This window comes from Aethina tumida, chromosome 8 (genome assembly GCF_024364675.1).
Source record: "Aethina tumida isolate Nest 87 chromosome 8, icAetTumi1.1, whole genome shotgun sequence".
Lineage (NCBI taxonomy): Eukaryota > Metazoa > Arthropoda > Insecta > Coleoptera > Nitidulidae > Aethina > Aethina tumida.
Window position 1 is genome coordinate 6,359,395 of NC_065442.1, and position 72,089 is coordinate 6,431,483.

Below are 72,089 nucleotides of genomic sequence, written 5' to 3' on the forward strand. Positions count from 1 at the left end.
TTTCCTACTGCGGGCGTCACTGGACTACCGGTTCTCGGTGGAAACCACGGAGACGCCAAACCACTTCCTTGATAGTCCCTCATGCCGACCTGATATCCTTTCCATTTTCCTCTGCAAAAACATCACAGAGGTGCCGAAGGTCATTAACCACCGGGTGTTGTCTTCGGACCACAACCCGATCTCCCTGGCCCTTAACGAGAATTGTTGCCAGTTGGAGCCTCGTAAGAGGAAAACCAACTGGTTGCAATTCCGTTATTTAATGGAAACCACCGATTTGCGGTGCAGTATTTTGAACTCTGAAAGGGATATAGACGGTGAAGTGGATAGGCTGTCAAATGACATCCTGACAGCCTTAGAACGGTCGACGCATGCTTGCCCTAACATCTGCAAGCAGCATAGTCTTCCTGGCGAGGTTGTCACCCTCATCAGGAAGAAAAACCGTAGCAGGAAACTTTGGCAGCGTACTCGGGACCCCTTCATCAAGGCCCGGTACAACGCCCTGAGCCGTGAGGTCCGGGCCTGCCTGCATGAACTCGGGAGCTCCTCGTTCCAGGAGTTCATAGCAGAGGCCGAACTCCATCCTCGTCGGACCTGGAAAGTCATAAGGTCTATCCGAGGGAGGCGTATGCGCTATCCGCACCTTGTTCATGGATGGCATCAAAGTCGTCCTAGACAAGGATAAAGCGGAGGTGTTTGCGGACTCCCTTGAGCGGCAATGCTCTCCAAACGTGTAGAGCACAACTCCATCAGCCGTCAGGTGGACTCTATGACTTTCCCAAAACCTGATAGTGACATTCTTCCTACTTCTCCCAGCGAAGTCAGTGGTATCTTTAAAGCCCTCAATAACCGGAAAAGTCCCGGCCCAGACACCATCCCCAACGTGGCCCTTAGGAAGCTTGCTACCATACAGATGGTAATGCTTACTAACATTATAAATGCGATGCTCCGTCTCCACTACTTCCCGTCGGCATGGAAGGTGGCGACGGTAGTGTCCATTTTAAAACCCAACAAACCTGCCCACCTTGCTAGCAGTTACCGTCCCATTAGCCTCCTTTCTCCGCTAAGCAAGGTGGGGCGGAGCAGGTTATTCGGACTCGGCTTGAGGAATTTATGGCTGACCAGCACATCCTGCCGAACACTCAGTTTGGATTTCGTCGAGGCCATGGTACCGGTCATCAGCTTTTGCGAGTGACCGAGGACATGGCTGGAAGGCGTAACAAAGGGCAGCATGGTACCATGTTGCTCCTTGATGTCAAACAGGCGTTTGGCAGGGTTTGGCATGCTGGTCTAATACACAAACTGGCTTCGTTAAACTTTCCTTCTTATCTGATCGGCACTATCCGCTCTTTCCTTTCCAACCGCTCCTTTCGTTCCAGGGTTGGAAGCGAGTTCTCTTCTTCGAGAACTATTACCGCTGGTGTCCCGCAAGGCTCCAAACTATCTCCTACTCTCTTCAATCTCTATTGTAGCGACATACCATCTTGTCCTAGAGTTACTATGGCAATGTATGCCGATGACGTTGCCTTAATTAGCTCCCACAGATGTATAGTTTATGCGGGGATCCATATTAGGAACTTCCTGCCTAAACTGCTCTGTTGGTACTCTCGATAGAGATTGGAGATCAATCCTTCTAAATCCGAAGCTATCTTCTTCTCAAATCGACGAAGGTTGCCACCTAAATTCCATATCAATGATCACCAAGTTGAGTGGAGTCCCAGCGCCAAGTACCTGGGTGTCATACTTGACAAGAAACTCAGTTTCTCTCGCCAGGTCGCTTTGGTAAAGGGAAAAGCTCTAGCAGCCTTTGTTGCTTTGAAATCTTTCTTCCTTTCTAAACGTCTTTCCTCTTCAGTTAAGCTGCGTGTTTTTAACGCGACAGTCCACTCTCTCTTCACCTATGCTCTTCCTATATGGGGCACCGCCGCCTCTTGGCTCATTAGGTCCCTGCAAGGGATCTACATGTGGCTAGTGAATAGTCTGTTTCGAATACAACATTTCCTCTTTTTTGGAGCTGCTGCGCAAACATGCCCTCAATCTCCGGAGATCTATTTTTCAACACTCTAATCCGGAGATTGCATGCATGCATGACATCCAACCCTGTGAATCTGACAGATGCAAGAGACCTTGTCTCTTGGCTGTCTAGACCTCTGCGTCTCTTTGAGATATCTTTTCTTTAGTATGTGGCGGTTAGCTGCAAACCTCTTTAATTTTTTCCTTCTCTCTATTTTCCTAAACCTATATGGTTATACTCTTAGGCCATGATCTTCGGATCGGTGCCCGTAGAGGGGTTTTTAATCGGTTAGTCCGACACTGCCTTCGACTTTTACCAGAAGGCGTCTTGTAGATTTTCCCCTCTTTGACCCAATAATAAAAAAAAAATTTACTGAATTATTAAATTTGTTTAATTGAACTGATTTCAAATGTAATATTAAAAAAATATGTTGATTAAAAATAAATGTTGTATTTAATTTAAATATTAAACGAAAACTTAAAATTTGAATCATACAATATAATTAAATATAATTATTTGACTGTTTTAATAAAGAATCATTTTATAACTTGAAATAATTTACTTTTATTATAGTGGGAATGGAATACATAAGGTAAAATTATAATATTTATAATATTTTACTGATGGAATATTCTCCGTATAGCTCTTAATTTAGTAAGCTTTTAAATACTTGTTTTGAAAGTACTATGTTCGGTTAAGATGACAAAGTGCTTTGAAAATTGGTTCACATAAAAAATTGTGTCAATCTTCATGGAGAATATTTTGAAAAACAAGAAACAATTAAATTTTTTCATATACGTGTATCTCGAAACTGGTCGAACATCCAAATGTATCTTCTGGCAGTCTTAACTATCATATTTGTCCAATAATTTAATAGTATTTGTACTTTGTTTGATGTATTTGTAATATAAATATTCCGAATACTACATTTGTGTACAAATTTATAATAAATATTTAATTTTACATTTGTTATGCTATTTAGGTCTAAGATAGTTTTATTATTAAATTAAATATCATGTAAGACTTAGTTTTAAACCTAATATTAAGATACATAGTAATATTATTGTGTTTTACTTTACTTTTAATTAATATTGTTAGTAATAAACAATAATTATTATAATGTACTTGAATTTTGCTCAAGATATAAAAATATAATTTCAATCTTTATATACCATTTTATCATTGAAGTAAATTAATCTTTAGTAATGTATAATAGATAATTTATGTATAAATTAACGAATGTTTTATGGTTTTTACTTTCTTAAAACATAGTTTTTATTAAGAACAATTCAAACAATTCGTCAAATTATATATCAACAACAATGTTGAAGATTCGCATCGAGTTCCATATATTCAAGTTTGTGTAACGCTATAAGAAACAGACAAAACTCTTGTTTACTTCGCTGCTAATGTATTATAAACATGTGGGTCCAAGCAGTTCCGTTCCGATTCAGAAACCGAACCGTGCCGAGTCCAAAGGTGCCGAACGTGTCTCACGAAAATATCAAGTTCAGAGGGGTACGGTTTGCAGAATGGCCACACTGACGAGAACTGGTATTTTCAACGTGGTATGGCCGTTGCCATCAGTTTCTTTTGCACAGGTGGTTTACGAGCAACGCATATTAACTGTTAGACATCAATTTTGAGTCAAGAATGATTTCAAAGGACCACAAAGTTTGCAGGATGTTACTCACTTTGACATAAGTATAATATTGATTGTTATTTTAGGAGAAAAAAAATCGTCGGACTACCTGTTTGTTTAATGAAGCACCGAAGTGTGAAAAACTACCTGAAACCTTCCCTATCCACATATATAGTATTTTACACTACAAGGGAAGAAAGTTTGAGATTCCTGCCCGAGGCGTAGCCGAGGGCAAGATGGCGCGCAGGGCAGGGCTCTCAAACTTTCTTCCCGTGTAGTGTATACTATTTTTCTTACTACCTCGGCTACGCCTCGGGCAATATGGCGCGCAGGGCAGGAATCTCAAACTTTTTTCCCGTGTAGTGTATACTATTAGTAGTAGTAGTAAGAAAAATACTATTTTAGTATTAAGTTCATTATTGCCGCTGATCAGTACATTTTATTTCGTTCAACCATGCCGTTCGTTACAACGCTATTCCATTATTGCAAAACCCTTTTCCGACCGTCGGCGAGGAAAATGTCGATCGGAAGTCAATGAAACGCACCAGAGAGAATTACAGCGAAGACGAGGACGGCGACTTTTTAGACGGCGTTGTCGTAAAAAATTAAAATTGACACGGGACATGGGCACATCGACCGAATCGATGTCACCAAGTATTAGATTAACGGCCGTATCAGCTAATATTTCAAAATCACTTGGTCGGATTCGGTCTGTTTCCCCTGGACCACCATCAAAAGCCGAAACGGTCATCGCTAATCAAATTACGAAATCGGAAATAACGACAAGAACAAGCGCAACAAAAACGCCGGTTTCTTCCCGAAGGGGAAAACAAGCGGCGGAGACGATTAAAAAAGACGAAGTTCACGTTAAAGAGAGTGTTGTTCTCGACACTTATCGTCCGACACCGAGAAGAAGAATTTTGACGCCTAGCAGACGCATCGTTAGGAAATTATTCGACGATTTACCAGATATACCGGTGACTGTGTCAGATGAAAAGAGGGACACAACTGTTTCTGCACCGTTGAAAGTGGAACCGATAAGGTATTCGTTGACGGGACCGGTATTAAATTTACGATACTACAGGACAAACATGTATACAAATTTTCAAAAATAAAATAAACAGAAATAGTTACACGTCGCGCCTGATACCTGCTCATCTAATAAAACCGATATTCGTCGGTTTGCAACGGGACACTTCTTTTTTATTTATTTATAACTGACGAAACTTAAATAAATAAAAAAATTATTATGCGTGTGCGTTCGTCCATGTGACTGCGCAACAGCGTAACCTCACTGTTTCGGTCTACGATAAAAACGATATATGTGGCGCATCCACCCTAATTCGATATATCGATTTTATTCACAAAATATATTTCGATAAATTACATCAATTAAGACAAAAACAACGAGAAATCAGCAAAAAGGCAACAGCACGCGGTATTCCCATCCAAGTACTAACCGCGCCCGACGTTGCTTGACTTCATTGATCGGACGAGAACTAATAATAATAATAATAATAATAATAATGTTTATTGTTATAATCCTTAAAATTTAACAACACATTCAGTATTACAATTTTCCAATTTAAAAGTGGGTCCTCCGAGTGCGGTTTTGGGTGCAGCCATCGGGGAACGGGGATCCAGAGCTTCGCCTTAGCCAACTCTGGTGTCGATCTTGTGACATTTGTCCTACAGTGTGTTGTGTATCATGATCAAAGCTCGGCCACCGTCGCGCTGGGCGCATCCTCGAACCCTTTGGGGTCTACTTTGCAGGGCAACTATGGCATCAGTCGACAGGGGAAAACAATCTGTAAAAAATCCCTTTCAATAGTTGGACTGGTTGTGTGATCTGGGTTGCGTTTTTGTTTTTGTTTGGTGGGTGTGGGTTTGTTATTGTCTGGTCAGGTCATTGATCCGAGGCCTGTATACAGTCTGTTCTTGATTGAATTTCGTTGTCTGTGTTAATTAGTCATGGGGGCTCCCAAAGAATGGGTAGGGCTTCATAGATAAGTTGTTGGCGGTGGGATGGGTTTTTGTTGAGGTGATGTGTGTTCAGTAGTTGTCTTGTCAAGGGGTTGTTTTTGACTCGGGAAGTATTTGTTTGCGATCTCGCTTATCTGTGTGTCTATTTTTGAGACGCCGGTGTTTTCGTGGAGGGTGTCGATGTTAGTGGTGTTAGGTAGGTTTTTCGCGTGTCTTAGCATTTTGTTTTGTATGCGTTGAAGTACCAGCATGTTCGTCTTTGTTATTGTCGACCAGACAGGGCAGCCGTAAGTTATGATGGGTCGGATCAGGGTTTTGTAAAGGAGAATCTTGCTCTGCACGCCGAGTGGGCTCTTTCTGTTGATGAGCGGATAAACGGTCTTAAGTGCGCCAAATATCTTCCGCCTCGTTTGGTTGGTGTGTTCCTGGAAAAATAAGCGTTTATCTAAGTGTATTCTTAGATACTTGACGCACTTTTTCTCCCGGATGCTGACCCCACCCACGTCAGGTGGTCGAGTAATTCTGGTGTTGGTGAATTTTGAACGAGAACTAAAATACATTTATTTATTTAGACGTTACTAGCTAAAATCACAATACATTCTGTACAACTATATATATGTGTCTGTAAATTATATATGATTGGTCCAGCGATGGGGGTGTTGCCACCGACATCGGGGACGCCGAGAACACGTAGGTCTATGGTCGGACCGTGCTAAGTTGTCTCAGAATACTTCAGTCGTTAGATGGAGCCAACCTTACACGCGGGCGTTTCCAGAAGGCCTTCTGGTTGTAATTGTCCATAGAGTGTTTGGATATTGTTTGTATTTTATATTTTGTGGCTCAACGGCATACTGGGGGTGTGGGTATGGGCAAAGGAAGTGAATCAATCTCTGATTGTAGATTTTTGTGAAGGTGTTTTGTATGTTAAAATTGTTTGGGCATTTGGGTTTGAGATTGAGGGATGGGAAGGTTATGGTGGTTCATAAAATAGAGGAAGGGTTTCGTGGATTAATTTGTGTTTGTGGGCAGGATTTTTGGTATCGTGTCTTGTGTTTGTCAGATTTATAGTTAATGGTGAATTGCGCAGTTTTGATTTGTAAAATTTATTGGCTATGTCGGTTATGTGTTTCAGTCCTGTGTCGTTATGCAGCTCTTCAACTCTTTCGTATCTTGTGGCGTTTTTAACGTGTCTGAGAAGTTTGTTTTGAATTCATTGAAGAACTAGCATGTTTGTTTTGGTTATGGAGCACCACACCGGGCAACCGTACGTTATTATTGGTAGGAATAGGGATTTATAAAGGATCAACTTGTTCTCAACACTGAGGACACTGCTCTTGTTTATTAAAGGATAGGCTGCCCTCATCGCGGTAAAAACTTTTGACTTTAATTTATTTATATGCTGTTTAAAGGACAGCCTTTTGTCCAAAGTTATTCCCAGGTAGTTGACGCAGTTCTTTTCCACGATGCTGACTCCTCCTATGACAGGTGGCTGCCGTATTTTGTTGTTTGTAAACTTTTTTGTAAAATTGATGAGCTCCGTTTTTTGAGCATTAGCTGTGAGTAGATAGCAGTGTCGTCAGCATAGAGAGCAAGCTGTGTTTGGTGGTGTTTGGGAGTGTCAGAAGTATATAGGGTGTAAATTTTGGGGGCGAGGACCGTGCCTTGTGGTACGCCAGCAAGGATTTGGTGGGGTTGGCAGAGTGAATTGTCCAGTTTGACGCGGAAGAAGCGCCCTCTCAGATAAGAGTTGAGGAGGCGCACCATGTACACCGGGAACTGTAGGATTCGTAGTTTGTGCACCACACCATCGAGCAAGACGGTGTCGAACGCTTTCTCCATGTCCAGAAGCAGTAAAACCGTGTTTTTCCCACGGTTATACGCTTCCTTGACAGATGCCACATTCTGGCCGTCTGTAGTGTGGTGCTGTGTTTCTGACGGAATCCGAATTGCTCCGTCGGGGTTACGGAAAGCCTCCGATCAACTCTGTTGATTCTTTCGAGAATTATCCTTTCGGTCAACTTGGACAAGGTGTTTAGGAGGCTGATGGGTCGATAGGAATTTGGGTTCTTTGGGTCTTTACCGGGTTTGTTTATGGGTATGACTATTGCGGATTTCCATTGGGTGGGGAAGTGCTGGAGATTGAGGATGGAATTGATGATGTACATCAGTTGGATGATGGATTTGCGGGGGAGGTTCTTTAAAAGGATGTTGTCAATTTTGTCGGGGCCAGAGGAACAGTTCTTTTGGGGTTGTGATTATTTTGGAAAGGATTTGTGGCGGGATTACGATGTAGTCACTCGATGCGATCTGTTCGCCGATTGTCTGGGTTGCTGTCTGTTCAGGAGACAAATTATCGGTGTCTGTGCGGTGTACAGAAGCGAAGTGGGTGGCAAACGCCTCCGTCTTCTCACTACTTGTGAGGTACTCGGAGTCGTTGAAGTAGAGTGGGGAAGGCTCAGTTTTATTGTTTCTTAGCCGCCGCAAAAACGTCCACAGAGAATTGTCGTTGGTGTTTACTTTTCTAAGTTTTTCCGCCCAAATTTCGCTTCTGTAGTCGCGTATTTCTTGTGTCGTCTGGGAATTTAAGGTGAGGTAGGTGTTTCTGTCCTCGATTCGTCTGAACCTGTTCTACTTCTTGTATTTGTTTTTGATTTTTATTTTAGCGATTATGTACTGCGGAAGATCATCTTCGGGCGGTTTAATTTTAATAGTTTTACATGAAAGATCGCGAGCCCTGAATATGTTTTGTGTAAAAATGTCGACTTCTTCTTCTAGGATGTTGGGTGAGGTGATGTGGTTGTTTATTCGGGTGTGGGTATTAAGGAAGTTTCGGAACTTGCTCCAGTTTGTTTTGTTGCACAGGATTTTTTGTTGGGATTGTTGGCGGAATTTTAAGGATGTGAGTTTTACCAGGACGGGGACGTGATCAGAATTAAGTTCATGGATTACGATGGGTTGGGAGATTCCATCGACACTTTTACACAACGCAAAATCAATGGTGGTTGGCGTTGTGCCGTTGTTGGAGCAACATGTTGGTTCATCCGAAAAGAGGATCAGTGTGTCGGTGTCAATCAGGTAATTCTGTATGGCGACTCCATTTGCATTGTTGACGTGAAGCACATTCGAAAATTTCCAAAAAGATTTATAATATATTCAAATTTAACAAATTTATTTTTTGAATTCGATGTATTGTAGAATTATTTATTGTGATTAAACAGAATATAATAAATTGAATTGTCTTTCTTCCTATTGCATATTTCTACTCTACTCATATATTTCCATTAATACCATTTCCATCAAAAACCTCCTTGGTTGTTTTTTTACGTACAAAATATCCAAATGCCCTCTTGTAGATGTATTCCGTTTTCGTTTTTTATACATACGTTATTGCGTGGATTCACATTTGGATTAATAACTTGATGAGCATCGACCTATTGTCTATTTGTGAATGACACACATTAAGTCGATTATATTATGGTGAACAAAAGACAATGAATCAGCACGCCAAAAAATCTTTTCGAAGATTTAAGACAACATAATTGTCAGATTTCAGATCTGGGATATTAAAATTTACGATGTGTTAATAAGAGCTGTAACTTTCACAGTATTTTTTTACCATTTTCAAAAAGATTTTCGATATAAACAAGAAAAAAAAAATTGTCGATTTTTTTGAAACAGTCTAAATATATATATATATATATATATATATATATATATATATATATATATATATATATATACAATAAAAATACATTTTTAATTAAATACAATTATCTATTTAGTAAAATATATTAATTAATTAATAAACGATATCAATAAATTAAGATTGTACTTACCAAAATTATAATAAATTCAGCACACAGGCAATCTATAAAGTAAGATAACTTAACCTATATATATATATATATATATATATATATATATAGGGGGGGAGGGGCGAATGTTCGCGAAGTTACACACATTTTCTAAAATTGATATGTTGCTTATAATGTTGGTATTAGACATTACATTTATTATTACAATCATATTAGAAATAAAATAACCTCAAATTTGAATAAGATGCTTTATATATTAATATACTTTTTCTTATCTGTTGAATAAATTAATGTTATTTTATAGGTTAAATAGTCTGCCGGACCATTGATTTAACCAGAATAGACTCGGCTCTTTTTAGGTATGTTAATTTTATTCTATATATTATTAAAAGTGGGTATTCTAGGTTCCAACTACAATGGGAATTAGGCAGTTTTATTAAAATATAGAATTTTTTTCTGAGATATTTTTCTGTAATTTTATTTTATAATTCCATAAAATGAGTTCTCAGCCTCAATATCTGTCTAGTTACTGTGTTAAAATGTATTTCAATATATATTATAGTGATGTTCATAATCCTAATTTTAAAAATGAATCTTTTTTTAAGCCACCTTCCGATTCCAAATTAAATTTCGTATGGCATTCAATTTGTCAATTTGTAATATTAATCCCTCTATCAAAACATGTCTGTGAAGATCATTTCTCTCCATCAGATTTCTCTATAACAAGAAAAATTCGTCGCCTTAAATCTAAAACAGTTCCTTTGCCACTTCCAAGTATCTTAATTTTAATATTTTTGAATATTCATTGTCTAATTTGAATTCTAGTCAGTCTATTCTTTCCACTTCCAGAGATTTTAATTTTAATGTTTTTGAAAGTTCATTGTCTAATTTGAATTCTAATTCGAATTATTAATTTTTTTGTTGTTTGTAATTGTTGTTGAAGAAATTTATTGTATTGTCTCTGTATTTATTTATTTATTTATTTTTGTTATATATAGTATGTAGTATACAGAAAACTGATGTATTTTTTTATAATGTACAATAAATAATTTGTAATAAAAATGTTTTAGTTCCATAGCTTGTTTTATTTCTCACAATTCACCCTTTAATATACCAATTAATTTGAATTTGAAACTATTCCCGCCAATTTTGTCAAATGTCAAATATAGAAAACTATAAAGGCGACATTGAATAATTTAAACACTACAAATCAATTTATCGTCCAGTGTTGTTTCTCATTTTAAGTAAGAGAATATAACCTGTAAAGAATAATATTTTAATTAATGAGCAATAATTATGGAATTGGAAAAAAAATATACTTACCAAAAAAATAAAAAAATATAAAGCACAATATTAACTATAATTCAACCACAAAGAATAGGACCAAATGGAAACAGCTGAATGTTCCCGAAGTTACACTCGTTTTCTAAAATTGATATGTTGTTTATAATGTTGGTATGACTGTTGGTATGACAGTTGGCAATGGTTATTTAACTAGATCTGGTGGTGTATTTATTGACCAATCGCAGCGCAGTATTTTAAATATTTCTCGGTTTGTTTTCTATTCGAAGATGCCAGGATGATTGAATAGAACCAACGAATTAAAATGGTTTGAATTTTTAGTTTTAGTTAAGTTATTACTTTTAAACTTTTACTAACTTAAATCGTAATTGTATTTTATGCTTTGTAATTAAATAATTCATTTCATAGTACGTTTATTTTAAATTACAATCATTTTAGAAATAAAACAACCTCAAATTTTTAATAAGATTGTTTATATATTAATATGCTTTATCTTAACTGTTGAATAAATTAAAATTATTTTTAGGTTAAACAGGCTCCCGGACCATTGATTTAACCAAAATAAACTCGGTACTTTTTAGGTATGTTAATCTTAATACACATATTAGTAGATATTTTAGATTTCAACTATGTACAACAGAAAAGAATTGATCAATGAAAGTAAGGTGAGGTAATTTTTCTGTGATTTTATTTTATTATTTTATTTTATTATTTTATAAAATTCAACCAACAGTTCTCAGCCTCAGTCTCTATCAGGTTACTGTGTCAAAATTTGTAGCTATCCTTCATGTTCCAATACATATTATAATGATGTTAATAATTCTAATTTTAAAAATATTTTTTGTCACTTTCTGGTTCTAAATTAAAATTAGTACGGCGTTCAGTTTGTAATATTAATCCTATCAAAACATTTAATGTCTGTGAAAATCATTTTTCTCCATTAGATTTCTCTACAACAAGAAAAATTCATAATGTTAAACCAAAACAGTTATAAAGTTAAATTTTTTATTCTTTCCTCTATCTCTGAATCTATTTCTAATCAGAATATTATAATTCCCTCAAATATATGCTAGATGAGATTTTTCCATCACCATCTAAGAATGAAGCACGAAAAACATTGAAAATGCGTTTAATAAATAAATTACCAAATACGCCTAAAAAGGGATCCATCAATTTAAGAATTAGCGGAGACCGGAATACTTTAAACGGAAGATTAAGAGTATGATGTCATCCTAGATGATGATGGGAGTCATCAGGAGGTAACTAAGAGAAATTGAAGATGAACTGTTCAGCAATTGAAACAAAAAACTTATTAGTTGAAAAGGAAATTGGCCTTCCCAATGAGGTCGTCCAATGTGAAGTCCAGTGAAGAAGACAGATATACCTTACAGAAGGGGACATAGAAGGTCCTTTCCAGCCACAAGGGAACATAGAAGATCCTTTCCGGTGAGAGGAGAAGGTAGGAGTGTCTCTCCACTGAGAAAGAATCGCAAGAAGACACTCCTCTACTAAAAGGTACCACCCAAAGATATCCACAGTTCGGAGGTATCATCGAAGAGAATCTCCTGTTATCAGGGGCAGAAGACAATCTCCTTTGAGAAGGGTATTCTCGGAGGCTAAAAGGCTAAGGATGTTTGATAACATCGACCAGGACACTGTAGACTCTCGATTGAAAAAAGAAGCCTATAGACGATTGTTACTGTTGATCGAACTTGCTTGTTCCTCCTTGATAGTGTTTTTGTTATATTTATTTTAACCTTTTGTTTTATCTTTAAGCAATTCCTTGTTCATTTGACTTTCAGTAAGAGAGGAGTATTTGTTTTGGAGTTCCACGGCTTTCATCTTCTCGATAGATCTCACAGAGATGATTCTTATTAGACTTTTTACAAGCCCTATGTCCTCACAGGCAGAACCAACAGCCTCACAGCTACTCACTTCACCGGTGTTAGCTGTGAGGCTGAGAGAAGGAAATTAGTTAACATTAACAAAGGACGAGAAGGCCTATAAATGACATAGGACCCATGTTAAGGCAATTCTAGCACCACAAGAAAACCCAACCGATTCTGAAGTTAGACCCAATAAAACATCGACCAGTGGAGCAGTTGAGATATTCACCAGTTACCCAAAAGGAACCAGGATCCCCGGAGAAGAAATCAGGACCCCCAGAAAAGAGACCAGAACTCCTGAAGAAAAACTCCAAAGGTTACTCCTCTGAAGCTGAAAAAGATGGAGGGAATGTGGAGTATTATTTACTGCGATTATCAGGGTACCACAATCTATAAGATCGACTTGACCTTTTTTGTTAAACTGAATGGATATTGATAGCTTTGTAATCAGCCCCTTTTTCTTAAGCTTTTTCTTTAGTTGACATTCCAGACATGGTGGTATTACAATACCATTTATTAACGTCCTTTTTCATTTCCAACGTTCGTTTGGGTCTAGTCTCTTGATGAGCTTTTTCGAGAATATAATATAATTCTCTCAGCGTGACGTAATATTTTATTACATCTGATTCAGGTGAGAAATGGAGAGTTGGGGATATGTAATATTTGACTCTATAATTTGGTAATAGAAATTCCCCAAAATTTTCGAAATGAGCAGAGAAAATCTAGTCTTTAGTAATAATAATAATTTAGTAGATTTCAGAATAGTGAGTCATGGACGTTATAACTTGGTAGATTTTATGTTATAGAAGACAATCAGATAATGTTTTTGCTTTAATATATTTCCGGTAAGGGACTTTTTACATAACCAAATTACGTAATTTAATTGTTTGTGTTTGTTCTTTTATATTATTTTATAAACCGTAATGTTAATATGTTTGTTTATTTTCACTCATTGAATTTGAAGTAAAGATTCATTTGTATTAATCCATTTCATGCTTTCTGCTTAGTTATTGCTTTTGTCAAAATTCAGAAAGTTACTTTACAGCAGTAACATTTGTTATAATTATTATATTACAGATTTAGTTTAGATGAGTGTCGAAGTGATGTATCCACAGAACACCCACACCATAAGTGAGTCCGCACCAAATGATGGTATTTACGAAGTTACATTGAGAACGCGTCTTTCGCAAGTGTTCAGACAAAATCTAGATTCATCTGTAAACAGAACTCGTTCCCAATCCACTTCTACCAAAATTAGCCGGGCTCTGCGATGATCCACGGTTAAGATCGGACCTCGAGAAGGAACTCGGGTGGCAAATTAACTTCCATAAGTCGTCGTCGAATGGTTTCAATACTTATTTGAGCCCCCGTTTTCTAACCGAGGCTGTAAACTTCTTGTAATCACAAACTGTTACTTCAAAGTTAAATGTCTCAAAAAAATGATCTTGAGAAGGTGTAGTCCAATTTTTAACCGGATTCCTAGTTGCAGTGTGGCCATTCTACAAACCAACCATTTACCAGTAATTTTGTAATTGAATATTATTTTCCACACTTTAGATATAAAATAAACGTTTACTCTTATTCTATGGTCCAAACAGAATGCGTAATATGATATCTGCATTAATGTTCGTAAAAATATATTGATTTGTTAATTTTTGCTTATTCTATAACTATATAATTATTTCTATAATATATTATGTAAAATATGTATATGCATGTACTACATTTGTTTTAAATAATTAGAATTTAATGAATAATTTGTACAGTGAACAATATTGATATTAACAAAACGCTAAGTTAATTAATCCAATTTTGTTTGAAATGAAAATAATAGTATTTCTCTCAGAATTATATTATTATATAATTATAAAGATAATTTTAATAATCATATATATCATTGGAGTGTCTGTTTGTAATGTTGAAATAACCGCCTTTTACTACATGCATATGAATATAAATACTGTACATAGTAATAATTATAAATAATTATAAATTAGATCCATAGTTACACACCGGTAGTATCCGAAGTACCTCCTTTGAGGAACCATCAGCATCCAAGTTCTTCGGATTTGTTTTACGAAACTGTAGATCGCTAAATTCTCAAATTGCTAAGAGCGGTTTGTCAGGTAAATAATTTATTTTAATATGCAGGTAGTAGAAGTTCGATACACCTCAAAATGTTTACAGGTAACAATATCAGTATATATTGCTTAAATTGTTTTAAAATGCCTTTTAAATCATTGAAGTCTATGCCATCGTTGGATGACATTTTTCAATCGCCACCTAAGGCATCTGCTACAAAATTGCCCCCTGAGGTAATTAATTTCCTCAATGAAGCTAGGAAAACTTTAGAAATGCCCCTAATTGAGGAATTACGAAGTACTCCTAAGAAAGGATCCATCAATTTAAGGATTAGCAATGAGAAGTTGAAAGATAAATGTAAAACATACAAGAGACCGGAATGTTTTAATCGGAAGATGAAGAGTTTGAAGCCTATGTCAATGCTAGGTGATAATGAGAAATCATGTTACAATTTAGGAAGTAACAAAGAGAAATTGAAGATGAACTGCTTGGCAATTGAAACAAAAAACGTATTAGTTGATAAGGAAATTGGCCTTTCCAGTGAGGTCGTCCAATTCCTCCATGAGACGCATATTCAGTGAAGAAGACAGATATACCTTATCTTACAGAAGGGGGCATAGAAGGTCTTTTCCAGCCACAAGGGGACATAGAAGATCCTTTCCGGTGAGAGGAGAAAGTAGGAGTGTCTATCCGCTGAGAAAGAATCGCAAGAAGACACTCTTCTACTAAAAGGTACCACCCAAAGATATCCACAGTTCGGAGAGAAGGAAATTAGTTAACATTAACAAAGGACGGGAAGGCCTAGATGACATGGGACCCATGTTAAGGCAATTCTAGCACCACAAGAAAACCCAACCGATTTTGAAGTTAGACCCAATATAACATATTCACTTTTTCTTTAGTTGACATTGTTGTAAATCAAATATTATATCCCCAACTCTCCATTTCTCACCAGTCTGAATCAGATGTAATAAAATATTACGTCACACTGTCAGAATTATATTACATTCTCGAAAAAACTCATCAAGAGACTGGACCCAAACGAACGTTGGGAATGAAAAAGTAGGTAAATAAATGGTATTGTAATACCATCATGTCTACAATGTCAACTAAAGAAAAAGCTTAAGAAAAAAGGGCTGATTACAAAGCTATCAATATCCATTCAGTTTAACAAAAAAGGTCAAGTCGATCTTATAGATTGTGGTACCCTGATAATCGCAGTAAATAATACTCCACATTCCCTCCATCTTTTTCAGCTTTAGAGGAGTAACCTTTTGAGCTTCTTCTTCGGGAGTCCTGATCTCTTTTCTGGGGGTCCTGATTTCTTCTCCGGGGATCCTGGTTTCTTTTGGGTGACTAGTGAATGTTGGTATTAGACATTACATTTATTATTACAATCATATTAGAAATAAAATAACCTCAAATTTGAATAAGATTAACATATCTTAAAAGTGCCGAGTCTATTCTGGTTAAATCAATGGTCCGGCAGACTATTTAACCTACAATTTAACATTAATTTATTCAACAGATGAGAAAAAGTATATTAATATATATCTTATTCAAATTTGAGGTTATTTTATTTCTAATATGATTGTAATAATAAATGTAATGTCTAATACCAACATTATAAGCAACATATCAATTTTAGAAAATGTGTGTAACTTCGCGAACATTCGCCCCTCCCCCCCCCCCTATATATATATATATATATATATAGGTTAAGTTATCTTACTTTATAGATTGTCTGTGTGCTGAATTTATTATAATTTTGGTAAGTACAATCTTAATTTATTGATATCGTTTATTAATTAATTAATATATTTGACATTGTAGACATGATGGTATTACAATACCATTTATTTACCTACTTTTTCATTCCCAACGTTCGTTTGGGTCCAGTCTCTTGATGAGTTTTTTCGAGAATGTAATATAATTCTGACAGTGTGACGTAATATTTTATTACATCTGATTCAGACTGGTGAGAAATGGAGAGTTGGGGATATAATATTTGATTTACAACAATGTCAACTAAAGAAAAAGCTTAAGAAAAAGGGTCTGGTTACAAAGCTATTAATATCCATTTAGTTTAACAAAAGAGGTCAAGTCGATCTTATAGATTGTGGTACCCTGATAATCGCAGTAAATAATACTCCACATTCCCTCCATCTTTTTGAGCTTCAGAGGAGTAACCTTTTGAGCTTCTTCTTCAGGAGTCCTGATCTCTTTTCTGGGGGTCCTGATTTCTTCTCCGGGGATCCTGGTTTCTTTTGGGTGACTAGTGAATGTTGGTATTAGACATTACATTTATTATTACAATCATATTAGAAATAAAATAACCTCAAATTTGAATAAGATTAACATATCTTAAAAGTGCCGAGTCTATTCTGGTTAAATCAATGGTCCGGCAGACTATTTAACCTACAATTTAACATTAATTTATTCAACAGATGAGAAAAAGTATATTAATATATATCTTATTCAAATTTGAGGTTATTTTATTTCTAATATGATTGTAATAATAAATGTAATGTCTAATACCAACATTATAAGCAACATATCAATTTTAGAAAATGTGTGTAACTTCGCGAACATTCGCACCTCCCCCCCCCCCCTATATATATATATATATATATATATATATATATATATATATATATAGGTTAAGTTATCTTACTTTATAGATTGTCTGTGTGCTGAATTTATTATAATTTTGGTAAGTACAATCTTAATTTATTGATATCGTTAATTAATTAATTAATATATTTTACTAAATAGATAATTGTATTTAATTAAAAATGTATTTTTATTGTATATATATATATATATATATATATATATATATAGACTGTTTCAAAAAAATCGACAATTTTTTTTTTTGTTTACATCGAAAATCTTTTTGAAAATGGTAAAAAAAATACTGTGAAAGTTACAGCTCTTACTAACACATCGTAAATTTTAATATCCCAGATCTGAAATCTGACAATTATGTTGTCTTAAATCTTCGAAAAGATTTTTTGGCGTACTGATTCATTGTCTTTTGTTCACCACAATATAATCGACTTAATGTGTGTCATTCGCAAATAGACAATAGGTCGATGCTCATCAAGTTATTAATCCAAATGTGAATCCACGCAATAACGTATGTATAAAAAACGAAAACAGAATACATCTACAAGAGGGCATTTGGATATTTTGTACGTAAAAAAACAAATCAATTTGAATTTGAAATTATTCCCGCCGTTTTTGTCAAATATTAAACACAGGAAACTGTAAAGCTGATATCTATTGAATAATTTAAACACTACAAATCAATTTTTGTCCAGTGTTCTTTTCCAATTTTAGTAGGAGGTTGGAACTTCTTGGGTGTTCTGTGACGAAACGTTTACCAATAACCATACGAGTGTGTGTGTTCAAATATGAATCCATCTGATTGGTGGTGTTGTACAGTGTTCAATCAACAATTTGATTTTGAAATCTTTTGTTAGTTCTTTGTTCCTGTTCAAGATTTAAACTACAAGAACTTATTATTAGGCTTTTGTTTTGCTCCTTTCATACTGCTTTTGCTGTATTTACTTCACAATTTATTTAATAAAATTTAACTGAAATTTTTTTAATTTAAGTGAAATCATTAAAATATATTTGCTATAATTTTGTCCAATAAAAAATAAAAAATGGACACAAAATAGCAGAAAAAAAATTATAAGTATAGGTACAAATTCAAATATTGCATATTATATTGTTATAATTATTCAAATATATGAAAAAGTCTTAGACATTAGAACTTGAACACAATTTGTTGTTTAAGTTAAATTAGTAATGATAATTTTGAGACTAATAATCCAGGATCTATTTGTCAAATAGTAAAAAAGATATTGGTTCGGACATTTTGAAAGAATAAAGAATGACAAACAAAAAAATTGTACTATTTGATTGTGTTTATTTTGGGCAATTATACCAAATTTTAAATATACAGCAACAATAAAGTAGAATGCAAAAGACGTAATTTAGTTATAAAATACTGTTGAATAACATACAAAGCAACAATAAAGAGAAGTTGCACAGAATTTTGTAAATCAAGATTATTTCAGTGAATATGACTGCTAATATAATGTGTCTTGTAATAATTAATATTTACTAACTAATCAAATGAAATGAATTTATTTATTGTTCATCATTATGTGATACTTGATTATTAAAGCCGGTCTTTGGTCATTTAGAAAGGGGTTCTTTTAATTAAAATAAAGGGTTCACCGGTCGAAAGTATTTGGCGTCCTTTGTCCACTTCACTTCATTTCCATCGATGGTTATGTTTTCTGTTGCGGTCAATCTTCTGTTTTGGAAGAGTATTGCTTGACACTGCATTTACCACTTGACGCACCATTTACGAATGTCATCCATGGCAGTCTGAAGGCGTCTTTGGATGACTCCAGTGTTTCGCAAGCTGGTCTCAGGAGCCGTGTCATCTGCGAATTGGGCGATGCTATTATTTATTTTTAAGAGGTTACAAAAGGCTTTTTTGGAGGGGCTTTTGATCATTGCATTTGTAGGTTTGAGATTGTTGACAATGACCAGCAACTTTTTGAGTGAAGTTGGTTTTATGTCTCCAGAGGTAGGTGCTTTGTTCTGTATTTCTCTATCTGTATAGTTCACTGTTTCAGTGTTATCGTCATCGTCGCCCTCAAACTCATATAATCTGCATTTGTTTTCCATGGTGTCGAAGAAGGCCTCCGCTATTTCTTCGTCCTGGTACACTATTCCATTTGGGCCGTGTATTGAGTGAATGGCAGTTTTCTCTCTTCTTAATGGATCATTTGCCATGCTGAGTGATTTTTCGTGGAGAACTCTTTGAGCTTCTTTTCTCAGACGCCTTGCCTGAAGTCTTTCAGTACCCTTTTGAGGTGTTGGCTGTGGTCATTCAAGCTGTAAATTTCTTGGTCGCAATGGTTCCTCGCATATCGTCTCCTCAGCCTCCTATTTTTGAACAAGAAGTTTATGATATTTTCAGGGATGTCGTATAAGTTTTGGAGCGTTATTGACGACATCGTAGTGTTATTTTCATACGCGTCCGTAATTTGAAAGTCCCCCATTACGTGGCAAATCTCCTTAAAAGTTTTGATATTTGCTATGTTTGCAAATGTTTCATTTTGCTCTTTTTGCACAGCAGTGGTACAGCTTTGCCATGGCTGCTTTTTGAGTCATTTCGTGTTCAATTGCCAGGTCAGCTTGGAATCTGGTTGAACCACGAGGTATTTGGCATCCTTTGTCCACTTCACCTCATTTCCATCGATGCTGATGTTTTCTGCTGTGGGCAATCTTCTTTTCTGGAAGAGGATTGCTTGACACCCGATTTACCACTTGACGCACCATTTACGGATGTCGTCCATGGCAGTCTGAAGACGTCTTTGGATCACTCCAGTGTTTCCCTAGCTGGTCTCTAGAGCTGTGCCATCTGCGAATTGGGCGATGATGATGTTTCCGCTGGTAGACATATCAGCTACATATATGCACGCGAGTGTTGAGGACAGGACAACACACTGCGGGGAGCCGGTTTCAATGGAGTTGATTGTGGAAAGAGATTTCCGGACTCTAACTGATTTTGCGACCGCTGAGGAAGCTTTGAATCAAGTGGTCGCTGTACCCCGGGAATGTGGAGCCCTGATGCCAGACTCTGTCGAAGATGCGTGCAATGTCCTTGAATATTGGACCTGTCTCTTCACTTCTGTTGAAACCAGAGGTTATTTGTCGACAACTATTAAAACTTGGTGTTCTGTGGAGTGGTCTGGCCTGACGCCGTATTGGTGGTTAGGTATATTTTTTTAAAATTCTTTCCTGGCATTAGAAACATTATTACAATGGCTTATTTTCAGGCCTTTGGAAATTGGCAGAATCGGACAATGCTTGCTATTAGTTATTTTTAAAAGGGCTTTCTTGGGTAGGCTTCTGATCATTGCATTTGTGGGTTTGAGGTTGTTGACGATGATCAGCAACACTTTGAGTGAGGTTGATTTTATGCCACCAGAGGTAGGTGCTTTGTTTTTATTTCCCTGTCTGTATAGTTCACTGTTTCAGTGTGATCGTCAACGTCTCCCTCAAACTCATTTAATTTGCATTTGTTTTCTAAGGTGTCGACGAAGGTCTCCGCTTTTTCTTCGTCCTGTCAGACTATTCCATTTGGGCCGTGTATTGAAATAGCTGTTCCCTCCTTAAGGCTCTTTGCATTTGCCATGAAGTTTGATTTTTCGTGGAGAGCTTCTTTTCTCAGAAGTCTTGCCTGACATCTTTCAGTACCTTTTTGAGGTGTTGGCTGTGGTCATTCAAGCTGTAAATATCTTGGTCGAAATAGTTCCTCGCATATTGTCTCCTCAGTCTTCTATTTTCGATTTTCAGGGATGTCGTGGAAGTTTCGGAGTATTATTGGTGACGTCGTGGTGCTATCAAAAGCGTCTGTAATTTGGTTTTGAAAGTCGTCCACTGCGTGGCCAATCTCGTTAAAAGTTTCGATCTTTGGTATGTTTATGAGCGACCTGTTTAGTATAAATTGGAAGCTTTTCCAGTTCGTTTTCCTCTCCTGTGGCCATGATTAGTGTTAGTTTTTAGCCCTACTGTTACAATCCACATTTTTGCATTTTCTTCCCTTATGAGTGATAATTAGGGAGTTTATATATGGAAGTAACTTTGTATTTCCATGAATGTGTTATGCATTATGATGTTTGAGTTCATGTAGTACAGCTATGAGCAATGTTTGGGGCACTTAGACATATACAACGACATTGATCCAGACACCAAGGACTCCTCGAATGATGATAGAAATAAAAGGATGATCTGTTTATTCCTACAGACCAGTTACGTACCTTAACAAATGTCACTATTCAAAATAAAGAAAAAAAGAAGAACCATCTACCAGTACTACCCAGGGGAATTCAAATGGGTGACATTGTAAATTAAGAGACAGTGGTAAGTATCAATGATCTTTTTCTTTTGGACAAATATTTTTCTTTGACACATGAATGTTAAATAAAGTTTAATGAGAGTAAATAATTTTGAAATATTGAAACTAATAATATCTACATGTTAAGCCTGCCTGGTGGGCAAATTTTCGGCCTTGTTCGTAAATATGAATGGCAACTTCTGTTGTCGGAGACCTAATTACCACATTGACGTCTTCAGTGGGCAAATTTTCGGCCTTGTCCATAAATTTATATGGCAAATTCTGATGTCGGAGAGATAATTACCACATTGGGATATGCTGTGCCGTCTTCACTGATAGGTGAGGATTGTTCTTCCATTAATTTGTCAACAACGGGAATTAATAAATTAATAATCACAACGGAACAACCAACAACAGATACAAAATTAAAGGCGATGGTGACTCAATTAAAGGACATGGAAGAGACCGTTAAGGAACAAGCGGCTCAAATCCAACTACTACTGACTGAACTAATGGCCGCCCGTCCGGTAAATTCCCACTCAGCTAACCCTCACCTTAAGGTAAGTGACAACAATAAAAGAAGGCAAAGAGCCACACCAGTACCAGTCTCTCAGATGTAGATGGAAACAACGTCCCCTCCTTTTAACCCGAATGACCCGGTATCACCAGTCGTACTGACTTATAAGCGAAAAATTAATCTTTCGTCAGCTTAGGAAAGTGGGGGAAGGAACACAAACGAAACTGTATCCTAGGACAATCACACAAGTCTACTGAAGCTGAGCAAGCACTGTCAGATGGAAATCATAAGTTAAAATTCCAAGATAAACAATTGCTTACCTTGACAACTGGATATCAAAACAGAATGATTAGGAAAGCAAAAGAAATCCGTAAACACGAAAATAGGTTCAACAGAAAAAAAGAAGTATTGAAGCTGGATAAAATGTGGACGCCAGTGCTCAAAAACACCACAATTGCTAAACAGATAAGAACGGCCAACGAACAGGACGAAATTTCTAGAACATCAGTTGTTTAAGTTGTTTCTGTAAACCTGATCTTAGGAATGAGATCAAGAAACTGGAGACAACTTTTAGGCGAAATCAAAGAGCTGAACATTAAGTGCTACCGATAAGTCTTTGTAGTACCTCCTAAATTAAGATCCAGTGATACGGTGTTAATCCTACAGAACTTGCAAACGACAATTAATCAGGTTGTTAGGACTCTTCCGAATTTGGTTTCGCATCCCGTTCCATCCCTCGGATTCAATGGAGAAACAAATTAATATCGATAGTTGGAACGCCAGAGGGGTAAGACAGTATCCCTTAGAACTCTCAGAGTTCCTGCGGCAATTCATTGATCATAAGAGAATTGAGACTTCCTCCTTTCTAGGCAAGTCGATTAGTGTCGAACTTGTCACTAATGGTCGAACTCTGAGAGTCAGTGCTCAATTGCATTGAGTTGGAACGCTCGGATGGAAGCGGAGATAAAATTGAGTTACGACATTCTATCAGTAGGCCTTATATAAGCCCACACAACTCTCAGAGTTCGACCATTAGTGACAAGTTTATGAATGGGCGGGATGTATCTGTTGTTGGTTGTTCCGTTGTGATTATTAATTTAATTCTCGTTATTGACAAATTAAGGAAAGAACAATCCTCATCTATCACTGTTTGTTATGCAAATTTACAGACAAGCCCGAAAATTTGCCCGCGATAGGCTTAACATGTAGGTATTATTAGTGTCAATATTGTTTCAAAATTATTTATTCTCATTAAAAGACACAAGTCGTCGTAAGGACAATAAATATCGCGATCCTTAGTCAAATCCGAAACAATTTCTAAATTAGAGTGTCAACATTATAATTTAGCCGTCGGGATAAGAATAGCATGACTCTCGTCGTACTCGCACCTCCCACCCACGCTCCTTCTGACAGGGGTGGCAGTTGTGGCCTCTGCCGGAGGTGGTAGCCGTGACCTCTGCCGGTACCGTCCGTACTTTCCGCCAACGCCCTCGCGGATATGTCTGGAGAAATTATGGAAATGATGAGCAAGTTGTGGAGATTTCTGTGAATGCATCGGTGAAGAATGGGATTGGGGAATTAGTATAGTAGCTAGAGAAAAAAAGGTGTGAAATAATACATAAAAGATATGTAAGAGATATTGGTACTGACTCCAGAGGAATTAGCTATTTTGGAAAGTGTAAAGTCGGCAGCAAGAAGAGTACATGAAAGAAGAGTAATGTAACGATCAGGACAGACAGAAGGAACATACGGTGTTTATCCTACAGAACTTGCAAACGACAATTAACTAGGTTGTTAGGGCTCTTCCGAATTTGGTTTCGCATCCCGTTCCATCCCTCGGATTCAATGGAGAAACAAATTAATATCGATAGTTGGAACGCCAGAGGGGTAAGATAGTACCCCTTAGAACTTTCAGAGTTCCTGCGGCAATTCATTGAACATAAGAAAATTGAGATTTCCTCCTTTCTAAGTAAGTCGATTAATGTCGAACTCGTCACTAATGGTCGAACTCTGAGAGTTGTGTGGGCTTATATAAGGCCTACGGATAGAATGTCGTAACTCAATCTTACCTCTCCATTCCATCCGAGCGTTCCAACTCAATGCAATCACAATTTGCAATTCCAAGCATACGGCATACTTTAGGATAAGATCAAGAAACTGGAGAAAAATCTTAAAAGAATTCAAGGAGCTGAATATTAAGTGCTATCGATAAGTCCTGGAAGTACCTCTACCCCTAACCTTAATCCCTATCCTTCCTATGCTGACGAGCAAGTACTAGCAACTAGAGGGGGAACTTTAAATGAAATCGAGAAGAAATGGGAAAGTGTGGAAGAAATATTTTTTGAGTGGACAAAAGAAAGAAAATAAGGTAATAAGGTATAAGAAGAAGACAAAGGAGGTTTATGAATACTTAAGGAAACTAAGTACACGGGTCCAAGAATAAAAATGGGCAAGTGCCAAAAAACATTTAAAGTTGCCACTTGACATTCGAAGAATTAAACATTTTTACTGGTTCAAGTGGAGGTTTATTGAACTCCCATCTAATGACATCCTTGTCGAATGATTCCAATGACGGTTCAAGCCACCCTGACGACGCTCCTTAAGTTAATCCAGCATTGACAATCAAAAGCATTAAGATTGTCTGGAAAAACGTGAAAACAGGATCAAAATGGAGGAGCGGAAGAAAAGAAGAAACAACGCAGAAAACCATTAAAATATCCAAAAATATACAAACTGTGGGGGTGATCATCCGGAAAATGCGCCGATCTATCCGATAAAGCCGAATAGACTAGCATAGAATACCACTCGGATGCAAGCCTGTACCACACTTGGAGAAACCTCTACGAATCCCCGGACGTCCCCTGTGCCCACCTACAGCCATGGCAGGAGTAACAACAACGATGAGCACGGGTCAAGCCATCCTGACGACGCTCCTTAAGTTAATCCAGTATTGACAATCAAAAGCATTAAAATAGTATGGAAAAACGTGACATCACAAAAACCCAAGCGCCAAATGTCGCCAAATCGATCCAGTTCCCTACCAAAGCAAAATTGAACCAAGCTCATTTCATGTCGTGCTTGTGGAGACTGAACATTTGGTCTATAAAAACTATAAGTAGTTGGCCTGAGTCAAAGTATCTTGAAACACTTGCTTGCATCCAAGTAAATAACCCCGAAATCTTCATCAAAGAAATGTGTCATGTGACAGGTTTAACAATTAATCAAATAAGATATAGTCGAGAAAAGCAATCTATAATCAATATTTAAAAGCAGCTTCGACGTCAGTAAAGTGAAATCCACCTGCACCCCTCCACCTCAAGAAGATATATATGATACTTTGACTGAATTTTTAGATAAAACCATCCGTTCTAGAAAACCAAGCGGCATATCCTGGTTCAAACCACTGCTGTGCAATGGCATTAGTCGATGGTGTAGTTATTTTAGGCGACAATATTGAAGAAATAACCAATCATCCAAAATGCAAACTACTGCAAAGCCAAATGGATCTGCTCCTTTACTCTCTCGCCCAACAATCAGATTTATACAGTCAGTTGCTAAAATTTGCAAAAGCTGCTGAAACTGAATGACTTGTCTTTCTACAATGTCGCCAGTCTACATTTTTAATCAGAAAGTTGCATCAGGGTCAGAAGAGAGTACAGGTGAAATAGTAATACTAATAACAAAATTGTCAACAAATTTAGGGATTAGAATTAATATAAGTATGGAATAAACTTTCACGTGTTTTTAAAACTATAGGACAATTCTCAAGAAAGATACGATAAATTTTTCTCAAAAAATGACTAAAAACTTGTGAAAATCTTAGATATCCCTCTATCTCCGATGTTAAAAAAAAGCTGAAGATTATTGTGAAAACGAAAAACACCAAAAGCAGCTAATGAAGTTATGGACCATTCGTGACCTCGAAGGTACAACTTTATCTGATGATATAATTATGATAAGTGTTTAGTTTTATGAGAATAATGAAAATAGTCGTATTATGGAAGGGCTCAAAAAATAAGTTTTACATTAAACAATCTGCTGAATCTCGAGTACAAATTCAGAAGAGGATTATTTGTAATCTTTCTGAACTGTATAATATTTAGTACTCACCCGGAAATAAAGATAGGTTTATCAAAATGAAACTAAGATAACACCAATCACAAAAAATGGAGGCTTTAGAAAGCAGGGGAGTTTAGTCTCAACGACATAGGCAATAGAGCACATGGCAGAACCTATTAATAAATTATCAGACTCCAAAAATTAGTATTTGGTTTTGTTATATTTGGTTTTGTTATATTTTGTTTAAATTATTATTATGAAAAATTCTTTAGTAGCGTTGGACAAATTTTAGTTCCTTGTTGATTTGACTGGTAAGCTCGGTTACTAGACCAACAAACTATTGTCTATCAAGAGGTACCTAGAAAACTAGACCTTAAGAATAAAACCTCGTAACTAGGTGTCGAGTTAAAGAGAATGAATGTTGATACTTATTTAACTCTATACTTTGGAAGCTGTAGATGCTGTAGATACTGTCGACAAAAGTGTGAAAACTGAAAATTAAAAGTTGCCTTTCCTAACAAATAATATATTTAATGTATTTTTGAAGAAAAAATTTCCTAAACCTTTTTGATAGAAAAAAAATCTTATGGGTTCGCGTCACCGCAGTATACTGTGACACTTTTTGGATGGGTGACATCTCGTGCGTTCGCGTCACCGACATGCTTATAGCAGTATGTGTCTGTAGCTATACAGCTGACAGTGCTGTGTATCTTTTGTGGAATTGAATGAATTAAGTAAAAAATTTATTTAAATATGTCCAATGATCGAAAACTACTACAAAACATACTAACAACGTTTCCACATCACACAACTCAGGACAATGTTGATAGTTGATTGTTGAGCATTTTGAAATGAAGCACCGCCGCTCCTTGGCTCATAACTGTTAACCCTTGCAGGGACCTACATGAGGCTAGTGAGGTGTCTCACACATGAGGTGTCCCATACTATGTACGTAACAGACAAGTCTGTTTCGAATACAACATTTCCTCTCTTTCGGAGCTGCGACGCAAGCATGCCCTCAATTTCCGGAGATCTATCTTTCAACTCTCTAATTCGGAAATTGCATACTTGCATGACATCCAACCCTGTGAATCCGACAGATACAAGAGACCTTGTCTCTTGGCTGTCTAGACCTCTGCGTCTCTTTGGGACATCTTTTTTTACTATGTAGCGATTGCTACGAACCTCTTTATTTTTCCCTTCTTTCTATTTTCCTAAACCTTTATGGTTAACTACTCTTAGGCCATGATCTTCGGATCGGTGCCCGGAGAGGGGTTTTTAGTCGGTAAAGTCCGGCACTACGTCTTGTAGATTTCCAACTCTTTGTTCCAATAAAAAAAAACCTTATGTATTTGTAACTTAAAAAATTTGGAATAAAGGATGCGTAACCTATTCACATACCGGTACAACCAGAAATAAGGCTGATCAAAAATGGTAGTGATCGCCAGGAGGGACGCCAATACAGGGAATTGGTAGGAGTACTTATGTATGCGACGATTGGTACTAGACCAGATATAGCCCATGTAACCACTGTTTTAGCACAGTTTAATGATTGTCATACAAATATTCATTTGGGTGCCGCAAGGGGAGTTTAACGTTAACTTCAAAGAACCAAGGATTGTGAACTCCGGTACTCTACGTGCGATAAAGGTATAATTGGATATGTAGATGCAGATTGGGGACGGTGTTTAATTGACAGGATGTCATATACCGGATATGTTTTTACCCTCTCTAATGCGGCAGTTAGCTGGAAATCTCAGAAAGAAAGGTCCATAGTCATAGCTTTATCCTCAACTGAGGCTGAATATGTCAGCATACCAAATTTTATAAAAGAAATTGGTTTAAACGAATTACAAGAAATTATAATTAACAATGATAATTTTGGTGCGAAAGTATTGGCTGAAAATCCCGTGTTTCACCAAAGAACAAAGCACATAGACATCAGGTACCACACTATTAGAAATATCATTTCAAAAGAAGATATTAAACGTGCTAATCAAGGCACTTCCCGGGCTTAAGCATTATAATTGCTTATTTAAAATTGGAATAGGAAAGAGTTTGTAAGGCACTGGACAATTTTTGGTTCGTTGTTGATTTGGCTGGTAAGCTCGGTTACTAGACCAACAAACTAATGTCTATCAAGAGGTACCTAGAAAACTAGACCTTAAGAATAAAACCTCGTAAATAGGTGGCGAGTTACAGAGAATGAATGTTGATACTTATTTAACTCTATACTTTGGAAGCTATAGATGCTGTAGATACTGTCGACAAAAGTGTGAAAACTGAAAATTAAAAGTTGCCTTTCCTAACAAATAATATATTTAATGTATTTTTGAAGAAAATATTTTTTGTTAGCAGCAGTATAACTTAATATTTATGATTTTAGCGTTAAAAATCTACTTTTTTCTCATCTAGCTTATAAAATATCGTATATAGATTACAAAAAAATATTAATTTCTGTTATCATAGGGATAAAATTGATTATGTCAATATAAAACAATAGTATTTTACACTACAAGGGAAGAAAGTTTGAGATTCCTGCCCTGCGTGTCATCTGGCCCGAGGCGTAGCCGAGAGCAGCGCTCTCAAACTTTCTTCCCGTGTAGTGTATACTATTTTTCTTACTACCTCGGTCGAAAGTACGTATTTTGCTCCCCGGTTCCATGTCAGAAAAGTACTATTTTCTATCGTGGAACCGGGGAGCAAAATACGTATTTTCGACCGAGGTAGTAAGAAAAAACATTTATGCATACTATCAGGCCGGGTGATTGCTGAATTTTTTTTTCTGCTGATGTTTGTACGCCATGTAGACGTCTGCCGTGATAAATATAAGTTTTTAATACTATTAGGAATAAAATATGTCAATGGCAGACATGGTCATTTTCATTCAAAATTTTTATTTTTTGGAATTTTCAAAATTGTCTGCCACTATGTTAAACACGTGATGGTCGTCTGCCATTGGTATTTTCTGATAGTAATAATATCATATTTTTAAATTTCCAAGTGGCAGACGTGGTCAAATGGATTTGAAATAAGCGAAAAAAGGATACCTGTGTCACATGCGCACTACTTGCGTCCGCCACTTTGGGCTTAGTGAGTGCCCATCTCATGTAGGGTAGGTATAGAGGCCTCAATGCACAAAAACTCAGGTCTGGTCAAATACATACAGTTATCCGCCCACGGGCTCTTAGACTATGTATTTTTGAACGAAAAACTTGCGTAAGCTTTTTGATAAAAGAAAATCTTATGGGTTCGCGTCACCGACATCCTCACTACTGGCACACGTGCAGTGTACTATGACACTTTTTGGATGGGTGACATCTCGTGCATTCGCGTCACCGACATGCTTATAGCAGTATGTGTCTGTAGCCATACAGCTGACAGTGCTGTGCATCTTTTGTGGAATTGAATGAATTTAGTAAAAAATTTATTTAAATATGTCCAATGATCGAAAACTACTACAAAACATACTAACAACGTTTCCACATCACACAACACAGGACAACGTAAATTAAAGAATAAACAATGAAACTAGAAAAGAATGACTATGATTGTTCTATTTTCAGGGTTGCATATTGGAACATATTGGAACATCTATTGCTTACTGATTAAAAACACATGAATGGAAGAAAATTACAAAGGAAAAATCAAGTAAACACAGATAAAATTAATGGAAATTTAAGGACTTTTGTAACCATTGTTTGAATATCTATATTTGTTTGAGTTTGTTGACGCAACAACTACAAACCCAAGCAAATACAGATATTTAATGGGAATTATTGCTTGAAAATTCAATATTATATTGAATAACTCATCTGCAGTAATCTACAGAATCTACATTTAAGTTACTCAAGTGACATAGTAAATACGCATACCTTTCAGATTTAATTGTAGATGGAGCGGACTGCTTCACACATAACCTAAATGTATGTCAATTTAGTTTTCAACGCCACCTAAAACATAAAGTTAACTGGAACAAATATGTTAGCAGAAACAACAGTAATAAATTAAATCCATTATATTTCTAATATTTTACATAGTATATTTTAATGGTTATTTTAACCTTGCAAAACATTTTACAATAACTAACTTGTTAAAATTCATGGAAAACCTAAGTAGTACCAACCCAATGTTATAAATAAGAAACATAACTAGGCACGATTTCGGGATGCGGTCATGTTGCCATATTCAACGCAGTGTTGCCAATTCTATTAGATTACAGAAGTCGGGATTGTTGTGTGTTACGACAATTTACTCCGTAATAAATACTACACTGATTTTATAAATCGTTTACTAGTATTAATTAATACCACGAAGTATAGATATAAGGAGTCCGAACGTAATGTTAAATAAATGGTAGCATTTTAGGGGACAAAAAGAATCTTTTGCCGGTAGAGCGCGCCAGTTTCGAAGAAGTACTCGTTTAAATCTTTACGCGGGTAATCTTGTTGATACTGACAGCTCTGAAAATATTATTTCGATAAATGTGAAATAAAATGTAAGTTTCAGGAAATTTTGAATTAAAAAAATAAATTAATGTTATCAACAGGTTTTTTAAGAATTAAAATTATAGTTTATTTTTTGTCTCTACGTGTAAAAATAATATACCAGCACAAACTTGTGAGCACTACAAAAATAAAAAACAAAGGACCAATGCAATTTTTAACTTAGTATTTGAGATCTTATTTGTCAGAGAGTGATTGTATTATTTATTATTGATTAATTAATGTGTCTGTGTTTATATTTACTTTTTCTCATCATAGCCAGATCCACTACAAAAAAAGGTTCTTTCCAAACCGCTCATTAATTGTGAAACACAATCCATTGAACAAATATTCACACCCATATCAATCGGAATATTTGTTTTTGCATTGGTAATCTATAACAGTAATAATTTCATAGTGCTATTCAAGTCATTAATTCTATTTCAGCTTCTTACTGTAACTTTTAAGTTTATATCAATTTTTGCATGACAAACTAGTTCCAATTTCGAATTTATATATGATAAAGAAATATTCGCATTTTTAATTATTGTCCAACTCCAATTTTTGCGTAGTGGTTGAGCTTCCAGAGTTTTCTTTATGAAATGAAAAGAAAACTTCTCAGGCTCATTGATTGTCTCAGGCTCATTCGTTGTCTCAGGCCCAATTACTTCGTTTAGGGGTTCATTAACAATACTTGTCTCAATAGCATGTAAGCTACAGTCACTAACTATATCCTCGATAATTATATCAGAAGTATTTAGAGAAACATCATCTGATAGCAAGCTCTCATTATTTTCTTTATCGTTATTAGCTCTATTACACTTTGGTACAGTTTTTTTTCGTAGATGAACTTTCTCATATTCATACACGTATATACTACCATCCGCTAAAATCTCCTGATTACTTTTAATCACATCTTCAGGATTAAAATGTAATTCGCATACGTAACTAGTAGTTTTTAAATCTTGATTAACAGCAAAGTTCCATTTCTTACGCATTTCATCATCCTTGTATGTGCTGGACTAATAAAACTGCCAAGTTTGTGATTTTTCTGTTTATTTTGCTCGAAGCATCTGAACGTTGTGTGTTGCTCTCGAGCTAACTTAAAAGTAAGTAAAAAGGAGGGGGTTACGCATTAGACGTTGCCAATGTTGACAAATGCTCTAACAATCCTATAAAAAAAATAATTACTTATTAATTACATAAGATACATAAAATAATAATATTTTTCAAATTATATTTTAATATAGCGCAAATTTATAAATAAAATATTTATTAACAACACTGATTTTTAATATTATTTTTAGGTTACTCACTTTCGGCACTTTGAATAAACCCACTTTCCCTACATTTCCACTTGCCTTTCGGCCACTGAGGCAACCATGAACAGCACAACACCTTCCCATTTTTTTATTGAGACTATTTTTAAAGAATTAAATTAATATTTTATACTTAGTTTTATAATTTTAATAATTTCAACATTTGCGAGCCAGCGCGTATTTACGTGTGACAATGATAAAACATCGGTACGTCCTGAACATTTGCGCAGCCAGTGGCAGAAAAGAGAACTATGATCTGGGTTTAATTTTGTATACCACGAATACTGCGGAAAAGCCTATACCGTTCGGACTCCTTACATCTATACTTCGTGATTAATACGAACAAAAACTAAAATATACTTTATGTCACTGGGAAGATGGCGCGCGAATTGCTAAGTGGTTAAATTCGTTGGGCATTGTAACCAACCTTATTTATTCTTTTGCGTTGTCAACTTCAGAAAATTAAATTAACTAAAACTCTACATTACTCGCCCTCTAGTGGCGGAGCCATGAAATGAAATAAAAAACATTTAAATATTTAAATACACCAAAATATGAAATGTTGAAATATTTCTTCTTCATAATCTAAATTTCACTTTTCTCGTAGATTTATGTGGGTCATTGGTGTTTATTTGGTTTGCAGCATAGTTATGTTCCGTGGATATGATGTCCTCTTTAAGTAAATAGGCGGGTTTTAGTCGATCTTTTGAGATATTACACTTCTTCGATTTAATATCCACTGTATAGTATTTCTCTAGTCTTTTTAATACTTGGAATGGTCCATCAAAAAGTTGTTCTAATGGCTTCCGAACAGTATCTCTTCTAACAAAGACGTGTGTACAATTTTCTAAATCTTGTGGAACAAAAATTTTGACTTAACATACTCATTTTTCTTTAAGCTTTGTGACAAAGGTTTCAGGATCTGCTGTGGTAGATGTTGGATTTAAAAATTCTCCTGGTGGCGTTATTGCTGATCCATAAACTAGTTCTGCTGGTGATATTTGGTGGTCCTTTTGTATTAGGGCTCTCAAACCTAATAAAATGGTGGGCAAAACTTCTGTCCATTTTTGAGTATTGTGGCACTTAATAGAATTTTTTAGCGTTCTATGCCATCGTTCTATCTTACCGTTTGTTTGTGGATGATATCTGACTCTTTTCGATCCAATTAGACAAGATAAGGCTTGAAATAGCTGACTTTCAAATTGCCTACCTTGATCTGTTATGATCTTTGAAGGGCAACCAAATCTGCTGATCCAGCCTGCATAAAATTTTCAGCTACAGTTTCTGCAGTCATATCAACCATGGGAATTGCCTCGGTCCAACAAGTATATCTGTCTATGTATGTGAGACAATAACTGTAACTGTTTGATGATGGTAAAGGTCCAATGATATCAATATTAATTTCTTGAAAACGTTCTTTAGGTAGTTCAATTTTGGTGAAAGGTGTAATTGTGTGTCTGTGTATTTTAGATTTCTGACACTGGATACATGCTTTTGTCCATGATTTAATATCTCATTTTCTACTTCTATCATTTTGGGCCAGATATAACGATCTGTAATCAACTTTATTGTTGCTCGTATCCCTGGATGAGATAGTTTATGAAGTTTTTCAAAAACTTTCTTTCTAAAACTTTGTGGTACAAATGGCCTGATTTTATTTTCTTCTGAAATATCACAGTAAACTTCTATAGAGTTTGGATATACTATTTTTTTCAGTTTAAGTCCTGTTGAATCTGATTCTAGAAGTCTTTGTAATTCTTGATCTAGAGTTTGGTGATGACTGAATTCCTCTAATTGTACAGTATTTGTTAATTCTATCGAATTAATTCTGCTTAACGTATCAGCAACAATGTTTGATTTTCCTTTTATGTGTATTATTTCTGTGCTGAATTGTCCTATAAAATCAAGTTGACGTGCCTGTCTAGGTGATGCTTTATCCATTTTTTGTTGAAAAGCATATGTTAAAGGTTTATGATCTGTGCATATCGTGAAATTTCGGCCTTCAAGCATTTGACGAAATTGTTTAATTGTAGCGAAAATAGCTAGCAGTTCACGATCGTACGTACTATATATGGCTTCAGCAGTTGAAAGTTTGCGAGAAAAGAAACTTAATGGTTTCTAAACGCCTTCATCATATTGTTCAATTACGGCTCCTATGGCACAGTCAGATGCGTCAGTAGTTAAGGAAACTGCAGCGTTAGTCTTTGGATGTACTAACTGCATAGCATTGGTTAGTTCTTGTTTAACTTTCTCAAATGCTTCAACTGTTTCATCTGTCCAATTTACCTTTGTTTTGTCGTTTTTAGGACTGTTTTTCAGGTAATCATTTAAGATTGCTTGTGTTTTTGCTGTATTTGGCATAAATCTCCTGTAGAAATTTATGACGCCAAGAAATCTACGCAATTCATTTTTTGTGCTTGGTTTCTTGAAATTTCTGATTATCGCTACATTCTCTGGTAATGGAGAGGTTCCTTGTTTACTTATTTCATAGCCAAGAAATTGCACTTTTTCTTCTCCAAAGCAGCATTTTGCCGGATTTATCTGTAATCCGTATTCTGTTAATCTTTTAAAGAGTGTATGTAGGTGTGTTTTATGTTCTTCAATACTGTTTTTAATCGATCTGGTGCTAATCGTCTGCATTTTGCTTTGAGTGGTGTACCAACGGTCTCGATTTTGTGTTGTGTTCGGTTTGCTTTACTGTTTTTGCATCTGTTTGGGTTTGTGATTTCGGGGTACTCCTTAATTATATCACAAAACTTGGGATGCAATGTGAATATTGAAACTTGGTTAATATTGATTTGTTTTCCTTTACTGGATAGTTTTGTTGTGCGGTCAATTAATTGGCTTCTACGGATATCGACTAATAAGTCATAACTGTGTAGGAAGTCTGATCCTAAAATTGGTTTATCGACATCTGCTATGCAGAAATTCCAATCAAAATCTCTGCGTAAGCCTAGACTCACTGTAAGTCTTTTATAACCATAAGTTTTTATCGTAGTACCATTTGCGGCATACAAAACTAACGTTGTTGGTGGCGTGCGACAGTGACTCTTAGGTAGAATAGATATATCTGAACCAGAATCTATTAAAAACTTTTGTTTGGTTGTGGGATCTAATACTACAAGTCTGCGACTAATATTCGCCACGCCGTCTGTCGCGTTAACGGACGTGGACTTTAGTTTTCCGTGTCTGGATTTTTATAATTGCATGGTGCAACGCAACGTTTTGCTTTATCTTGATATTTTTCATGGTACCAGCATAATTTACTATCCCTTTTTCTACTTCTAGAACGTGAACGTGGTCTATTGTCCAGTTGTATTTTTATTTCCCGTACTTCTTTTATAAGGTTTTGAAGGATTTCTTCAGTGGTGCTGTTTGTTGTGCCTGTTTGCTTTTTTATAGCATATGTACTAGGTCTTTCAATATCTGCAATTTTATCAGCCATTATGGATAATTTTTCCATAGTATCGTCACTTTTCGTTAGTATTGATTGCACATGAATGGGTAATCTTTGGAACCACAGCGTTTTGATGAGGTCGTGAGGTACAGCCGTTCCGGCTAAACTTTTCATTTGTGTTAAAAGTTCGGATGGTTTTCTTTCCCCTAACTCGATATCGGACAATAACTTTTTTTTCTTTTCTTGAGATTCGCTAAAAACAAAAATTAGTTTTTCTTTTATATTTGTATATTTCTCACTAGGTGGTGGGTTGATAACTTCGTCAGTGATTTGTTGCAATATGTCTGTATCTATGGCGCTCAATACGTGATGATATTTAGTTGAATCTGTTGATATTCCAGCCAATGCGAATTGTGACTCGATTTGCAAGAACCATATTCTTGGATCTTTCTTCCAAAAAGGTGAAGTTTTAATGCTGACTCGTTCAACTCGTGCTCCCGTTGTGGTAGCTGGGGTATCCCTTTGTTCGTTCTCCCTGGTCCACGTGTTTGTACCAATGTACGCTTCTTGATAATTTGCGTGTTGGATGGGGTCACCAATTTGTCGGGATTGTTGTGTGTTACGACAATTTACTCCGTAATAAATACTACACTGATTTTATAAATCGTTTACTTAGTATTAATCAATACGAACAAAAACTAAAATATACTTTATGTCACTGGGAAGTTGGCGCACGAATTGCTAAGTGGTTAAATTCGTTGGACATTGTTACCAACCTTATTTATTCTTTTGCGTTGTCAACTTCAGAAAATTAAATTAACTAAAACTACACAGATATCTTTTTGTCCATTTGTCACTTTCTATTTAAAATTTATATTAAATGAGTATAGGTTAGGTTTAAAATTAAATATTTTGCATAGATATTATATATTCAAGATACATCACTTCTACACACATCTATACCAAAAGTGTAATATAATTATTATAACTAATATAACTGCTGTAAAAGTAAAACATTCTGAATTTTGACAAAAGTAATAACTAAGCAAGAACCATGAATTGAATTAATACAAATGAATTTTCACTTCAAATTCAATGAATGAATTTATTTACCAGAAATATATTTACTTAAAGCAAAAGCATCATCTGACCGTCTTCTATAACCTAAAATCTAAAAAAGTTACAGCGCCCATGACTCAACATTCTGAAATTTAGTAAATTATTTTCTCTAACTAAATACACTAAATATTCCCTGCTAATCTCGGAAATTTTGGTGTTGACTTTTCTTCTAGATTACAGATTCTCTCTAATTTTATAAAAATAAATAATATGTAAAATAAATAATATGTATATTTATATTATGAGAAAAAATTATTAACGAATCTATTTTTTTTTTTTTTTTTTTTTTTTTCATCTTAAAATTATAATTAAAAAAAATATACAAATATAAAATTAATAATGGGGAGTGACATATATCAATCGAAAAACGTTTGTTCCCACTGAATTTTTAGAGAGACATAATTTATGACAGAGATAGTAAAAGTCTCCCACTACGCGGCATATTTGCAGTCTTCTACGGTCTCTATCATGCCTGGTGTCTCATTCAAAATACAGTCAACATCTCTCAAGTGCTATAAAAAGATACCATATTCTAGCCAGCAGCACTTTCCGACCGGACCCCACGCCGACAACACCTCCGTGCTGCTCCTGTTTAGAAAGTGATTTCAGCGGACATATTGATCCAAATCATTATATTTTCGTTTCACCCTATTGTTTTCACCCTTATCTACCCCTCTGTACAATTTTATTTTTAATTTTGCACGTTTTTCCCGTTTTTTCTGGATTATATTTAATTTCAAACTCAGGGTATTACCCGGTGACCTTCCAGTCACAAAGGGTATTTACCGGTGTAAACAACTTGTTACATCAAGTATTTTTTCATTTTACACATATTTAATCATTTTTTTGCTTGTTTATTTCTGTAAACATTCATAACTAGGGTATTCACCCGACCTCTGATTTCCGTAATCAGGGTATTCACCGGCGTAAACAACTTGTTTACGCCGAGTTTCTTTGCTTTTTCGGAACATTACCGTTACTCTCTGCATGGTTACTGCCTTTTAGGCTAATTTGGCATTATTTACTTTTATTAGTGGATGACTAATCATCGATTAGTCATCCAATTTATTATTTCGTCTGTTCGTAAACAACTTGTTTACGGGCAGTCTTTCAGCAACTCCAACCAATCTCCTGGTTCTTGGGCAACATGCCCAAGAAAAAGGAAATTATAGGTGCCCAAAGGGACACTATTGCGGCCCTTGAGGCCAAAATAGTGGCCCAAAATGCACAAATCCAGGCGCTATTCGCCGAACTTCGTTCGGTGAAGGATTCCATCGCCGGCCAACCATCTGCTGGTACCCTGGCGGCTGCCCACCCCCCAGCTGCCGCCCCCATGCCCGCCACCGCCCCCATGGGCACCCAACCGCCCCCCAATCCCAAAAACAGGACTCCAGCTGTGGCACCCAAGCCCGCTGCCATCCCCATGCCCGCCACCGCCCCCAAGGGCAACCAACCGCCCCCGAACCCGAAAAACATCACTCCGGCTGTAGTTGCCAAGCCCGCTGCCACCCCCAAGCTCGCCACCGCCCCCAAGGGCAACCAACCACCCCCCAATCCCAAAATCAACATTCCAGCTGATTCTGTTAAGCCCGTCGCTCCATCCACGAGCAACCAACCCCTCACATCCCCCAAACCCGGCGCACCTGCCAACCCATCGAAACCAGCCGTTCCTCCAAAGAACGACAAACCGGTGGCTAAGAAGGCGAAAGTCCTCAAGCCACTGTCATGGTCCGACTCTGATTCCGAGATGTCGGTGGATGTTCCCGTTACTCCTGCGGCCTCCCGTGCCCCTCCCGCCCCCGTTCCCGCGCGTAAGCGCAAAAATCATGCATCCTCCGCCTCTTCGACGGAATCCTCTGATTCCGAGAGCAACAACTCTCGGAACGGGGCTCCCGTTGAGAAGACGGTCCCTATCCACGTGCGCGACCACTCTGTGTGGCCCGCACTCCAAAAGAAGCTCGCCGGTGGTGACATCCGCTACCGGCAAGCTAAGAACACCTCCCTGGGCGTTCGGATCATCCCCGAACGAGTGCAGGACCACCGAGCCATTACCAAACTTCTCGAAAAAAGAAGCATCCCTTACAACACCCACCAATTGCCCGAAGATAAGCAACTCGTTGCTATCATTCGCGGCGTTAATCAGGCCGTGTCTGAGGACCAGGTTCGATCCGAACTGGTCAATATGGGCCTCCCTGTCGTCAAGGTGCATCGAATGCGCCGTGGCGAAAGCATCTGGCCACTAATGTCGGTGCACCTGCACCGTACCGAGGTGGCCAAATTGATCTTCGACGTCCACGTCGTTGCGGGCCTCTCCGTAACGGTGGAAGCGAAGAGAAAGTCCACCGTCGTTCCACAGTGTGGCCGATGCTTAAAGTTCGGCCATACAAACAACTACTGTTTCGCCGACTTCGTGTGCAGCTTCTGCGCACACGGACACATTTCTGCGGAATGCCGCAAGAAATCTGTGGACGGCGCCAAGCCACGATGTGCTAACTGTGGCGGCGAACACCGTGCCACATACCGCGGGTGCCCGAAGGCACCCAAACCCAAGAACTCCCCGGCCCCCAAAAAGGCCACCCCAACCCCCCGAGCAGCCAAACCGGTGACACCTGGAGTTTCGTACGCCCAGGCGGCCACCGCCACTCCGCATCCTGCTCCTCAGGTCGTGCCGGCTCCACCGGCCGCCCCCGCTCCCCCGACCACTCCACTCACCCCCAACAATGTGTCCCTTGATTCGATCCAGCACTTCGTGCTGGTCGTTCAGCCACTACTGGCGCAACTGGCAACGGCACTTCAGCCGTTTGCCGCCCCCCCCCACCGCCCAAGTGACTCGTAATGTCCAAGTCACTAAAGATTCTCTCTTGGAACGCTAGAAGCGTTAAAAAACACTCTCTTGAACTGATCGGGTTCATACAGTATCACGATGTAGATGTTGCGTGCATCCAGGAAACCTTCCTGAGACCCAACACCAACTTCTACATCCCCAACTTCCAAGTCCTCCGGAACGACCGTGTCGTTCAGGCGGGCGGTGGAGTCGCCATTCTAATCCGAGATTCTATTCGGCACAATAGAATCGATACTTCTACTTTTCTGGGCGAGTCGATAGGTATCGATCTTGGCTCAGAATACGGTCGTGTCCGAATTATTTCGGCATACGTTCCCCCAAGTAAGAGTGTTTCCGAACTTAACTTGCCCTCCCTGTTTCAGTCCGATTTTCCGACGATAGTGGCAGGTGATCTCAACTCCAAACACACAGCGTGGAACTGTTCCTCCACCAACACCAACGGGCGATCGCTTCTCAGATCTGCCCTTGCTCACGGTTTCGTCATCGAAACAACCGAAACTCCCAACCATTTTCCGGACAGTGAGGATCTAACACCAGACATCCTAACTGTCTTTCTTTGCAAAAACATCCCCTTCACGGTTGACATCGTCAACCATGCTGCCCTCTCCTCTGACCACAATCCGGTCATGATGGAAACCCGGTCCGATTTTGACCAATCCGACCCCCTCCGGAAGAAAACAAACTGGCTTCACTACCAGTTTCTTCTGGAGAAGTCAGACGTTCGATGCAACGTTCTGAACACCCCCGCTGACATTGATGCAGAAGTTTCCAAACTTGCCGGCGACATCATTGCAGCAATCGACCGCGCGACCACACTCGTACCCGCCCGCCGTGCCCGGTCCAGACTTCCACTGGACGCTGTGATCCTTGTCAAAAGGAAAAATCGTTTTCGTAAACGATGGCAGCGTTCCAGGGACCCAGAACTTAAAGCGGAATATAACGCCTTAAACCGCCAACTTCAAGCTCGGCTGCGTGAAATCAGAAGCGCTTCGTTTCACGATTTCGTAGCCGAGGCCGAAACTAACCCTAGACGAGTGTGGAAAGTCGTGAAGTCCATTCGTGGTGCCCGCACGAGATACCCTCCCATTTCACATAACGGAACCCAACTCACCCTTGACGCCGACAAAGCTGAAGCATTCGCTGAGTCTCTGGAAGCCCAGTGCTCCCCCAATCCCAGTGACCCCCAATTCGTGGGGAAACACCGCGACATCTCCGAGGCCATCGATGCCATGGTCCATCCCGTACCCAATCCGAACATCCGTCACACTTCCCCGAACGAAATCTCCGATTTCGTTCGTCTCCTAAAAAACCGCAAGAGTCCAGGACCTGATTCGATACCGAATCATGCCCTGAAACTCCTCCCACACCTCCACATCACGATGTTGACTAACATAGTCAACGCCATCCTCCGCCTCCAACACTTCCCGGCGGCTTGGAAACAAGCCACCGTGATCTCCATCCCCAAGGCTGGCAAACCTGCCACCCTTACTTCCAGCTACCGACCCATCAGTCTCCTCTCCACCCTGAGCAAAGTCGCCGAGAGCGTCATACGCTCTCGGATCGACGATCATGTGGCTGCACGCAACCTGATCCCGAACGATCAGTTCGGATTCAGGCTTGCACACGGCACCGGTCACCAGCTTCTGCGGGTGACCGAGACCATCGCCGGCTTTCGCAACCAAGGTAAACATGTATCCATGCTCCTCCTTGACGTCCAACAAGCCTTCGACCGTGTCTGGCACGATGGCCTGATCCATAAACTTACTGACATGGAATTTCCTCCATATCTGGTAGGTACGATCCGTTCTTTCCTGTCCGGTCGTTCGTTTCGAACGCGGATCGGTAAGGAACTCTCCACCCCCAAACCCATCACGGCTGGCGTCCCGCAGGGTTCCCGTCTCTCTCCCGTCTTATTCAATCTATATTGTTGTGACATGCCCACCCGCCCTAGCGTCGTAAAGGCACTATACGCTGACGACGTTGCCCTCATCAGTTCCAACAAAACGATTCGTTCGTCTGCGGTGCAGATAAGGAACTTTCTCCCTGAACTTCTCTCCTGGTACACTCAGTGGAGATTGAACATTAACCCCGCGAAATCTGAGGCCGTTTTCTTTTCGAATCGTCTCAGAAAACCCCCCAAACTCCATATCTATGACCATCAAATAGAATGGAGTCCGTCGGCTAAATATCTGGGAGTAATCCTGGATAGAAAGCTGTCGTTCCTCCCCCAAAAGAAGCTGTCCAGGGAAAAAGCCTTGGCAGCGTTTGTATCTCTCAAACCTTTCTTTCATGCGAAGAAAGTCTCCCAAAGCACCAAACTTCGCGTCTTCAACGCGGTGGTGCACAGCATATTTACATATGCTTTGCCGATCTGGGGCACGATTAAGCCGTGCCATGTTCGTTCCTTGCAAGGAACTTACATGCGCTTGGTGAGATCTGCCCTGGGCATTCCTTACTATATTCGAAACGCACAAGTCCGCCTCGAATATAATATTCCAACCTTTACGGAAATCAGACATAGATACGCCGTAAATCTCCGGAATTCGCTTCCCGAACACCCCAACCCGGAGATCTCCAGTCTGCGCGACATACTCCCCCGAGGAACCGATAGGTACAAAAGGCCATGCCTTTTGGCTATCGATCCCGATTTCTAAGCGTCCATTGCGACATCTTCCCCAAATTAGCGGTCAGTCCGCTAACAGTACCGAAGTATACCCCCCTTTGTTCACCGCGACTTCGGTTCGCTCATTCCGCATGGTTATGATCTTCGGATCGGTGCCCGGAGAGTGGTTTTTAGTCCGTGTGAATCGGACACTTGCCTCCGCCGACCCAGTTTCAGGAGGCGTCTAGCAAGATTTTCCATTCTCTCGTCCCAAAACAAAAAAAAAAAAAAAAAAAAAAAGCCAGCAGCACTTTCCGACCGGACCCCACGCCGACAACACCTCCGTGCTGCTCCTGTTTAGAAAGTGATTTCAGCGGACATATTGATCCAAATCATTATATTTTCGTTTCACCCTATTGTTTTCACCCTTATCTACCCCTCTGTACAATTTTATTTTTAATTTTGCACGTTTTTCCCGTTTTTTCTGGATTATTTTTAATTTCAAACTCAGGGTATTACCCGGTGACCTTCCAGTCACAAAGGGTATTTACCGGTGTAAACAACTTGTTTACATCAAGTATTTTTTCATTTTACACATATTTAATCATTCTTGCTTGTTTATTTCTGTAAACATTCATAACTAGGGTATTCACCCGACCTCTGATTTCCGTAATCAGGGTATTCACCGGCGTAAACAACTTGTTTACGCCGAGTTTCTTTGCTTTTTCGGAACATTACCGTTACTCTCTGCATGGTTACTGCCTTTTAGGCTAATTTGGCATTGTTTACTTTTATTAGTGGATGACTAATCATCGATTAGTCATCCAATTTATTATTTCGTCTGTTCGTAAACAACTTGTTTACGGGCAGTCTTTCAGCAACTCCAACCAATCTCCTGGTTCTTGGGCAACATGCCCAAGAAAAAGGAAATTATAGGTGCCCAAAGGGACACTATTGCGGCCCTTGAGGCCAAAATAGTGGCCCAAAATGCACAAATCCAGGCGCTATTCGCCGAACTTCGTTCGGTGAAGGATTCCATCGCCGGCCAACCATCTGCTGGTACCCTGGCGGCTGCCCACCCCCCAGCTGCCGCCCCCATGCCCGCCACCGCCCCCATGGGCACCCAACCGCCCCCCAATCCCAAAAACAGCACTCCAGCTGTGGCACCCAAGCCCGCTGCCATCCCCATGCCCGCCACCGCCCCCAAGGGCAACCAACCGCCCCCGAACCCGAAAAACATCACTCCGGCTGTAGTTGCCAAGCCCGCTGCCACCCCCAAGCTCGCCACCGCCCCCAAGGGCAACCAACCACCCCCCAACCCCAAAATCAACATTCCAGCTGTTTCTGTTAAGCCCGTCGCTCCATCCACGAGCAACCAACCCCTCACATCCCCCAAACCCGGCGCACCTGCCAACCCATCGAAACCAGCCGTTCCTCCAAGGAACGACAAACCGGTGGCTAAGAAGGCGAAAGTCCTCAAGCCACTGTCATGGTCCGACTCTGATTCCGAGATGTCGGTGGATGTTCCCGTTACTCCTGCGGCCTCCCGTGCCCCTCCCGCCCCCGTTCCCGCGCGTAAGCGCAAAAATCATGCATCCTCCGCCTCTTCGACGGAATCCTCTGATTCCGAGAGCAACAACTCTCGGAACGGGGCTCCCGTTGAGAAGACGGTCCCTATCCACGTGCGCGACCACTCTGTGTGGCCCGCACTCCAAAAGAAGCTCGCCGGTGGTGACATCCGCTACCGGCAAGCTAAGAACACCTCCCTGGGCGTTCGGATCATCCCCGAACGAGTGCAGGACCACCGAGCCATTACCAAACTTCTCGAAAAAAGAAGCATCCCTTACAACACCCACCAATTGCCCGAAGATAAGCAACTCGTTGCTATCATTCGCGGCGTTAATCAGGCCGTGTCTGAGGACCAGGTTCGATCCGAACTGGTCAATATGGGCCTCCCTGTCGTCAAGGTGCATCGAATGCGCCGTGGCGAAAACATCTGGCCACTAATGTCGGTGCACCTGCACCGTACCGAGGTGGCCAAATTGATCTTCGACGTCCACGTCGTTGCGGGCCTCTCCGTAACGGTGGAAGCGAAGAGAAAGTCCACCGTCGTTCCACAGTGTGGCCGATGCTTAAAGTTCGGCCATACAAACAACTACTGTTTCGCCGACTTCGTGTGCAGCTTCTGCGCACACGGACACATTTCTGCGGAATGCCGCAAGAAATCTGTGGACGGCGCCAAGCCACGATGTGCTAACTGTGGCGGCGAACACCGTGCCACATACCGCGGGTGCCCGAAGGCACCCAAACCCAAGAACTCCCCGGCCCCCAAAAAGGCCACCCCAACCCCCCGAGCAGCCAAACCGGTGACACCTGGAGTTTCGTACGCCCAGGCGGCCACCGCCACTCCGCATCCTGCTCCTCAGGTCGTGCCGGCTCCACCGGCCGCCCCCGCTCCCCCGACCACTCCACTCACCCCCAACAATATGTCCCTTGATTCGATCCAGCACTTCGTGCTGGTCGTTCAGCCACTACTGGCGCAACTGGCAACGGCACTTCAGCCGTTTGCCGCCCCCCCCCCCACCGCCCAAGTGACTCGTAATGTCCAAGTCACTAAAGATTCTCTCTTGGAACGCTAGAAGTGTTAAAAAACACTCTCTTGAACTGATCGGGTTCATACAGTATCACGATGTAGATGTTGCGTGCATCCAGGAAACCTTCCTGAGACCCAACACCAACTTCTACATCCCCAACTTCCAAGTCCTCCGGAACGACCGTGTCGTTCAGGCGGGCGGTGGAGTCGCCATTCTAATCCGAGATTCTATTCGGCACAATAGAATCGATACTTCTACTTTTCTGGGCGAGTCGATAGGTATCGATCTTGGCTCAGAATACGGTCGTGTCCGAATTATTTCGGCATACGTTCCCCCAAGTAAGAGTGTTTCCGAACTTAACTTGCCCTCCCTGTTTCAGTCCGATTCTCCGACGATAGTGGCAGGTGATCTCAACTCCAAACACACAGCGTGGAACTGTTCCTCCACCAACACCAACGGGCGATCGCTTCTCAGATCTGCCCTTGCTCACGGTTTCGTCATCGAAACAACCGAAACTCCCAACCATTTTCCGGACAGTGAGGATCTAACACCAGACATCCTAACTGTCTTTCTATGCAAAAACATCCCCTTCACGGTTGACATCGTCAACCATGCTGCCCTCTCCTCTGACCACAATCCGGTCATGATGGAAACCCGGTCCGATTTTGACCAATCCGACCCCCTCCGGAAGAAAACAAACTGGCTTCACTACCAGTTTCTTCTGGAGAAGTCAGACGTTCGATGCAACGTTCTGAACACCCCCGCTGACATTGATGCAGAAGTTTCCAAACTTGCCGGCGACATCATTGCAGCAATCGACCGCGCGACCACACTCGTACCCGCCCGCCGTGCCCTGTCCAGACTTCCACTGGACGCTGTGATCCTTGTCAAAAGGAAAAATCGTTTTCGTAAACGATGGCAGCGTTCCAGGGACCCAGAACTTAAAGCGGAATATAACGCCTTAAACCGCCAACTTCAAGCTCGGCTGCGTGAAATCAGAAGCGCTTCGTTTCACGATTTCGTAGCCGAGGCCGAAACTAACCCTAGACGAGTGTGGAAAGTCGTGAAGTCCATTCGTGGTGCCCGCACGAGATACCCTCCCATTTCACATAACGGAACCCAACTCACCCTTGACGCCGACAAAGCTGAAGCATTCGCTGAGTCTCTGGAAGCCCAGTGCTCCCCCAATCCCAGTGACCCCCAATTCGTGGGGAAACACCGCGACATCTCCGAGGCCATCGATGCCATGGTCCATCCCGTACCCAATCCGAACATCCGTCACACTTCCCCGAACGAAATCTCCGATTTCGTTCGTCTCCTAAAAAACCGCAAGAGTCCAGGACCTGATTCGATACCGAATCATGCCCTGAAACTCCTCCCACCCCTCCACATCACGATGTTGACTAACATAGTCAACGCCATCCTCCGCCTCCAACACTTCCCGGCGGCTTGGAAACAAGCCACCGTGATCTCCATCCCCAAGGCTGGCAAACCTGCCAACCTTACTTCCAGCTACCGACCCATCAGTCTCCTCTCCACCCTGAGCAAAGTCGCCGAGAGCGTCATACGCTCTCGGATCGACGATCATGTGGCTGCACGCAACCTGATCCCGAACGATCAGTTCGGATTCAGGCTTGCACACGGCACCGGTCACCAGCTTCTGCGGGTGACCGAGACCATCGCCGGCTTTCGCAACCAAGGTAAACATGTATCCATGCTCCTCCTTGACGTCCAACAAGCCTTCGACCGTGTCTGGCACGATGGCCTGATCCATAAACTTACTGACATGGAATTTCCTCCATATCTGGTAGGTACGATCCGTTCTTTCCTGTCCGGTCGTTCGTTTCGAACGCGGATCGGTAAGGAACTCTCCACCCCCAAACCCATCACGGCTGGCGTCCCGCAGGGTTCCCGTCTCTCTCCCGTCTTATTCAATCTATATTGTTGTGACATGCCCACCCGCCCTAGCGTCGTAAAGGCACTATACGCTGACGACGTTGCCCTCATCAGTTCCAACAAAACGATTCGTTCGTCTGCGGTGCAGATAAGGAACTTTCTCCCTGAACTTCTCTCCTGGTACACTCAGTGGAGATTGAACATTAACCCCGCGAAATCTGAGGCCGTTTTCTTTTCGAATCGTCTCAGAAAACCCCCCAAACTCCATATCTATGACCATCAAATAGAATGGAGTCCGTCGGCTAAATATCTGGGAGTAATCCTGGATAGAAAGCTGTCGTTCCTCCCCCAAAAGAAGCTGTCCAGGGAAAAAGCCTTGGCAGCGTTTGTATCTCTCAAACCTTTCTTTCATGCGAAGAAAGTCTCCCAAAGCACCAAACTTCGCGTCTTCAACGCGGTGGTGCACAGCATATTTACATATGCTTTGCCGATCTGGGGCACGATTAAGCCGTGCCATGTTCGTTCCTTGCAAGGAACTTACATGCGCTTGGTGAGATCTGCCCTGGGCATTCCTTACTATATTCGAAACGCACAAGTCCGCCTCGAATATAATATTCCAACCTTTACGGAAATCAGACATAGATACGCCGTAAATCTCCGGAATTCGCTTCCCGAACACCCCAACCCGGAGATCTCCAGTCTGCGCGACATACTCCCCCGAGGAACCGATAGGTACAAAAGGCCATGCCTTTTGGCTATCGATCCCGACTTCTAAGCGTCCATTGCGACATCTTCCCCAAATTAGCGGTCAGTCCGCTAACAGTACCGAAGTATACCCCCCTTTGTTCACCGCGACTTCGGTTCGCTCATTCCGCATGGTTATGATCTTCGGATCGGTGCCCGGAGAGTGGTTTTTAGTCCGTGTGAATCGGACACTTGCCTCCGCCGACCCAGTTTCAGGAGGCGTCTAGCAAGATTTTCCATTCTCTCGTCCCAAAACAAAAAAAAAAAAAAAAAAAAAAAGCCAGCAGCTCAGAGGCGATTCAACCATAACCAGGTTAGTTAACCGCATGTCTCACAAGCTCAGAATACCACAATCTAACCCTGCCAAGCAGGAACCTTATCAATGTTATTAAATAGATCTGTTCATACCTTATAGAATTTCCGTATCCGGCCAGGTTCGTACCTGTTCGTGGTTATTACAACAGTTCCGTTCTTAATCGGGGTTTGGACCTATAACCTATGAAGATTAAGAATGGACTTGAATTATCTCAGAGGATCTGGACTATGTGCGACTGTTCTATTCGATGTTGTTCGAACAACTAAATTAAATTGTTCATTTGATTAACGATCTAAACAATCTCAACAGTTGAATGTGGCAACGTACAAACATGTTTCCAAAGTAACGTAGAAACAAACTTGTATCGACAACAAAAGCAATTCATAGCTCACTACAAAGACTTGTAGAGTTTTAGTTAATTTAATTTTCTGAAGTTGACAACGCAAAAGAATACAGGGGGGGGCAAGCGAATAGGGACGGAGGGGCAACAGCCGATGATAGACGTTCAGAATCGTCGAAAAGGCACGACCTTTATGTTTGGGGTTGTAGGGATTTTTAATGTTTAATTTTAAAAATTGGTAATGGAAATTCCCCAAAAATTTCTGAGATGTATAGGGAATATTTAGTGATTTTAGTAATTTACTAGATTTTAGAATGGCGAAAATTCAGTAGTTTTTAGGTTAGAGAAGAGAGCGTGGTCGATGAATGTTAGTATTTTGAGAAAGTATATTTCTGGTAAGAATCTTTTTATATACCACTATATGTAATTTAATTGTCTTTTTCCTGTTCCACTACACATTTTCTACAGTTCTTTCTACTTTTATTAGTATTAATAATGTTCAAGTATCCAAAATTCCTAGTTCTAGTTTTTGCCCTATTCTTTCAAATAATTCATATGGTAAATCTGTATCTTCCGTCTGTGTTAAAACTACAATTAGTAATAATAATGCTGAGAAGAATTCTTTGTTGTATAAGATGCATCGAAATACTATTTCTAAAATTTCAAAATTAAAAGCTTATATTAAGATTAGAAAACATTTGTTCTGATTTAATTCGGGTTATATAGTATGTATATTTTAATGTTTTTTGTTTTTACCATTGATATATAATAAAGTTGATGTGAAATATTTAATTGTTTTGTTTTTATATACCTTTGGAAAAACCTAACCTATACACATTTGAAATTGAAAATTTTAAATGAAAGGTTTCCCGCCCTAAAAAAGTGACAGATAAACAAAATATGTAAGAAAAGGCAACACCGCATTCAAAATGGCAACAAAATTTTCACGGTTCCTTAGAAACTGACTGTTTGTCGGTGGGTACGAAATTTTAATGAAGAAAACCGGACAAGCGCACTTCCAAGAACTGGCCGAAAAAGAGTGTTGGAAGATGCTCAAATCCAAGAGGTCATATAGACCTTCGATCTAAATGGGTTTGAGCACACCTCGACTTTGGCTGGTCAGTTTGGTGTGTCCACACAAACAATTAGGAGGACGTTACACAGAAAGGGTCTCCATAACAGGCGGCCAGCAAAAAAGGTGGCTCTCACGGATAACCAAAAAGGTGTTCGTCTAGCATTTGCTAGAGAGTATTTAAATTTCGATTTCAGTACAACTATATTTACCGATGAAAAATGATTCAAGTCTTCTCAAACCGGAAGAATTCAACTGTGGCGTCGAAATGGTACTCGTAACGCTGAAGATAATATTATTAGTAACAACCAATCCGGCCGTACATTGGCGAATTTTTGGGGTAGGATGAGTGTTGCTAGCCCAGGAGAGCTTGAGTTCACTCCTGGTCGTGCCACCTCTCATGATTACATCGAGGTGCTAGAGGATGTCATGCTACCCTCTGTTTCAATGCGGTGTATTCGGTAGAAGATCTACCATCGGGCAATACCGCTCCACAAGCCAGTGGTGGTCCTTGAACCTTCCTCAGATTGGGCTTGTTCTTCCGGATCCAGTTGACAGGGGGCTGGCATCTTTGTCAGTCCCGTCTTCTGGTTTAATTCACCCATATATGTTAAATATACGCCCTTTTCCCCCATATGTGCAATCACATATGTTAAACATTTGGTCATGATCTCCGGATCGGTACCCGGAGAGGGGTTTACACTTTCCCCTCTCTGTCCCAAAAAAGGTAGATCTACCAATCATTAATTTTGTTGATGACAACTGCCCAATACACCGTGCACACATAGTGCAGAGTGGCTCCTTGAACACCACGAAATTATTCGAATTAATTGACCTCCAAAGTCACCAGACCTCAATCCCATTGAGAATTTTTGGGGGTTAATTGTTCAGAGGTGGGACAACAGGAATGAACGCAGCTCTCAGAATTAACAAGAACACCACATGGAGACCTGGGAGAACGTTAGGAGCACTAATTATTGAGCGAATTTCGTTGGATCCATGGGCCAGCGTTTACGCCAATGGTGATCACACCAAATATTAAAATTGTTTTTAATAAACTTTTTTGACTATTCGGGAATATTATATTTTTGTTACTTTTTTACATCAGTATTGTACTGACATCGAAATTTATGTAATAGCAATAATAACATATAATTTATGTTATACTTGTTTTTCGTTTCAAAACGTGTTTTTGAAAAATATGTTTGTTAGTAAAATTAGTTTATAGATATTAGTACAAAACAACATTTTGAGCAACAAATCACCACAACATTTGTAACATCCGACTAAATAAATAAGTTGTACCAGTAACCATCAATATTTTTGCCCTAACAACAACGGAAAAGAGAATATTCACAAACGACACAATAAAATCCTAAAAGAATGAATCCTATTGCACAAGATTTAATCGCTAAATTCGGTCTGCGTATCGTGCGCAGCGCTGAGCACACCTCCAAAAAATATCGGTTGTGAGCAACGACGAACACTACAAGCAAAAAAATGAACCTTGGGGTGAGAATGCAATTCTGTAGCAGATAGTACGTCCTGGATAGATTCATACTGATCAACCGCAAAGACAACATTATCGACATAAGTTTCTTAAAACAAATTTTTTTTAAGAGTAATTCAAACATTTTATTCAGACTCTAAAACTAGTCTGATGGAGATTTGTGAAGGATTATCAATCGGTACAGGTAAGTACCGTAGTAACGTAGTAACGCTCGTGTCAAGAACATATTTAGCTATATCTGCAGTTTATAATCTCGTCATTTCCAAAGCTGTATATGATGAAAAATATTTAGTTTCAGATTGTGATTCAAATGCAAGTCCAACGGAATTTACCGTTTCTGGTGGTGGGACTTAGAACAAAAGAGGTTGTAATTCTCTATTCGGAGTTACTACACTAGTTGCAAAAAATTGCAAGAAAGTTGTTGATACAGTTGTCAAATCTAGTTTCTGTCAAGGATGTAATCTTTGGAAAACTAAAAAAAATAATGATATTTCTGCGTATGATTGGTATGAAGATCATGAAGAATTTTGTACAATAAACCATAAAGGAAGTACAAGCAAAATAGAAGTAGATGCTGTTGTCGAGATGTTCTGTAAATCAGTTGAAAAACACGGAATGAAATTCACATATATCGGAGATGGTGTTACAACAAAGACTTTCAAAGGCATACTCGATATGGATCCTTATGATGGTAATTAATTAGTAGAAAAAAAAAGAATGGGTAGGACATGTGCAGAAAAGTACGGGTGCAAGGCTACGGAAAGCGTAGAAAGGTGACAAAGGAGTTGGTGGAAAAGGAGAAGGCAAATTAACTGATAGTTATTAATAAATTGTGTTTATATTATGGTTTAGCGATTCGCCGGCACCCTGATTTTGTTGAAAACATGAAAAATGCAGTTTGGACTACTTATTACCATAATAGTTCTACGAATGAAGATCCAAAAACATATGTATTGCCCACCTGGTGCGGAAAGTTGGTGTACGTGGCAAAAAGCTGAATCTGAGGATACCTTAGAGGAGCTTCAACATGAAAATCTTCCTTTGTGTGATAAAGTTTTGGAAATTATAAAATCAATTTATGGGAGTTTATCATCAGAGGAATTATTAACTCGATGTTTAAGTTCTGAAACTCAAAATAATAATGAGTCTCTAAACTCGTTGATTTGGACTTTCGGGCCAAAACATTCATTCCGGAACTCAGAAAATTGAGATAGCAACACATTGCTCTTTGCATTTTTAATGAAGGTGTCAATCCTATTTTAAAAATGACTACGCTTATGGGAGTGAAAATTAGTTCGGAAGTTCGTTCATTTGCTGTTGGACGTACAACGCCCGGATTGACCTCTCCGAAATACGAACATCCAACGCTTCAACGGAGGCCAGAACTGTCCGATTGGAAGAGAAAAACGCGGAAAATAGTCTTTTCTAAGTCGAAGAAGCAATGATGTACTTAAAATTTAGTTTATCCTCATGTTTAATTACGAGTTTTGAGTTGTTAAATAAAGCTGTTTATTTAAACATTGTGTTATCATCTTGTGACCAGAATCACACGCAAAATTCAACAGAAGTAACAACTCTATACTCAAGAGACGATCGATTCAACACCACCAATAACATCTCCAATCCGAAATCGAAAAGAGAAAATTTCGAAATCAGTGATAAACTTAGTAAATAGGATAAAAGAGGTAAAATTACTAAACACAACGATATAACGTTAAACCAAAAACTCATTAAAATGGACCTCCTGAATTCTCGTTGAAATAAATAGAAAACATCTTAAGTCCAACTGACACATAAGAGATAAATAAACCATAACAACTGAGCTACGCATAACTTTCAACAAATTTTAAACTAAATTCAGCCTTTAGATACTTGTTATAATTGTCAATTCATCAACTCCAATGTTCAAAGATCAGCAGGTTATAAACCTTAGTTGAGACAATTGAACAGGTACAGAATTGGATATACAGTAGGAAAAACATTTGAGCCGTCTAAATTTAGAGAGAGACATCAGTGCCCCAGTTTAGGACACTAGAAGTCTGTCCCAAACTGCGAAACTTACTGTCTCTATTGTACAAGTTGTCTCTTTCAGGATTCAGATGGATCAAACTCTTTTAGTATTGTATATTGTTAAAGTAATAAATTACATTGTTACAAATTACATACTAAATATATATTACTTATGAAAGTCCACACCTGGAGCAGCAACTCGTCCTTATGTCAATATACAAATGAGTATAGACTACTAATGTTCTAAGAGTTTGAACCCGAGTTCCCTCAATTATTTTGGTGTACTAAAAGATTGATACAATCAATTGGTTCGACTGGTTGAAGAAAGTAAGTCTCGAACCACTCGGTTTCCGTGATCCGTGAAGTGATCCTAATACCTAAAACAAAAAACATTTTAATTTTTTTATGACCTAAATGTTTAAAGACTGTAGAGAGTCTCTTAATTCTCAATTCAAAAATGGAGTATAACAAATTAATATTAAAAATAAAATAATAAATTTGAATTATTGTTTTCAAATTTACTAAAAAACATAAAAAATAAAATCATAATACAACACACTGAAAACTTTAATATTTAATTCTCAGAACTGACCATAATTTATTACAATATGACAAAATATTAATTTTGACATTTTCAGTTTTATTTAGTATTTTTTAAACTAACAATTTAACAATGCATTGAGAATGATTAATATACTTTTTTAAATAAATGTACTTGAGAATTTATAGAAAATATTTAAAAATTATTTTTAAAGGTAAAATTTAAAAGATATTAAATTTCACGAAGATATCTTTGACTGAAAATATACAAGAATTTAATTATTGATATTTACAATCAACATTCAGTAACGAAACATACATAACATAAAATTTGAAATTCAGTAAGAAAATTTTAAATTAGTCAAATGATCAACTATGAAAATAAAGATGAAAATGAAACAAAATCAATTAATTAGATAAACAAAATTCTTCAAAATTCAGCAAATAATATTTGAAATTAAACAAAATTGAAATTTTACAAATTTGATATTCACTATGAAAATTTTAAATTGGTGAAAATTTTCAATATAGTCCAATAACAAAAGTGAAAATATAACAAATTAATAGATTATATAAACAAAAGTCATCAAATGTCATCAAATATAATTTGAAACTAGACAAATTTGAAAATTATTATCGGGTAACCTGAGAATTTTAAGCTAAAAGTTACTGAAAGAACTTTAGAAAAATCTTAAATTCAATTATTCCGTTTGAAATAAAAAAAGTTGGACATATTTTGTTGAGTAGAGCCTATAGAAAAGGATCTCAAAAAGTCTCCTCTAATTAATCTGGAAATAATTATGACAGTTAAAATATCTGTATACTTAAAAGGGATGCACAATAAATAAAATTAAAACAAAATTATAAAATTTAAAAATCAAAGCATAAAAAATTGTTATTTCAAATTTATAAAATTTAAATTAAGCTTAAAAAATTATGCCAGTTTAATTGTTCATTTGTCCTCAAAAACTTACAATTTGGTGGAAAGCTTTTTAATATGTTAGTCCAATGCTAATAGCAAAAAACAATATTAATTATTTATATAATAGATAAATTAAAGAATATACTATTATTATTATTATTATTTATTTGTGATAATTGATCTGATTTAAATGACTAAAAATAATTGCTAATTATACATATTTATACAGAGCACGTAATATACGTTATGTAAATAACCATTTTTGAACAGTTAAAATTTGTAATATTGGCTTTAACATGACAAGATAAAATTTTAAAATTGTTAGATTATATGTCCAATTTCTTTATATCCATATATTATTCATATATCACTCAAAATTTATTTCAACGATACAAATCTGACAAAATAAGGTAACAGTAAATGTGAATCTGACCTTTTATAAAAATATATAGTATAGGCAACATTTAAAACAGAAAAGACACCTTGGAGGTAATTTGTGATTACTGATCATATTTAAATAACCAAAAATAATTGCCTAGAATACATATTTATATTAAACATATGCACAACAATTTTGAACAGTTAATATTTGTAAGATAATCTTACGTACAATAAAATAAAATTTAAAATTTATTAAATTTATCTTCATATTATCCACATATTAATGAAAATTTATATTTTTACAATAAAAAACTGAACGGTTGTAATCGAACACATAATCGTATGATACTATGAAAAATTAGTTTATGGTAAATGTAAGACTGACCTTTTGTACTTGCATGTCTGATTCATTTCATTTCCTTTCTTCATAAAATAACACCCCAGTTTAACTTTTGGTTTGTCCTAAGGAACTTACAACTTGGTGGGAAGCTTTTCAGTTCCTTGGTTAAATGCTGAAAACGAAAAATCGGTATTAGTTTTTCAATTTATTAATATAATTTTATATAATAGTTAAGTTAAAAATTAAGTGTAATTTATATACTAACTTACTGCGAGTGACAAATATAATATATATAATAACATTTAAAACAATAGAAACCTTGGAGGTAATTTGTGATAACTGATCATATTTAAATAAGAAAAATAATTGCCCAGCATACATATTTGTACTAAAACATACACAACAATTTTGAATAGTTAAAATTTGTAAGATAACCCTTAGTACAATAAGATTAAATTTAAAATTTATATGACCATATGTCTAACATTTACTTATCCATATATTAATGAAAATTTATATTTTTACAATACAAAACTGAACTGTTGTAATGGTGCTTTTAAAAACACATAATCAGTATGATACTATACTATACATTTTTTTTATAGTAAATGTGAGTCGGACCTTGTATATTTACATTTCTGATTCATTTTATATCCTTTCCTCATAAAATGACATGCTGTTTTAAGTTTTCATTTGTCCTAAGCAACTTTCAACTTGGAGGGAAGCTTTTTAGTTTTATGGTTAAATGCTGAAAACAAAAAATCGGTATTAATTATTAAAATTATTAAAATAATTTTATATAATAGTTATACGTAAGACTTCATTATTTATTTATCTACATACTAACGAAAATTTATATTTTTACAATACATAACAGAACGGTTGTAATTATACTTAAAAACACACAATCGGTATCATACAAAGCAAAATTAGTTTACAGCATATGTATATATAATAAGTATATTTTATACTTACGTTTCTGATTCATTTCATTTCCTTTCTTCCTAAAATTTCATGCCAGTATAACTTCTCATTTGACCTAAGAAACTTACAAGTACTGAAAAGTTTCTTCGTTTCTTGCGACGTTGCTAAAATTAAAAATTCAGTATAGATTATTGAATATAATAAAATAGTTGTCATTAAAAGCACCTTAAGTTTATATACATGAATAACTGAACAAAGAGTAAGTAAACAACCCAAAACACCTTATACCTTCCCTAATGTACACAGCACCACGATGACATCAAAGAGTTGCGGGTTGCAAACTAGACAGACAATAATATTGTTAACATTATAATTTTATCCACTCTACAAAATTTAAAAATTATTTAAATTTTGCAATTTTTTATAATTTATATAGTAACCTAATGTATTAGGAAAATATTGTATATTGAAAATTAAGACGACAATCAATACAAAAAAGACGCCTTGAAAGTAACTTGTGACAACTTGTGAATATTTATTCAGAGCACAATCATAACATTTTTGAACAGTTAAAATTTGTCAAATTTGTCTAGATGTTTTCTTATAGAATTTTTGCAATCTCATCGCAATTGATCTTATGAACGATAGCTAATCAATTTGGTGCACATTCAAGATTTAATCGATTAGACCATGTGATTGTTTACCAAAATAAACAAACACGTTGTGGAATGTAACATAAAAACTTATATTTTATATGCATAAAGTGTAAAGTAGTATTGCATCCCAAAGAATGCCTTTATAATTATCACATAATGTAACATTATGTATCATGTATATTTTTTATAAAATGAAATTCCGTTGTTTCTAAAATCTATCATTCCTTTAAAAAAACGTCTTTATTTACATAACGAATACTTGAATTTGAATTTTAAATACATACTGCGAAAAACTCACGAAGATATTTTAACAATGAATCCAGCAATATTTTTGATTGAAAATATGCAAGAATTTAATTATTGATATTTACAATCAACATTCAGTAACGAATTAAAAATATTAATTCTACAATGTGATATTAAAAGAGTAGCCGGAAGTAGGTATTCACAATAATGAACTATTTTAATTAAGTAAAAGGAAGAGTAAGTGAATATGTTTTACAAATCGACACGTGTATTCTTCTTTGTTAATTTTCATTTATTTTAATATTGTATCTGTGCATCAAAATTAATGTATTTTACTTTGTTCCACTAAAAATTTCTGAAAATTTCTATTTTTAATGGGACAAACTATAGATTAGTTGAAATGACGCACCGTGTTAGAAGAAAAAATATAACAGATTTGAAAAAAAAAAAAACACAAACAGTCACCAATATGAAACAATAATGTGTAGTAAATTTGACAAAAAAATAGCTCCTCTTATGTGGTAGTAGAAAAAAAAACAATTTTCGATATGTATATATAATTCCTAAAAAACAATGTATAATATTTACAACTTCAGTTTTTCGTAAGAAATGATTTTCAATATTAACACTCTATAAGCGGGTCGGGTAAAAATACCCGTCTCGAGAACTGTTGATTGTTAGCTGGTCAGGTAATTTTTACCTTTTTGAATGTACTTACTTTAAAAGCGTGGTGAGACAATTTTATTCTATTGGTTTACATACGAACTGAAAGAATTATCCCTTATTTTTTGTTATAGTTCAACAACTTAGTTTGGATCATTTTGCTACCCGCCTATAGTGTGTTAACATACACTAAAATAAGATCAATTTTATTCCTAAATTATAAACCAACTAAACTTTTAATATGTATTGTTTAGTGTTTGTTATGTTTTTTATTATTTTTTAATTAAATTTAATAGATTTATTATATTATATATTTTAAATTTGTTAATTAAATTTATTTGTTGTGTTTATATTAGAAAAATATTTATATATAAGCTAATGGAGACGTTTTACTAGGAATTAATCATAAGCAAGCTATTGCCAAGAAGAATAATTGCTAAAATAAAAATGGTAATCATACTGAAGAAAAAAATAAACAAACAAATAAACTTGTAAATTATGTGAAGTGATTGATTTTATTTGTATTACAAATATACTAATGCAAAAATATTGAAATTAATTTTAAAAAATTGATTATTTTGTTATGTTAATCTTGGTTTATTGAAAATTTGTTAACCGTATTATGATATAGTAATTCAAATAATGTTAAGAATGTAATCAATATTTTTATCAGTATTTCAATTTTATTTGCTTTTACATTTTTGACAATAAAAAATAGAGTTAGTTTACAAGAAATTAATCTACTTTTAGAAGGTCAATATATTGTTTAATGTTAGGCTTTTTTTTATTGTTTTAATTAAATTTTATAGATTTATCTTATATAAATCTTTTAAATAAATTTATTTGTTGTGTTTATTTTAGAAAAATATTGTTTTTTCTTCATACCATGCCTGGATGATTATGATATGATAACAACAATAAATAAATTGTTTACATAGAAAAAAATTAAAATTTGGTTATTTAATTTTTTGGTTAGTTAAAATTTAATATATTTTTTGTAATATGAAACAGTATGTATGAAACTGGACAGTCTGGAACCCGATATATTAAATTATCGACAAATCTTACTATGGTACTATAAAACGAAATATAACTTGTTGAATAGTTGAAACAAGAAACGATTTTAAGTACTAAAAGACAGCAGTTTATCATGGTGGTGGAAAGACGGGGTGTTTTTCGGCATCTGGTACAAGTCGCATTGTACAAATTGAAGATAAAATGTACCGTTTGTCTATAAAAAATTATTTGCTAGTCATGTCAAGTACAAAAAGTGTAACATTAGTTACACGTATTTTCAATAGAACGTGTGAAATCTAAGTTAAATAACATAAAAAGTATTTTTCCTTCCATCAATAAAACATTAATATTAAGATCCGGTGGTCTAAATATAATCCTTAATTATTTTAATGTAATTAAACACTTGTACAGTTTGTAATGCTCTCCCTTCAACTCCCACACATTCACTGCAAGCGAATATAGCCCGCAGGGTGTAACCACAGATTTGTCGCTGGCTGTACATATGTTAATTGTAAACAGTTTGAACACATTTATAAATAGCAAAATAAATGCACACAAACCACAAATAATTTAACTTGTAGTTTGAATTGCATTAGGGTCTTCTTAAAAACCTTCAGTTTAATTGAAATGTCTTAAACCACAATATAAAAAATAAAAAATTACAACTCTCATTAAATATTCAGATCTTTTTACTAAAGTGTGAACTATAGTCTATATACAAAATTGTCTGATTTACGTTCTACACCTCTGGATGAGTAATATACACGTTAGGAATGTGATAAAGTGGATTCTACTAAGCTAAAAACTGAATGTTGGTTCAGTGTTGGTTGTTCTTACCGACCAATTGCGTAGAATTCGGCTCATCGAACGACCCACCAACAATCACGGAACAACCTAAACTGAGCATTCGCAATTTAGTGGGGGTTTTTGACGAAGATTGCCCTGTCGTCAATATTACGATTTCTGCGCATATGGGAACGGACTTGCTTCGGCACGAACCAACCGCTGTCGCTTTTTCGGCGTGCGACAAAGGGACCTAATTATTGGGTTCGTGAGTGTCGGCGTAAATTTTAATATTTAGTTGAAAGCCTGTAAACATCTTAGCGTAGCGACGCAAAAGGAAACTCCGTCGCCAATTTGGAACTGCAGAAGATTTATTTCTCTCATATGTAGATGAATTTATTTGGAGAAATAAATTCCGAAACGAGGATCACTTCAATGCTATACTTAAGTGCATCACACAACAATACCCTCTCTTATAATAAAATTAAATTCCGTATTTAATGTTTCATTTCATTTCTTTCGTGTTTTTTCCCACAACAAACCCGTGATATAATAAGTTGTATAAAAATAAATTATAATTTCTCCAAATACGACTTATAACACAAATTGACAACACCGCCCCCAAATTAGAAGTAAAGCGGTCAGATAGGGACGTACGTTCTGGATAGATTCATACTTATCAACGGCAAACACAACATTACCAATTGGGTAAAATTAATATATAATACAATAATATATTTTAATAATATAATAACGTATCAGTTATTAACTTTTTATTAGTGCTAATAAGTTTTGTCAAATGTTGTCGTATAGTTAGTTGTAAACCAATCATACTTTATCATATATACAAATAGAATTTTTCTGTTTGGGTAGTACTTGACATAGAAATTTTAGTTCAGTTTTGGTGGTTGAAGAAACATCAGTTTCAAGCAGAGAAACAAATTAGTCTTATTTTAGTCGTCAGACAAAGTGTAATTTGTTATAAACTCTTAAAGGTAAGTTTTATATTCAATTTTTGTTTTTATATTGCTGTATTATTGTTTCGTATATGTTATGTATATTTGTTAATTCCTGTCATCAATTAATTAATTAATTTTTACTTATATCTGTCACAATTTTGATAATATTTCATATTTTTGTGTCCTTGATTCTCCACTGGAAGCGTCTGGGTGGATTTATATTCCATGTTCATTGTTTGTTGTTGGTTTATCTCCCCGTGAAATTATGAATAAAGATTGATTTATTTGAAGTATGTATTATGTTCATTTCAAATCGTCTTTAGTGTATTTAAAATAAATATGATAGTTTGTTTTTTTATTTTTTTTATTAAATACATATACAGTTTTTTTGTTCGTATTATTCATCCTAAAATATTAATATTCTTGAATTATTTTTATTATTTTTTTTGTGTTGTTACATAACTTGTCTTTGAGCTATTTTGTATTAGTTAAATTAACTTAGACTTTATAAAATTGGAAAATCAAGTGATACATAATTTTAATATGAGATTTAAAAACAAAGAAGCATGTAACATTATATATTATAATATAATAATGTATACAATAATAAAATAAAAGCAAAAAACGGGTAGATTTGCTTCTTGGTCTAAGAAAAAAATCAAAAGTTTACATTTACTTGAACTAAGAAACAGGAAACTGAAGAAAATAGGATCACATATTGTGGATAATTGTGGAATCTACCCAATGTTCACAATATATTTTAAATGAGATATTAGATCAATTCAAGATTACTAAGAAAGAACAATTTAAATAAATGAAAAAGCAATTGGCTATTTAACATCCCAAATTATTATTAATAAATGCACCGGCTTACTGCTTCTAATTTTGGAGATGTTAAAATTAAAAGAGTCTTGTGACATTTTTATAATTAAATTTTTATTCAAGAATTATTTCTGAAGTCGAAATTGTGGAAATCAAGTAATGTTATGAGACGATTATAATATAGAAATTATAGAATATTACTTTCAGATATAAAATCAACTAAATACTATTAGAACTAATCTGTGCTATTTTATTGTATATTCAGGTCCAAAAAATAAACTTCTGGTTGAAGTAATTCATAAAGACGAATTTTTGGAATAACAAAATGCTTTCGAAATTAGAAAGATTCTATTTTAATTGTCTAGGACAAGAGATACTATTAAATAGAAGAGGGCAAAATTTAAAATATTTTGATACATCCTACATCAGAAAAGCGCAAGAAAAGAGAACAAAAAAATGTCAATTTAATAAAATATTAATTTTTCAAATAATATGTTTCACCACGTTAAATTCTTATATATTCCATTCAAATTACAAAGTTTACGCATTAGTTTACTGTAATTGTACATAAAAAAATATTGTATATAAAAAGTGTTTTGATTTTAATTTATCAGATAAGCAGTATTTCCTGTTTAGATTTCCAGGTTAAAAATTACCAATATTTTTTAAATAATGTATATTATTTTTGAATTTCTTGAGTGATACAGATTCACATGTCAATGGCTTTCTTACGTATGGCCAATTTGTAATTCTGAAATTAGTAGTATTATGAATCAAAGAGTGTCTTAATTTTATTACTGTAATAACTGGTATAAAAATGTACAAATTTTCCTGAATACGTCCAGTCAATAGGCCATCTATGAATAATGGAACACATGACATACTCCCCTTCTTCCTCCACAATCACTTATACTTACAGATTTCTATGATTATTCGATTTACGTATGAAATTTTATTATTTTGCTAATTTGGAGCAAATCTAAAAAACGCAATATTTTTCTCAGAAAATTGTCACTGTACAGTCTTGTTAAATATCTAATCTTTGACATGACATATTTCATTTACCAAAATATTATTTATTTTTTGAGTTATTTGCTGTACAAAAATGATAGAAAATGACCTAAGTTTGACCATTAATAATTTTGTTATTAAATAATATTAGGACTTTTAAACTATGTCATGTCAAAGATCAAACATTTGTTAATCCACACCCAAAATTTGAAATAGATTGATTTGCGTAATTTAATACAAACAGACGCCGCTCTTAATATATTTTTATTAATTAAAATTATATAAAATGATGAAATGATACAATAATATATATTAAAAATATAATAATGTATACAGTTTCTTTTTATTTGTGCTAATGAGTTCTAAACCAATCACATTTTACCATATAAACAAATATAATAAATACTATATACAAAAACGAATATCGATTTACAATCTATTATTCATTAAATAAAAATAATCTCAATTACTTTCGCACCCTTAGAATGATGAGTGATACAAATCAGTGCATGTGACTTGCATGTATTTTTGTGTCGAAATTTAAGTGAAATGTGATAACATCAATAAAACAGATGGAATTTTTCTGTTCGGGTAGTACATGTTTTAAGGCGAGGGGTGCGATTCAGTACACGTTTGAAGTGAGCCAGATATTTTAGTTCAGTTTTTTATTTAATTTTTGTTTTTATATTGTTGTATTATTCTTTCGTATGTGTTATATATATTTGTTAATTCATGTCATCAATTAATTAATTAATTTTTACTTGTACCTGTCACAATTTTGATATTATTTCATATTTTTGTGTCCTTGGTTTTCCATTGGATACGTCTGTATTCCGTGTTCATTGTTTGTTGTTGGTTTTTCTCCACGTGAAATTATGAATACAGTTTGATTTTTTATTACATATACATAGTACATATACATATATAGTTTTTTTTTGTTCATATTATTGGTTCACCTAATTTTTTTGACCAATAGCAACGCAGTATTTAAATATAGTGCGGATTTCTATCCGAAGGTGCCGAGAAGATGGAATGGAGCTAATCAATAAAATGGTTTAAAATTTTTGTTTTAGGTAAGTTATTTCTTATATTAACTATTACTATGTGGGTGTTCATAGAAAACCTAAGAAGTACCAACCCAATGTTATAAACGAGAAACATACCTGGGCACGATTTCGGGATGTAGCCATGTTGCCATTTTGAATACGGTGTTGCCTTTTCGTACAGATTACAGATATCCTTTTTGTTCATCTGTCACTTTATTTAAGGCGGGAAACCACGCAGTATATATATATATATATATATCTATACTTCGTGCTATAATATACCAACTAATTTGAATTTGAAACTATTCCCGTCAATTTTGTCAAATATGTCTCTGACTTTCCCCTTAAAAAAAAAAAAAAAATAATTTAAACACAACAAATCAATTTATAGTCCAGTGTTGTTTCTTATTTTTAGTAAGAGGTTGGTACTGGAGCCCTTTCCAGGTGGGGCCAAGCGAATAGGGACAGTGGGGCAACAGCCGATGATAGACGTTCGGAATCGTCGAAAAGGCACGACCTTTTTGTTTGGGATTGTAGGGATTTTTAATGTTTAATTTTAAAAATTGGTAATGGAAATTCCCCAAAAATTTCCGAGATGTATAGGAAATATTTAGTGATTTTAGTAATTTACTAGATTTTAGAATGGCGAAAATTCAGTAATTTTTAGGTTAGAGAAGAGAGCGTGGTCGAGGAATGTTAGTACTTTGAGAAAGTATATTTCTGGTAAGAATCTTTTTATATACCACTATATATAATTTAAATGTTTGTATTTGTTATTGTATATTATTTTGCATAGCTTGTTAAAATGTTGTTTATTTAAATTGTTCAATCATTGAATTTAATGTAAAATTTTTCTTAATTCATTTCATTTTTGCTGGTCAGTTATTATTTTTGCAAAATTTCATAAAGTTCTGGTAATGTTGTGTTTGCGGTTGATAAGTATGAACCTATGCAGAACGTACGTCGCTATCTGCCCGCTTTACTTCTAAATTGCGGGCGGTGTTGCCAATTTGTGTTATAAGTCGTATTTGGAGAAATTGTAATTTATTTTTATTTGACATTATATCATGCTTTGTTGTGGCAAATAATTCGAAAGAAATGAAACGAAACAATAAATACGGAATTAAAATTTATTGTATGAGAGGATATTGTTGTCTAATGCACTTAAGTATGGCATTGAAATGGCCCCCGTTTCGGAATTTATTTCTCCAAATAAATTCATGCATATATGAGAGAAATAAATCTTCTGTAGTTCCAAATTGGTGACGAAGTTTCCTTTTGCATCCCATCCACATGTTCTCAACATTTTGAGTATGAACCATATTATTTTCAAGATGAACGAAATTTTGCTGGTGGATATTTTCAAAAAAAAAAAGAAATGGAAACCTAATGTAACCTAACCTGACCTATTTTTCAGTTCATTAAAAATAGAATATAAAAAAATTGTCAATAATGTAATTTGTCAATTTCTGTTGAATTTTTGAAAATTTTGTAATTTTTATTAAATTTAATATTGACAATTTTTTTTGATGAACTTTCTGAAAAAAATATAGGTCAGGTTAGGTTATATTAGGTTTTTATTTATTTATTTATTTTTTTTTTTGAATATATTTTATTTTTGTTGAACTTATTGAGAAAAATAGGAACACAATATAAAAAAAATTGTTCATAAAAATTTCAATGAAAAATCTCATTAGTCAATATTTTTCAACTTAAAATTGAATTTTCTATAAGAAAATCTTAATTTTTTACTTGTTGAAAACATACTCTTCGGCGCGAGTACAATATTTTGAAAAAAATAATAGGAAGAATGTCTTTCTTTCTATTTTTTAAAGCCAAAATTAGGAGCTGCGAGTCTAAACAATTAACAAAAGTTTTATACGAACCATAAAAGTAAAGCTAAACATTACATATAATCTCCAATTTGAAAGAAAAGTATACTAATTATTAATTATTATTATTATTTATTATTATTAAAGAAAAACTAGTTAGGAATTTTATATAAAATTTGGTACCTCATTTGAGACTCCAATTACCTCAAAAAATAACTTGTTTAAAATTTAAGAACGAAATAACAATGCTGAAAATAAACAAATAATAATAAGTACATTTTAATAGAATAAACATATCAAAAATACCATTAACAAATAAAACTATGTAAAAATACAAATACACAAAACGAGGCACAAGACACAAAAGCGCAAAGACTAATAAGAAAATAATGAAATGAAATGTGAATGGCAACACAGCGTATGAAGCTCACGCCGGTTGTCGGTGACGTACGTTGGGGATATACCCATACTTATCAACCGCAAACACAACATTACCAAAGTTCTTATACAGCAGATGTAATAATTACATTACGGTTTTAGGTTAGATGACTTCTTGAAGAGATGTATCTTTAAGGATCCCCAATGCAAAAAATACTTTCAGGTATATATATGATAATAATATAATAGAATAAATTTTATAATAGATTTTTCTCAGCAATCTCTAGTTTTCTAACAAATATCTTATTAATGTTAAAAATTTCAATTTTAAGAATAAGTTTTTTTCCTGTTCCACTACATATTTTTCTACAGTTCTTTCTACTTTTATTAGGATTAATAATGTTCAAGTATCCAAAATTCCTAGTTCTAGTTTTTGCCCTATTCTTTCAAATAATTCATATGGTAAATCTGTATCTTCCGTCTGTGTTAAAACTACAATTAGTAATAATAATGCTGAGAAGAATTCTTTGTTGTATAAGATGCATCGAAATACTATTTCTAAAATTTCAAAATTAAAAGCTTAAATTAAGATTAGAAAATATTTGTTCTGATTTAATTCTGGTTATATAGTATGTATATTTTAATGTTTTTTGTTTTTACCATTGATATATAATAAAGTTGATGTGAAATATTTAATTGTTTTGTTTTTATATACCTTTGAAAAAACCTAACCTATACACATTTGAAATTGAAAATTTTAAATGAAAGGTTTCCCGCCCTAAAAAAGGGACAGATAAACAAAATATGTAAGAAAAGGCAACACCGCATTCAAAATGGCAACATGGCTACATCCCGAAATCGTGCCCAGTTATGTTTCTCGTTTATAACATTGAGTTGGTACTTCTTAGGTTTTCTATGGCCCAACAAATTTAACAACTTAGCAATTCGCGCGCCAACTTCCCAGTGTAGTGTATACTATTTTTCTTACTACCTCGGCTACGCCTCGGGCAATATGGTGGCGCAGGGCAGGAATCTCAAACTTTTTTCCCGTGTTTGCTCCCCGGTTCCACGACAGAAAAATACTATTTTCTGTCGCGGAACCAGGGAGCAAAATACGTACTTTCCACCGAGGTAGTAAGAAAAATACTATTTTCTGTCGTGGAACCGGGGAGCAAAATACGTACTTTCGACCGAGGTAGTAAGAAAAGTATATTTTAGTTTTTGTTCATATTAATTAATACTAGTAAATGATTTATAAAATCAGTGTAGTATTTATTACGGAGTAAATTGTCGTAACCCACTAAAATCCCGAGATACTTTTTCTTTTCTGTTAAATAAATTAATGTTATTTTGTAGGTTAAATAGTCTGCCGGAACAAAGTAAAGTGGTCAAAGGTCTCCAGGAAAACATTATTAGGCTGAAGAGGGCGATGGAGGAGGCCAGAGAAGGAGAAAAAGAAAAAGAGGCCTAGTAAGAAGAGGAAGGGCACGATGACTGAGGAAAAAACAGGGGAAGATTATAAAACAATTGAAGAGATGGAAATAACGGAAAGCGACTCGAGACCACACAATATCCATCAAGCGGGGAAGGGAACGCACCAGTCGTCAGCCGCCGGGAATTCAGTCCGGAATACACAGAAAGACGAGACAGAAATGCCAAAGAAAACTCAAAATGAAGACAACAACAAAGCTGCCAAGATGCCTCCCATTGTCGACGAACGAAGCGTCGAAATACGACCGGGCCACCAACTTTCCGGAGGGTATTAAGCTATTTCCATCAACGGAGGGCGACTACAGGGGCATCACGGGCTTCCTGAGAGGCCAAGGGGAGCAATTCCACTCCTTCATGCTCCCTGAGGACAGACAGCTTCAGGTAGTAATCAGACGCTTGCCCTTGGAAATAAACCTTGAGGATGTCAAATCAGAATTGAGGGAAAAAGGATACTCCCCAACAGTGGTTACGAGAATGAAGAGGGGATCGGCCGGGACAGAGATGCCGCTGATCCTGATCAAAGCCCCAAAGCCAGAGACAGATCTATGATCTTGTCGACCTGTGCATGATAAATATTAAAACTGGAGCCGTTAAGAAGAACGGGAGGTGTCGGGCAATGCTATAGGTGCCAGAGTTTCGGTCATGCACAGACCAACTGCTCGGGCTCCCCGCGTTGTCTGAAGTGCACAGAAGGGCACCTGACAGCGGAATGTAAAAGATCAAGGGAGGAGCCACCTAAGTGTGTCAACTGCGGTGGGAAGCACCCGGCAAACCCCCTCGTCTGCCCAAGGAACCCTAACGGGCAAAAGGTTGATGGCAATAGTAAAAGGGAGGACAAGACTGTGTCAGGCAGAGTAAATACGGCAGCGAGGACCCCCCAAACTCTCGCTGCTGTAACCTACAGCGACTAGCTAAAAACTAACCTGGGAAGTGAAGACCAGGTCGACTTACTCAAGGGAATGGCGGAGGCTATGATATCGATCCAGCGTGCATTAGAGGCACTGCTGGAGAAAGCCAATAAACCCAGTACACCAACGCTCCTACTTAACAGCCAGCATGTCTAGCAAATCTCTAAAAATAATAGCCTGAAATGCAAACGGCCTCAATGGCCGAATGCACGAACTTGAAACAATTGCCGAGATGGAATGCCTTGACATACTGATGGTAAGTGAGACGAAACTCCGCCAAGAAGAAGAGGTCACCTTTACAAGCTACACGACATACATCAAATCCAGGACAGCAGGTAATAGCGGAGGCGTCCTCATCGCGGTCAGGGATTCCATCTCCCACACGGCAGCGATTCTCCCTGACTCGGAATTTCTCGAGTCAGTGGGGATGGTGGTAAGAACGGTCCTGGGTGAAATGTTGGTAATATCTGCATACATTCCACCAGGAGGAAGATTCCCAGCTGACGAACTTAGGGAAACAATCAGGAGTCACCCGAACACTGTGTTGATGGGTGACCTCAATGCAAAGAACAGGGTGTGGTTCAGCAACAGCGAAAACGGCAGGCAGCTAAGTAGTCTGGCCAACATCGAACACTGGGATGTACTGGGTCCGCGTCAGCCGATGATTTGCCAGGCGGGTCGTAGGCCGGATGTTATAGATGTCGCAATAACCAACAACCTTAACCTCAACAATGAGATCACAGCGATAACTGACACTTCATCCGACCACAACCCGATCTGCCTGGTGATAGATCAGGTGTCAACTGAGCTGCAGCTAGTCAGGGTGATGGAGCATATACTGGAAGGAAGGGCTGTGGGCAGGAGCACGGGAGCTGTGTTTCTGGACCTGGCCAGTGCATTCGATAGGGTCTGGCACGACGGGCTACTCTGGAAGATGAGAAGGGCGGGGTTCAGCCCTTCCATGGTCGGGATGGTGGCCTCCTCCCTCAGAGGCCGAACATTCGAGGTGAAGGGTGAAGGGATGTACATCTGGTGAGCGGACGATTGGGCGTCCCGCAGGGCTCTGTGTTGGGCCCAACTCTATTTAATATCTACCTATCAGACATCCCAAGATCAGAGGGAGTGCAGAGGGCCCTCTTCGCAGATGACACGGCGTTGTTTGCCCAAGACACAAGCTTAAGCCTCATAAAATGTATTTTACAGGCGCAGCTCGAGACGATGAAGGAGTGGTCAGACACGTGGAGGATGGCGGTTAACCCGGCCAAAACGCAGGCGGTGCTTTTCACTAGAAAAAGGCAAAGTCCGGGACCACTGGAGTATGGAGGTGTCGAGGTGCGGTGGACTGGCGTGGCGAAGTACCTGGAGGTCACCCTGGATGCCGGGCTGACCTGGCGGCCTCATATTGACGACATCAAGAAGAAAATGGCGGTACGAATGAAAATACTGAAGCCAATGTGGATCCGAGGTAGCGGAATGTCCCTTAAAAATAAGGCGACATTGTACTCGCAGGTGGTGAGGCCAGTTGCAATGTATGCGTGTCCGGCGTGGTCGACGGCAGCCAGAACCAGGAGAAGTGAGGTCAGTACACTAGAAAATAAGATCCTCCGCGGTATCTTGGGAGCGAGCACCTTGGTTTGTTCGGAACGAGCAAGTCAGAGGAGAACTGGGGATGGTGCCGATAGACCAATTAGTGGAGAAAAGAACGAGAGATACTGTTGATAAAATCCTCCGGCACACGAACAGGGCATTAACAGGCATCATTAATTATGATCCCACCACGAGGCCGGCAACAGAAAGAGGTATAAGAGGGTTTCTGAAACCGGACTGAGGTGAGAGACACTCCCAATTTTATCTGTGTGACTCTAATTCGAATGATTGATGTGTGAATGAACTGTGATAACATAAACAATCATTTTAAATAGACACTACTGTGTGATACCAATCTAACATTTATTTTATTTTATTTTATTATTGACATTACTCCTATGTTGACTTGGATTAAATAATGTTTAATCCCAACAGTATGTACTTATATTTAATTTTACACATTGACTAATTTAGTGCTGATTATTTTTTATTTTAATTTTGGCTTTATTCCGAATACGTTGATGATCGGAACTAGATCTTAAATTTACTTTTATATTTGTTCTGGTTTTATTTATACTCTATAACTTTACTTTTCCTGACGGATTTTATTTATACATTGAGTCTTGTCTTGACTGTACTCTGTAGTTGTGTTGTTTACTTGTCAGGTTTTATTTGAACCTTGAATATTGTTTTATTATGCTCTGTGACTTTGTTGTATGACTGTCAAGCTTTATTTACACACCGGAAACGGTCTATAGTCTTAGTTTTGTCAAGAACATTCATTTTATTTGTAACATGTAACTAGGATTAAGATTTATTTATACACATGGCTTTAAGGCCTATGCCATGAATGGGTGGCTCGAGATAGACTGCACAAACATTGTTATCCAAAGTAGGAATTAAGTTAGGCTTAAGTCATTCTATCTGTATGTTTTACACTGTTTTAATATTGTAATGCAAGCTGAATGTTGCTACTAATAAAACACAAGGCACTATGCGGACCGTAGTTGGCCACCGACTTATCATAGACGGTGGAGACTGCGCCCCCGCTATAACATAACTGACCGCTGGCGGTCCGAAACCAAAAACCTTCAGGACTTAACAAACCTCAAACCCAACCTAAGACAATTCCCACAGAAGAGTTGGGGCAAAAAGGTCCTAGTACCTGACCCCAAGCTCGGACCAATTAAATCCAGCAATACTAAAGGCCACAAGTGTTAAATAGTCTGCCATTGATTTAACCAGAATAGACTCGGCACTTTTATCTTATTAGATATATTATTAAAAGTGGGTATTCTAGGTTCCAACTAGGTCGGGAATGTTCGATCAATGGGAATTAGGTAGTTTTATTAAAATATAGAATTTTTTCTGTGATATTTTTCTGTTTTATATTATAATTTTATAAAATTCAGCCATGAGTTCTCAGCCTCAATTTCTGTCTGGTTACTGTGTCAAAATGTGTTTCAATATGTATTATATTATGTTTCAATACATATTATAGTGATGTTCATAATCCTAATTTTAAAAATAAATCGTTTTTTAGCCACCTTCCTATTCTAAATTAAATTTAGTATGGCGTTCAATTTGTCAATTTGTAATATTAATCCTTCTATCAAAACATGTTATGTCTGTGAAGATCATTTCTCTCCATCAGATTTCACTATAACAAGAAAAATTCGTCGCCTTAAACCTAAAACAGTTCCTTTGCCACCATTACTTTTTCATTCTCATATTCCTACAACTTCCAGAGATCTTAATTTTAATGTTTTTGAAAATTCATTGTCTAATTTGAATTCTAGTCAATCTATTCCTTCCACTTCCAGAGATCTTAATTTTAATGTTTTTGAAAGTTTATTGTCTAATTTGAATTCTAATTCGAATTATTTATTTTTATGTTGTTTGTTATTGTTTTGAAGAAATTTACTGTGTTGTATTTGTATTTATTTTTTTTATATATAATATGTAATATACAGAAGACTGATGTATTTTTATAATGTACAATAAATAATTTATAATAAAAATGTTCTAATTCCATAGCTTATTTTATTTCCCACAATTCACCCAATAATATACCAATTAATTTGAATTTGAAACTATTCCCGCTAATTTTGTCAAATGTCAAATACAGAAAATTATAAAGGTGACATCTATTGAATAATTTAAACACTACAATTCAATTTATCGTCCAGTGTTGTTTCTCATTTTGGATGTTCTGTGGTTCTAACTAAACGGGGCTCTTTTAAATGCTTTTAGAGTTTTTAAAACTTTAAATCTTAATTCAAAAAAAAAGATATAAATGGTTTTTGCAGTATGTGGCCAAAGAATGAATAGCTGGCAATGACGTATATAATACTGATGATCCAGAACCCAACACTTCTGGTACATGCAGAGAAAATGCTTTTCGAAATAGATTATTAGATGCCAAAAAACATTAAATTGTAAAAATATAGAGGAGCAAATAATTTCAATCTAATCTCATCTATACCAAAAAGATATGAGGATGTTATTGCCTATAAGGGATACAGCACGAAATATTAAATATTAGATCATTTACGTTTGATTTACTTACTTACTCTAATTTTATTCTGATAAAAATTGTTAATTTTCTAATTCTATTTTTTTGTCATTAATAAATAACATAATCTATATATATGTTATGGGCTTAATGCGTAAGTGTGTGAAGGTCTTTAAAAATTCTTATCGACGCTACTACAAAATTATTTGTGTTATGTCCTGTGTTTAAAATGTTTTGCCTAAAGCATATATCCCATTCCTCTCGTCTTTCCCATAAAGACTGCACAGTTTTGAAATTTATCATAAAATAAAACTACCTCATCCCTAAAGAATTCTTCATGAGCTTCGATATTATTGAAATTCCAGTTTTAGTACTTAAATTACGACACATACCCGTTATAATAAGGCTATAAAAAGGCCAAATGGAAAAACAACAAAGTAAAGACACTAAAAAGGTGTTGAAAATATCATATGCGGAGAAAAATCTGATGCAGACTGGGTTCAGTGCCAAAAAACGGTTGGACCAACCTGAATTCGTTATAGGTATAAAATAAAGTCAAAAAATTCGTTCATCTGTTCTTTATTTGCATGTCATT

At 36.8% G+C, this 72,089-nt stretch overlaps 1 long non-coding RNA gene across 1 annotated transcript; it reads right to left on the reverse strand.

Annotated features, from left to right (window-relative positions):
* Positions 1-5,837: 5,837 nt before the first annotated feature.
* On the reverse strand, positions 5,838-47,776 carry LOC126266372 (uncharacterized). The gene is made up of 3 exons (XR_007548777.1): positions 47,634-47,776; positions 30,101-30,178; positions 5,838-6,061 (listed from the first exon to the last, which is right to left on the reverse strand). It is a non-coding gene; the product is annotated as an uncharacterized LOC126266372 (long non-coding RNA).
* Positions 47,777-72,089: the final 24,313 nt, after the last annotated feature.